The 72,089-nt window shown below is 39.8% G+C and overlaps 2 protein-coding genes and 1 pseudogene across 2 annotated transcripts; 2 read left to right on the top strand and 1 right to left on the bottom strand.

The window, feature by feature from the left end:
- Nucleotides 1–6,857: 6,857 nt before the first annotated feature.
- Nucleotides 6,858–9,370, top strand: LOC113360164 (annotated as a pseudogene).
- Nucleotides 9,371–11,348: 1,978 nt separating this feature from the next.
- Nucleotides 11,349–14,388, bottom strand: LOC113357749 (trihelix transcription factor GTL2-like). The gene is made up of 2 exons (XM_026601199.1): nt 13,499–14,388; nt 11,349–13,014 (listed from the first exon to the last, which is right to left on the bottom strand). Exons 1-2 carry the CDS (start codon nt 13,951–13,953, stop codon nt 11,472–11,474), a joined length of 1,998 nt encoding a protein of 665 aa, XP_026456984.1. The 5' UTR covers nt 13,954–14,388; the 3' UTR covers nt 11,349–11,471.
- A 34,931-nt stretch (nt 14,389–49,319) lies between these two features.
- Nucleotides 49,320–49,784, top strand: LOC113360163. Its single transcript, XM_026603701.1, has one exon. It carries the CDS (start codon nt 49,320–49,322, stop codon nt 49,782–49,784), a length of 465 nt encoding a protein of 154 aa, XP_026459486.1.
- Nucleotides 49,785–72,089: the final 22,305 nt, after the last annotated feature.

Below are 72,089 nucleotides of genomic sequence, written 5' to 3'. Positions count from 1 at the left end.
AAAATTGTAATCCACTTTTGGGAGCCTGAAGTAAACCACATTGATCTATCCATTCATTAAAATCATTAAGAGCTTAAGTAAGAGGACTCCTGCCACCTTTTTTCTCATGTATAGAAGTAATTGTGTTAAAGTCCCCTAAAACCAACCATGGTTTATGAAGATTACTTATAGTGAGAAAATCATACCATAATTCTCTTCTATTCACAGTAAGCACATCAGCATGAATACCAGTGACAAAAACCCCACCAATCTCAATTGTGATACATTGTCTGGTAAAAAAAATAACCGATGGAGGAGAAAGTGAACAATTCCAAAAAAGCCATAAATTTTCTTTCCTATGATCACACACATTGTGAATTATTTTATGATGCATTCCAGGAAGTTTTATTCTATTTTTTTTATTGAAATGAATTTTGGGTTCTACAATAAAAACTAAAGAAGGATTTATTTGTCTAACCAAAGAACTCAACTTATCTTTGGCCTTATCCCTCATCAGGCCTCTGATATTCCAGAATATAACTCTCATTGATGAGTGTTTTGGGGAGAATTCCCCTTTGAAGACAAAAATTTCTGGCTTTCTTTGCTAGCTTTTCTAGTCATGGGTGCAGGTTTTGTAGGTTTTGCTGGACCTTTCTTTTTTCAGTAATGATCTTCTTTGTAATCACTTTAGGACTAGTAGGTTCATGCCTTAAGATAATAACAGGAGTAGATATGGTATTGCTAAGAAGTAAATATGAAGAACTAACCTCTTTAATTTCACCATCTTCAGAGCTGGAATCACTAGAGTCTTCATTGATGATAGGATGATCATTCTGAGATGTAGTATTTGTTACTTGAGGAATATCAGAACATTGGATCTCTTTGACACTGCCACTTGATTCACCAGTATATTTTGCAGATTCCATAGAATACAAAGGAGGAAATTCACCATTATATTCAACATTATTATCCTGCAGTAAATGTAATCTACCAGAAGAAAAATCTTGTCCTGAACTTGCAGAAGAAAAATTTACTAAAGATGTTTCATTATTGACTTCAGGTAATGAATCACTCCCACAGATGTCAAAACCTTTTTGTTGTACCTTTTTTGGTCTCCATTGTTTTTTTGGTCTAGAAATAAATCCATCTTCAGAAGGACCTTGAGAATTCTCTTTTCTCTTAGTTCTACATTCAATGACAAAATGACCCAGAGATTTGCAATGACTACAGAATTTTGGTTTATTAGGTACTTGATCTGGTTGCTCAAACTTCTCATTTTTTGAATTAACCCAAATTGTACTTGGAATGGATTTAGATATATCAATTTCTACCAGAACACAAGCATAATAGCCTACAACTCTTTTCAGTGTAATTTCATCAACTTTAATAGCTCTACCAAGGATGTTACCCATTTGCTATAGGATACTTTCCTTCCAATATTCAATACTCAATCCATGAAACATTACCCATACATAAGAAGAAGTAGTTTTTTGAGCAGCTGGATTAAAATTTGCTTCCCAGGCTCTAAGACTTAATATCTGTGATTCAACTTTCCAAAGTCCTTGCCAAATGTAATTCCTATCCTCCAGATTATCCAATTTGATTATAAAGAAACCTTTTCCTAGAGGAATAAGTTGAACCTTACCTTTAAGTTGCCATTGTTTGAATTAGGATTCAGAAACAGTAGCCATCTTAAGTTTGACCAGATCTAGTCTACCAATTAAACTGAATTGCCATGCATTTAGACATTCATCAATAATTTCATCAGGAATAAAGATAGAAGGAGAATCAGTACCTTCTGTATTTTTTGTAGAATCCATAAACGGAACCCTTAAATCAATTTTCCCAGAGTCGAAGTTGTTACCAAATTTTCTTTCCAAATGATTATCAACTCGTTCAAACATGTTTTAGATTAGAAACACCATATTGATGAACACCAATCATCAGAATTAATTGTTGGAACCTGCGTTTATGAGATCGAAAATTGAGAAAATTGAAAATTTAATACTGAGTTACACTACGATTCGATCACTGAGTCAATCGCACCGATTGGCAGAGGATTTCAAGTCAACTAATCAACATTTCACCATGTCTCTTAACATTATTTAAGAAATTGGTCATACCAAGTTTCCGAAATGGGTAGGGATCGGTTCCACCATGATTCCCAACATAAGTTGAGAAATGGGCATTCCAAGTTCCCAATATAGGTAAGGACCGGTTCTACTAAGACTCTCAATATAAGTTTAAGAATCGTTTATACCAGGTTCCCAATAGAGGTAAGGATCGGTTCTACCATGACTCTCAACCTAAGCTTAAGAATCGCTTATATATGTTCGTGAAAAACCGGAACAACATACCTGTTGATTTCCTTTCGATTACGAAACAAGTTCGTATATGTACTTCCTTTAAACAAATGTTATAAGCATTGTTTCCTAGGATGAAATCACACCTATATCCCATACACACAATCAAGTAACAAGTTACATAGATTATGATGATGTAGCACTTACGAAGTTCAAAAGATAAACGTTTTACTTCGTAATTCAATATGCTTCCTTGACACTTTGATCATAATAATATGACCAAGTCTAATACTAGATTTTCATAAATATATAACTTGGCATGTTATGTTTTCAATCAAAAAACGACTTGAAAGATACGTTAGGAATGGAAACAAGTTCAAGTCAATATTTAATAACCTCAAGTGGAAAGATTATGTCTTCGTTGTATTCCTTACTTCTTCATATTCTTCGGGTCTTCAGATTAATATTTGTAAGTCTCAACATTCCTAGAGTATCTAGTCTAACCTAAAAGAAGATGACTCTAGTAATTAATCAAACGACTCTAGATGAGTTTTGATACTAAAATATGACAACCAACCTTGACATACCAACGCTTGGTGGGTTCAACCGAGCTATGCTCTAACAAAATTTCCTTCCTTCATACCATTGTCTGCAACAAATTTACGCCAGCTGTAAGATTGTCTTTTTTCAGTTGGTGGCCGAGAAACATAAGTGACATTTCCACGTTCTCCCATCTGAAACCATAAGAGTGATCGATGTATTTGTTATGTTTCTCAAATGTGAGATTGCAAACACCGTAGGTACCCTCTGCATTGCATTAGAGAAAAAATTAGGATGAATAGTAAAATAATCAAAGTGCTAATCAACAAATATGAATAATAGTTGGAACTATTCCCACCATAAGTGATTCACACACGGACAAGTAGTACGTGAATCAATCTAGATAGCTTAATTCCTTATTATTTAAAATAAAAAACACAAATTCTTCTTGTCGAATCTACAGATTGCAAGTTTCATACTTGTTACAATCCAGATCGTCCAAGAACACTTCTACGCAATCAAGTACATAGACCTTTGGTCTATACATATTGATTCTGAAGAGAAAGAGAAAGAGAAAAACTCTATATACAATCTTCTTCAAGGGTCTTTGCTTTGGCCCACTTGCGATTCTATTAGGTTTTATCCATACATGTTTTCAAACGAAAAGGTTGGTAATATACTTGGTACCCCATCCCTTTCAAAAGTAACTAGTCGTTGAGTGTCAATCTATATAAGGACAACCTCTTTTCCAAGCCACTGTCCCCTAAACTTGCAAATTTTAGCCACTGCTACTTCATCAACTACTCAAATATAGAGCTTGGAAAATAAAATGAGAACCGAAAAAAGATATGGATCTCGTGAAATCGTTCATTCCCATCTTCCAGGAATGTCCGGATGTACTTTATTCATATTTTTGGAAGAGAGTCAAAGAATTTTATTTTGAGCGCACTAACAATCTCAAAAACCGGAAATAGATAGACTTAGGATTTGGATTCAACTACGTTAAAGGATGTTTCCGTAAAATTAGAAGAATGGTTGCCAACAATCATCCCAAAGCTTCCTATAGGGAGAAAACGAGTAATTCAACATGTGTATCCTTTTCACATTCGTTTGGTTTTTGCATACTAAAATGTAATTTGTTTAATTTCAGGTTGAACAATTTTGTAGCTATGGTAAATACACAATAGTGAACGACGGTTCATGTATGCGAGGAAATATAACGTGTTAAATAAACGTGAGCTGAGGTTCATTAACGATGTATTAATGTGCAAGATTCAAAATTCCTCATACTAAATTATCATATGAATACCCTTACTTCCTAAAACTATGTAATGTGCTAGATTTCCAAAACTATAAATGATATTTTCTTTATGAAAGTATAACATTATCGGTCTATATGTACATCCATAACCCCGATTCTTACAAACAACCTATATTAAGTAGTATCCACCGATTCTTGGTGTTCTTCCTGAATGAAGAACATCAGCCAAGAATTGGCCTACGAGGACATCAAGTTCCACCGATTCTTGATTAATGTGTTTACAAAAAGATCAGATCAATTTGTTCTCATGTTTATTTAACAAAGTTGATTAATGTGTTTATTTAACAAAGTTAAACATCTATCAATCAATCAGATTAACATTAATGAATCAGAAATAAATTAGATATTAAGGAAATAATAGGTTAAGAAGTTTTTGAGTTTACTTCAAAATGATGATGCTATCTTCTCATGGCAGATAGAGTAATGCTGTCCCGCGCGGCTTCTTATAATTCAGTTATAAGCTACCGGGGTCTTAGCGGTCCGATGCAGATTTCTCGTTTTTGTTTTTTTGGTCAAAGTTACAACTGTTGATAGATCCTCACACTTATTTCTCATTTACTAATTAATCCTAGCTTCAACCAGACGAAGCAAATAATGTATACAGGGAGATTTTTATCGCGAAATTTCATCAAAAATTGGACTTAAAGTTTCTCATCTTCAAACAGTTTCTGTTGTTGTTGGAAAAATTTGCCGATTTCTATCCACAATAACCCAACATTCCATTAACAGAATTAGTTATTTTTCCAAAGGCTTTGAATGATAAAGATTGAAACAATGCTACAAATATCAGCAATCAAAAATTAGAATCAAGGCCAAGACTTGACCAAATTAATGAAACTGGGTTGATACCTGGTCGTTGAGATTCAGGTTTAATATCACCAAGAATAACAAACTTGGAATCAAGGATATTAAGAAAAAAAAAAGGGTAAACAACAAAGAGAATGAATAACATGTTACATGTGGATCTAATCTTGTAACGGAGCAGAACTGCTTCGAGCGAGTTAACAGAACTCCTCCGTCTTCCATTTAAAGATTCACCGATTAGTTTTTAGGAAGAAGGTCCTGTAATGAAATACAAGAATATATGGGGATGATTTTCATTTTCCTTAATTGAATATTAGGGCTTTCCTACAATTAATGTGATAGACAATTGTACATTTTCATCAACGGGTAAACATTGTTGCGTGTTACCATCTAATGGCTAAGAACCTGCTAGCTTACAACCGAGTTATAAGAAGCCGCGCGGGATAGCACGACCCTGGCAGATATCAATAAACGAGGTAGGCGTCAATAGAAACGAGCCAGGCCTTCAAACTTCGGTTTGGTGTTACGAAAATAAAAACAAAATAAAATAGCGAAGGTTTGCTAATTGCTATTTGCTTGACACGGAAATCGAGCATAAAGCAAATCTAACAGCTATTCACAGGGGCGGAACTACCTTGTGACTAGGGCTAGCTTAAACCAGCCCTAACAAGAGAAAAAGTCATTTTTTTCAAAGCCTTTTTTAAGTTGGGCCACAATTGGTCTATGAGTTTTATTCTTAAGCAAGCCCTGAAAAAAGCTCCAGCCATCCCTATATCCAATGTCTAATTCCGTCACTGGCTATTCAATCCAAGCAGGGGCAGTGGATTTTGTTTTCCGCTTCACACACAAATCTCCGTGTGATCGCTATTAAAAGACAACATCTTTCAATGATTATATATTCGCCTGATTTTCACGAGGAACAATCCTTGTTAAGCTGCTATTGCTTTACATGGACGAAAATGGAGAAAATTTTGATGGTTGGAAAAAAGTAAAGGCACTTCTCATCAGGACCGTCCCTGGCTATAGACCATCTAGACAACGGTTTAGGCCCCCCAAATTTTAGGGGCCCACAAATAATATATGTGCTGCTATATGGTGTATGTTTCACGCCCTTGATTTCCATCACACAATATTTTTTTCTTGTTTATTTGTCGGCAGTTATTGGAAGATCACAAAGATATTCCTTTTTGATACCAAAACCCAAGCTTTGGAGGCATCAGTATTGACTACTGTCTACAACCATCAGTATTCCTTTTGTTTAGTCCCTTTCTATTATCATCTGTTATGGATGTTCTAGGGTTTCTTCCGACCGATCGTTAATCAAAAAAGAAGAAGATGATTAAACTACTAAAATCAAGTAAGTTCTATCAATTTAAAGTCTTATTCTTCTTTTGTTTCTACTTCTTATTTAAGAATCCATTAGTTATTACATATACATAGTGCTCGATATATTGAGATTTATGGTCTTAGTTCAGTTGAACAATTGATTTTATGTATTGCCAAATCATGGGATTTAGGGTTTTACTGTGTTAGGGAACAATTGAAATTTAGGGTCTTCTGAATCAATTTTAATTGTTTTTTTTTTTAATTTTTTTGATTCAGTTAGCATCAGCCTTTCAGTTTCACTCGGTGGTTCAGATTTCTTAAGTGCTTACTCTTTTGAGTTAGATTATATTGAGTTGTTATTGTTGTCAAATGGTGAATGTTAAATTTGAATTGCTAGTTAACTGAACTTGATTATTGTTGGCATGTTTGTTAACAGGTTGTGTATCCTTTGATTCTTGAACTTGAAGTGATCAAACATTGATTCCAACCATGGGTCCATTTAGAAGAACAAAATGCAAGAGTGGGGCTTCTAAAAAAAGGCAAAGGCAAGAGCGGAAAAACTTAAGAATTCTCTACGAGGAGCAATGAAGAAATACTTGGTTTCAACTAATAACATCCATGAGGAAACAATGGACAGTGATGAAGAATGGGAAAATTTGGTTAATGAGATGGAAACAAATGGTGATTTGTTGGTGAATGATGAGAATATACATAGGCCAAATGAAGAACCAATGGGGCAAGAATTGTCACCACCAAATACAACTGATATTGAGCAAGATGAAGAGACAAGTGGGGAAGAATTATCATCATCTGATAAAAATGAGATTGTGCAAATGAAGTTGAACATGAAGAATATGGACCAGTGAATATCTATGATCCAGGAAATTGGGGTAACAATATTAACCGAAGTTTGAGAGATATTTTGGTAAGGAAAGGTCCAATAAGAGAAATAGATGGGAATTTTAGGTTTCCAATTGATAAATATACTAGGTGCTTCAATCATGATCACTACATATGGAAGATGGAGAATGGGGAAACTTGGGACATGAAATGACTAGTGTATTCAAATTCTGTGGATAGAGTTTTTTGTTTTTGCTGCAAGTTATTTAAACAAGATGGAAAAAAGTTTCAGTTAGATACAAGGGGTTCTAAAGATTGGAAGAATATTAGTGTTAAACTTAGCAGCCATGAAATTTCTTCAAGACATATTGTAAATCTTAATAAGTGGGTTAAATTGGAAAAAAAAGATTGCAGAAGAAGGTAACCTTAAACAAGGAGATGCAGGAACAAATCAAGAAAGAGAAGGATTATTGGAAGCAAGTCTTGATAAGAATAGTGTCTCTTGTTAAAACTCTTGCCAAGAATAATTTGGCTTTCCATGGAGATGTCGACAAGATTGGCGAAGCACATAATGGTAATTTTTTGAGCTTTATTGAAATGATTGCTGAATTTGATTTGGTAATGCAAGAACATCTTAGGCGTGTCAAAGATCATGAAATTCATCACCATTATCTAGGACCGAAAATCCAAAATGAATTGATTTCGTTGTTGGCAAGTCATGTGAGGGATAAAATTGTTAAAAAAATTCAAGAAGCCAAATACTTTTCTGTGATACTTGATTGTACTTCGGACAAAAGTCGTGAAAAACAAATGTCTGTTGTTATAAGGTGTGTAGATGTGTCGACAACTCCAACAAAAGTTGAAGAATTCTTTTTAGGTTTCTTGAAAGTAGAAGAGACGATGGGAGAAGGACTTTTTGAAGAACTTAAATCTTTTTTGCTCAAGCATAATCTTAATATTGATGATATTAGAGGACAGGGATATGATAATGGATCCAATATGAGTGGCTAAATCATGTCCTAAGGCAGTAAATTTTTTTAAGATTGTGCAACATTTGTATAAGTTCTTTTCAGCATCTACTAAGCGTTGGCAAGTGTATCAAGAAAAGGTTGGTGGTCTCACAGTTAAAGCATTGTCAGATACGCGATGGGAAAGCCATATTGAGGCTATTAGAGCAATACGATTTCAAGCTCCCAAAATTCAAGAGGCTTTACTTTACTTGTCAGAATCCATTGAGTTTACTGCCTAAACAAAAGCTGAAGCTTCTTCCCTATTAGAGTATGAATTTGAAAATTTTGAATTTATACTTGGGATGATTGTTTGGCACCATCTACTGCTTGTGGTTAATTCAGTTAGTAAGTTGCTTCAAAATAAGGATATGCATCTCGATACTGCCGTGAAGAGATTTAAAGATCTTGTTTCTTTCATTGACAACTATAGAAAGACTGGATTTGAGAATTCGTTGATTGAAGCTACAACGGTCGCCACAACAATGGGGATTGAACCTCATTTTCCAGAAAAACACATAATTAAAAGAACAAGACATTTTGATGATGAAAGTGCACCCGAAGAAGCACCACCATCAGGTAAAGATTCCTTTGAAGTTAATTATTTCAATTACATATTAGATCAAGCTATATCTCCATTCACTAGTAGATTTGAACAATTTCGAGAGTTCGCAGAAAATTTTGGATTCTTATATAATGTTGATCAGATGCGTTCTCTTGATGATAATATCTTATTGGATTCTTGTATCAATCTTGAAAATCATCTTAAGCATGGTATGAGTTCCGACATTAATGGGCATGACTTATATGCGGAATTGAAAGTTTTAAAAAGTTATCTGTCAGCCGAAACCGGTAAAGCAATTGATGTATTGAATTTCTTAAAGGATATGGAAGGTTGCTACCCGAATGCGTTTATTGCATACAGAATCTTGTTGACAATTCCAGTTACAGTCGCCTCGGCTGAACGAAGTTTTTCGAAGTTGAAGTTAATCAAGAATTATCTTCGGTCGACGATGTCACAAGAAAGGTTGAATGGGTTAGCAATGTTATCTATTGAGATTGGGATGTTAGATAATATTGATTTTGAAAGTATACTTGAAGATTTCGCGTCGGAAAGGGCGGGAAGATCCGTTTTTATCATGAGATAAATGTACTTGCATTATGTTTTTAGCCTCTTTTTTGTTGCAGTATTGCTTGACAGTGTGATGTTATCTCAAATTGCTAGAATTCTTGTTATTTTGCTTATATAGGCTCCCATTTAAGTAAGTTCGCCTAGGGCCTCCAAAACCTTTGGTACGGCCCTGCTTCTCATCAAAGGATTAAAATTCTCCGTAAATGGTGCAAAGACTTCAAATTGCTGCCACCTTTTTTTGCTATTCATCTGACGCGATGCCTTCCGCACATCCGCAACCAATCAAGCTACCGAATCATAAATAATGAAGCCCCGACCATTTACGATTACATGAACTATATCGGAGTTTTTTCTTCTTTTGAACAACAAAAGGGCAAAGATTAAATTGAAAAAAGTTTTGAGTCACCAAAATAGTGACATCAAAACAGAAACAGTTACACGGACGTGTGTACTACAACATTCCAGTTACAAAGCAGATGAGACAAAATAAAACCTGAAAATATATGAGAGCTTAAACCCCAATTAAACAACAAGCATTTTACATATGCGAGTCGAATCCTTTTCTTGATTATTGTATAAAAATCTAGAAATGCACAAACTACCTGGGAGTTAGATGTGGAAGGATAAAACGATAAAATTAACTTTCACAATATATCACTCATGGATGGAGGCTTCCATGTTAGTATTAATTTTGCTCCAATACCTAGAAATGCACAAACTTGATAAATTTACCCAAAAATAAACAAATGATTAAAAACAATGGTGGGCTTGCAGAGTCCTTGCCAGGCATATCAAGTTGGTACAAAAATCTGACCGTCTGACGATGTACATTACATTTTCAAATTCCCCAAAATATCTTTTCTGTTTATAGAAGATTTAGTGGCTGAATTTCAAAAGAATAATCTCTTTGTCATCCTAATTAAGCTCAGATCGAACTTTGCATCATCTGATCTAGCTAGACAGACAGGCAACGTACAAACGCTTGCACCGGTAGAGATATGGGAGGGGGGGGGGGGGGGGGTTCAACCTACCTAGCAGCTAGCTCATAGTTAGGTTAGCTTTCTAACGTTTTGGACTGTTGGATAGGATGGAATGAAAGTATCGCAACAAAAAACAAAGTATCATCATCCTGCTAAGATTTGAACGAAGCAATTTAATTGGTGGACCTGCTTCACGTGTGATACTGCATGTTTTGACCTTAGGAGACGTTATTACAGAAGAAATTAATTGTGTAAATACTATACTAATAGTACAGTGATATCACTGATATATTATCCAACAGTGTTCTTGTTCATTTTTTTTCTATTTTAAATATTTAATGAATCAAAAGATTTTCTCGTTCTTTTTAGGAACACATTCAGTGTCATACGTGTATCTCTGCGCAAACTTTTAACATGGTCATATGGTAGGTCCAAATTTCCAACAACATTTTAACCATTTCTATATATATGTGACACCTTGAGTGCGAATTTTGTCGCAATATTTGTTTATTTCTCTTCGGTCTTTTGTTTTTGAAGAACTCAAAATGTCGGTGGCGGTGCTTTATCAACATACTTACGTAAAATTAAAATAATAATCAGCCAACATTCATCCACCTAACTAAAGATCAAGTAAGTGTATACAATACAAACTTTATGTCCACATTGATGAATCCTACTGTGTTAGTATGAATTTTCATAGGTAAAACATGTGATAAAATTCGGCGAGTAAAATATTCCCAAAAGTAAACTCGAACGAGTGAATCGAACCATTTATCTGCTGGCGAAATCTTGATGTTGTTGCATTTAATTATAACTATAATATGTTGCCTTTTCCAAGAAAATACAGGTAATTTTGTTCATGAAAAGCAGAATCTTTGCGCAAAGGTGCATGTCAAAGATTTGTTTAAAGTTTGCATGACAGAGTGTACTCCGAACTCCGAACCTAGAATTCTAACAGTAGTACTAAATCCATGTTCAATTAAACATGGTTTGAGTCTTGTTCTTGCAAAATAATACTTAACGAGCGAATCAACCAAATAACTAATAAAATAATGTGATTCTGATCTTTATTATTAATAATTAATCAGTTTTAAATTATTTGCCTACATTTTCCGATTCATAACTTGGATTAAATTAAAAAAATAAGAAATGATACTAGTTTTAGTAACATATTTAAAAATTTACTAGGATTAACTATACTAATAACTACAATATATAGTATTAGTAGAAGCTATTTAACTAATATTCAAACTCTAATGGTGCTGAAACTTGAGCAGAATTGTTGTTCTTCTCGTCACCAGCTCCTTCCTCTTTACTGCCATTCACCACTCTTTCAGATGACTCGGGATGGTTTTCTGTTGAATTACCAGCTGATGATTGATTATCCGGTCCGTCCGAAGGCAATGTGAGTCTTCCTTGATTATACAAAGTGTTCAGTTGATGAAAATATGGACAAGTTTTAGAATCTAAAGATCTTTTCTTGTTTGTATCTTTAGTTTTCCTGAAATACTTGTTAATATTCTCCCATTTCTCTTTACACTTCTTTGCACTTCTTTTATAACCTAATTCAGACATTCCTTGAGATATTTTCTCCCACAATGGAATTTTTGTGTTCTCTTTGTCTTCACCACCATTACTAGAACTGTTACCTAGATTGCATCTAAGATTTATCAATGAATAAACCTCATCCCTTGGCCATCTTTTTCCATTCTCTTCCCTATCATTATTGGATGTTGAACCTGGTTCCTGTGATGACACTGTTATTGCAGCAGCAGTGGTAGTGGATGAAGAAGTGGCATCACCTTGGTTATTGTTTTGGGTAGTAATAATAGAATTAGGGTTTTCAGAGACTAGGTCCAAATGAGACAAATTTGGTATTTTTTGATTGCTATGAGTAGGACTAGGTGTTCTGTTGGTTGCTGTGGCTACATGAGATGATGAGGTTGGCACTTTTGGGGTGTTTTGAGTAGTGGGTACTTGAACACTAGAGATAGCAGACTTTGGGTTTTCCGATGATGATAGAATTATTGAAGGTGACGATGATGAAGTTGGATTCCGTGATGATGTTTTTATGATATTTTCAATCTTCAATGATAGATCATCTTGGTTATTTTGTGAAGACGATGATGAAATACTTGATGTAAACTTCTTCAAAAATTCAATGATTGTAGTTTCTCTATCACATGCAATAGCTTGTTCTTTTGCCCTCATTTCTATCTCTTTACTGACTCTATCCATTTCTTTCTTCTTCCAAATCTCTTCTCTAGTAACCCTTTCTTCTTCTTTTCTTTCCATATCTTGCAGAAGCTTCTTATGTAACTCTTCTTGTTGATTCATAATCTTGTTCACAATTTCTTCACATAATCCTTTAAGTAATTCAAGCTTATGATCGTGTCTTTTTCTCTTCTTACTTCTAGTTTGTTTTTTCACCACATTTTCCACAAAAGGGTTTTCTAAAGTCTCATATCCTGAATTCTCTTCCATATTTAAACCCATTTTCCCTTGGCTATCATCATCACCACCAGCATTGTCATTGCTACTTCTTACCATATTATTCTTCTCATCTTCATTATCAACTGCTAAAGTATTTGTGGTAGTAGTTTTAGGGTTTTGGTGATGATCTTCAAACAATGCTTCAAGTTCACTAAATGATCTGCTGTAATTCTTACCACTACTACTGTAGTTAGGAGTAGGAGTAGTATCATTAGAATATTGATTCATTTCCTCATATTTCTCCTTGCATCTTTCGGGACTTCTTTTGTACCCAAGCTCAGCTAGTTTCCTGAATTCACAATAAAACATAAAAATATAGAAACCCAAGAAAAACACTATCTATGAACTTAATTTCCTTATTTATTTATCTGTGCCACTTACTACTACTACTCTCTACTGTGCGTCTGTGCCAAAATTTAAGAAGGGAGCAGAATTGATGAAAGTTGGAGTTTATTTGTTTTCAGTTTGCAGACTTGTAGTGTGTGTATTTCTATTTTATTCAATAAGTTCCAAACACTTAGGTTCAACTACAAAAAAGATGAACCTAATTTAGAAAAATCTTCAGGCAATGATTGCTAGTATTAATGTATAACAATCATTTTAACTAAATGCATTATATACGAGATTCACCTCGTAATTAAAGTGAATCTCTATAATTATATTTTATTAGTTTAATCACAATGAACTCAATTTGATAAGTTCGAGTACTACAGGAGAACAGATTTGAGAAGTTAGACTGAATTGTAAGTTGAAGGAAGTGAATTAAGGTGTACCTTGAGACATGACCCCAAATGAAGTCAGAAAAACCATGACCCATACTAGATCTGATTCTTAATAGTGCAAGAACTTCTTCTTTCTCCCATGGATCCCCCATTTCAGAAACAGATCTTACTCTTTCACGTAGTTGTTCTTCTTCATCTTCTTTCCCTTCATCTTGACGTTGTTGATGATGATGGTGTACCATTACTTGCTGTACTGTTGATGCTGATTGTTGTTGCTGTTGCTGATGAAGTTGATGGAGAAGATGAGACTGTTGCTGATACAATTGATGTTGTTGAAGATGTTGACGAGAAAGTTGTTGTTGTGGGTCAATGAAGTTAGAGAAAGTTGGAGGAGGAGGAGAAGGCGAAACATGAAGTGGAAGAGTTAAAGGATGCGAAAGTGGCAAAGGTGTTGTTGTTCTTGATGCTATGAATTGATGGAACTGTTCAGGAACTCCATTAAACATTTTTGGAGTATACAAATTCCTCTTCTCGTGTTTTTTTGAGTTGCAAGCCGAGATTGTTTTTTTTTTGAGCTGTGAATCCAATGAATCTCTTTACTGTGTTTTTTCACTACTCATCATCATCATGTCTTATTGGTTATTTTCTCTACAACTTCTTCTCTCTCATGTAAGAGTATAATTTGTCGTTCCCTACTAGTCTATAGCAAAATTTTTAGAATCCTATGCAAATAACTAGCTGGTGTTGCAGTATAGGCTGATGATGATGTATTACGGATCGAGATGAATAATCAGGGACACGTGAAAACATGTAACAGCAGGAATTTGGGCCCACATATACGGCCATAACGAAAGCAGGAGGTCAGGGGTTCCATTTCATTTCGTTTCTCATTGATTGATTAGAAAATTTTCATTAAATTCAGTGCTTTTTAGTTGATGTCTTCTTGATGAAGATGATGAAGAAGATCAGAAATTAAGATGAGTTTGTTATATTAGATGAACCATCATTTTGATGGACCCCCATGAATTGTGGATCCCATGCCAGTAATTGATGAAAATGACAAAATTTCATATTAATGACATGTTTGGTGCCGTTTGTTATCTCATACTGGTGTTTTGAAATAGGAGAGTATTATTGCCCGGATCCAACTTTTTGGGTCCTGAGCCATATCCCGCTTAACCCTACTAAATCTTTTTTTTTTTATGAAATATGCATTATTGAGAAGAAACATGCAGCTGACTTCAACAGAATAGATGGAGTGCAGAGCCAGCATAAGGCCGGTGTGAGGCCAGTTGCATGCATTTTGATAGCATAGTGATTATGTACTCGATGACACTAGCACTATGATTTTTTTCCCTCCTCGCTATACACTATCATCCTGGTTGGTTTTGACACCAAAGGACATTCGTAGTTACAGAAATAGTTCATATATGTACCCTTGTGCATGGGAGATGAGTCAGACAAGTCACATGTGGACTCTGAGTGTGTCAACCCTGATCGATGAGTCGGATGGGATTCCGAGTCGGAAATGAAAATGCGAACGGTGGGCGGTCTGGTGGTACCTGGTGGTGGTGGATGGAAGGTATAAAGTCCATGATTAATGATGCACCTGATGTGTACGTAGAGGAATATAGTAATCTAGGTGAGTAGGTGTGAACGTTAATAAACAACTGTCTTTCAATGAGAGTCAGATTTTGGTTCTTGAAGAGTCCAAACACATCACATTTAGGTTCCAGTCGACAGCTAAAATTTCCTCACACAGCAACAAAATGAGATCCCCACCAACACAAACCACCAAAATGTTATGTTCTTTTCAGTAAATCAGTATTGTGTACCTTCTCTTCCCCTTCTCTCTCTAGACAGTATTAGCTTGCCATCTAAGGTTGGGACTACTGTTTTTAGAAATGATGGTCCCCGGAGTCAGTGTCCATGAATGAACGGAGACCTAGTTAGAATTTCAAGTCATTAACTAATTCATGTCTATCTACTTCCTTGAATACTTAGTTTTGATAATTAGAGAAGCTCATCTTTAAATCATGAGATTAAACTAGTTTCTCCTTTCAAAGTACTAATACGTTAAGGCTTAGTTACTCCTTTCGAAGTACTAATACGTTAATTAGTGAGTCGTACGTGCAGTTGGTTTCCACGGCCCAGAAGTAGATCTTGTAAGAACACAGTATTTGGTGAATTCTCAATCGATGAGATTCACATTGAAGTGTTTGTTTGTATTTATATATCACAGAGGTGTTTACAAATGGAAACAAAGATATCTTGCAGATATTGTACAGCAAGAGTGTGATGACATATTACGACAGAGTATATATGCAGATATTCACCAACTAGGAAAGTTGTAGCTGACATGAGTTTGGTACTGCGCCAATACTCCCCCTCGATCGAAGCGGGTGGTCAATGACAGTGAGCTTTGATCGTAGAGAACAGAAATGATCCTTAGGCGTCGACTTGGTAAAGATATCAGCAATCTGATCTTTGGAAGAAACAAATCGAACAACAAGCTTACCTGACTGAACTTTCTCACGCACAAAGTGATAGTCAATTTCAATGTGTTTTGTGCGACCGTGAAAAATAGGGTTCATTGTAAGATAAGTAGCTCCTAGATTATCGCACCACAGGGTAGGTGGAAACTGAACAGGAGCTTGAAGTTCTCGAAGTAGAGACTCTACCCATACTAATTCAGATGATGCAATTGCCAGACCACGATATTCCGCCTCTGTACTCGACTTGGAGACAGTCTTCTGCTTCCGGGAACTCCAAGAGATGATGTTGGGACCAAGGAAGACGCAATATCCACTTGTAGAGCGTCTATCAAGGGGATCACCAGCCCAATCAGCGTCTGTATATGCAGTAAAGTTAATGCGCAAGGAAGAGGCAGGCTGGAGAAGTATCCCATATGTAGATGTGTTGTGAAGATAACGAAGGATACGTTTGACAAGAATTAAGTGAGCTTCAGTCGGTCGATGCATAAACTGACAACTTGTTAACTGCAAAGGCAATATCAGGACGTGTCATGGATAAGTACTGGAGACCACCAACAAGGCTACGGTACATGGTAATATCTGACAATGCTGGACTGCCAACAGATGTATATTAGTAGATGTGCTAAAAGGAGTGGTAACTGGCTTAGCACCTTGCATCTTTGCACGCACAAGGAGATCTTCAATATACCGTCGTTGAGAAAGAAATAAGCCATTAGAAACTTGCGTCACTTCAATGCCAAGGAAGAAGGATAGAGAGCCTAGATCTTTAAGGGCAAACTCACGGTGAAGAATAGCAAGCAGAGATTGTATGCAGTGTGGAGAAGAGCCTGTTAAAATAATATCATCCACGTACACAAGAAGAAAAACTACACCTTCAGTAGAACGCTGTATAAATAGTGAAGAATCACACTTTGAGATGACAAAGCCAAGCTTCTGTAAAAAGACACTCAGTCGATTATACCAGACTCGTGGCGCCTGTTTGAGACCGTAGATGGAACGATGTAACCTGCATACATGGTCTGGAAATGCAGGGTTGACGTAGCCAGGGGGCTGCTTCATGTAGACTTCCTCCGTCAATATCCCATTAAGAAATGCATTCTGAATATCCAGTTGTCGAATTGACCAACAATGTGTTAAAGCAAGAGTTAAGATAATTCTAATGGTACAAGGTTTGATTACCGGGCTGAATGTCTCATTGTAATCAATACCCTCTTGTTGGTTGAATCCTTTTGCGACAAGTCGAGCTTTATAGCGTTCGATACTACCATCAGGATGACGCTTGATGCGGAAGACCCATTTACAACCGACGATATTCTGACCGGGAACAGCTGGAACATAAGACCATGTACCATTCTTAATGTGAGCATTGTACTCATCATCTGAAGCACGACACCAATTAGGGTCCTTTTTAGCCTGCGAATACAAGTGGGCTCAAACAAGTCATCAGTAACTTTAGCATGTTTAGAAGCCAGCAGGACCTTTTTCTGAAAAATACCATCCTTCCCTCTAGTAGTCATCTCATGCTCGTTAACAACAGGTGGTGCGGGAAAAGGAACTGATAGAGGATTTGGATTTGGAGCCGTAGGCAGAGAGGAACGTTTTCTTGTAGGTATAGCTGGTGGTAATATATCATTTCTGGAAGACTGATGTGGTGAGTTTGGAGTGGATAGGTGAATAGTCTCCAATTGATTCTGAGAAGTGTCAGAGATAGTGTTATGATGACTGTCATATGATTCTAAAGAGGGAGACAAAGGTTCTGCAGGCTGTAAGGAGGTGGAGGGTTGAGAATTAAGGTGGGATAGTATAGTGGGGAAAATAGAGGATGAGGAGGGGGGAGAAAATACTTGTGAGGACCTCGTGGAGTCTGGTAGTACGGGGCAGGAAGCTGCAAACGGGAATTTTTGTTCAACAAAAACAACATCGCGTGACCAATTATACGGCCAGTGGGCAAATGAAGGCATTTGTGTCCTTTGTGATGAGCACTGTAACCTAAGAAAACACATGGAGATGATCTTGGCTCTAATTTTGTATTTCTATAAGGCCGTAAATGTGGATAACATAAGCATCCAAAGGTGCGCAAGGATAAATAATCAGGCACTCGATTGAATAGAAGCTCATAAGGAGATTTTGAGCCAGTGGGAGTTGAAGGTACTCTATTCATGAGAAAGGTGGCGGTAAAGAAAGCATCATACCAATAGGATGTTGGGACAGAAGCCATGGACATAAGTGTTAGTCCAGTTTCAACAATATGACGATGACGCCGCTCAACTAGACCATTTTGAGCTGACGTATGAGGACAAGAAAAACGATGATGTGTGCCTTTGGTCACGAGAATTTTGGTAAATTTTCGGTATTCCCCTCCATTGTCAGATTGAAAAATCTTAATTTTCGTGTCGAAAATGTTTTCAACATGCTTAGAAAAGTTGAGAAATATAGGAAGAGCATCAGATTTGGCATGCATAGGGTAAATCCAAGTGAAGCGGCTAAATGCATCAACAAAGATAATATAATAGCGATAGCCTTCATTAGATAAGATGGGAGAAGTACCCCAAACATCTGACACAACTAAATCTAGAGGTTTCTCATAGACCATAGTACTATTCAAAAATGGTAGTTTGTGACTTTTATTTTCTAAGCAAAGGAAAAAAAGAGAACTTGGAATCTGAAATAGGTAGTTTGTGATGATTGACTACAGCTTTCACGGTACGAAGCATAGGGTGTCCTAACCGAGAATGCCAGTTTTGAAGAGAAGTGCGTTCACCAACAAAAGCAGCAGGAGAGGGCACTGACTGGAGAGTATATAGACCATTTCTAAGTTGTCCCCGAAGTACTTCCATCCCCGTTGTTCGCTCCTTTACAAGACAAGAGTTTTCAGAGAAGATAAAGATCACATCATTATCTTGGCAGAATTGAGAAATAGATAAAAGATTGTGAGATAGGTGCGGAACATGGAGGACATTAGACATAGTGAACTTACGGGTTGGAGTTTGTAAAATAGCATTACCAGTATTTGAGATGGAGAGGTTAGCACCACCTGCAGTGCGAACTTGATCTGGACCACTGTACTCATAGTGAGTTTGAAGATTGTTCAAGTTGTTGGTCATATGATTCGTAGCGCCAGAATCTGGGAGCCAGTCATATGTATAGACTTGGTTCTGGACAGCATGTGGAGAAGCAGTATAGGCAGCAGGAGCTGGAGGGAAGGTTCTTGCGTTCTTTTTGGGGAGATTTCTCGCTGGTGGACGACGAGGCGGGAAAAATTCCTTGTCAAAGCGCTTCCAGCAGTCACGAGCACCATGATAAGGCTTCTCACAGATTTGGCAAATAGTGACTGGGTTCCCATTAGCAGTTGTAACAGTGATAGGAAGTTCACGTGTACGATTGTTCCTGGCAATGTTGGCTTGAGGTAGAGAGAAAAGTAGCTTGTTTTGTGCTTCGAGACGAAGATCATAAGATAGTAAAATAGATTCAAACTGGTCAGTATTAATCATACTCATAGTGGTGATCAGTGAGCTAACTATCGACTCATAAGTCGAGTCAAGACCCTTAAGAACATAGTGACGAAACTCTGTGTCAGAGATCTCATGACCGCTGGCAGCAAGAGAGTCCACAGTGTTACGAATTGATTGAATATAATCAGACATGGGTAAACTTCCCTTGGTGGCAGTTTGTAGAGAAGACTTGAGATGAATAAGAGTTGCATCCGTCTTTGATGCAAAGCATTCTTCAAGCTTCTTCCAGATATCCCTAGAGGTGGCACAAGTCTTTACCTTTGTCAGAATCGATGATGAGAGAGATGACATGATCCATCCCAGCAATAGTTTGTCCGTGCGACGCCAAGATAGAAAAAACGGATTAACAGATCCGTCTGTATTAGTAGATGATGGACATTTGTTAGAGCCATCAACAAAACCTTCAAGATCATAACCCTGTAAATATGGGAGAAATTGAGCTTTCCAAAGAAGATAATTGTGTCCAGTGAGCTTCTCAGTTATAGCACCATGGAGCCTAGCAAAAGGAGCCTCTGTCCAAACTGGAGAGAGATCTGTTGACATTGAAAGATTGTGAAAAAAAAAAAATAAAAAAATAAATTGAGAGATAAGATTAGGTCCTAAGATCGACTAGGGTGATACCATGTAAGAACACAGTATTTGGTGAATTCTCAATCGATGAGATTCACATTGAAGTGTTTGTTTGTATTTATATATCACAGAGGTGTTTACAAATGGAAACAAAGATATCTTGCAGATATTGTACAGCAAGAGTGTAATGACATATTACGACAGAGTATATATGCAGATATTCACCAACTAGGAAAGTTGTAGCTGACATGAGTTTGGTACTGCGCCAATAGATCTATCACAGGTATTCAGCAGGAAGTAAGTTTTCCATGATGATCAAAAATACATTTCAGGACGGCTACGACACGTTGGTGATCATCCACATATGTACTGTATGAACCAACACCTTATTTCCTTAAAAAAAACTTGCGACAGAAATTAGAGTTAGTTACAGAAGTATGGATTATTAGTTAATATGTTTGCTCTCATTAAATTGACTATACATCAAGAAGAACCAACCATGTGCCTAGGATCCATGCAGTGACACATCAAAAATGTTGGTCCCCCATTGACTTTCTCTTGCTTGCCCGCTGATCTTGACCTACAATCTACACCATTGATCCGAAATATTTATATGAAATTAGGTTGAGGCCCATCCATGGGTAATTCATGTTTGCAAGCTGCATGAGGGGTGAGCATGGACTGGTTTTCACCTCATCCGCATCCGCATCCAATACACTACGGATTTCAAATTTGGTATCCGCATCCAATCCAACATCCAACGGATTTACATCCAATGGATGCACGGATGAATGGATTGGGTGCGGATAATCCAATGGATTTGTGTTAGTTAAAATTTATAATGAGAAAATAAAGCTTATATAGATGACTTCTTATAGAACCTACACATTTTATATATGTATATAGATATATAAGTGCCATGGACAACACTCCAAGCAAACACCTAAAAATTCTAAAACTATCCATATATTTTCTAGAAACTATATGAATACCCTTAATCTAACGGGTATGGATGTCCAACAGATTTTCAAGATTGCATCCGGATCCAATCCGTAATCTGTCGGATTTCAAAAACTCCATCCGCGTCCAACCCATTAAAAACGGTCTGGACATCCATCCGCACGAATACGGTTGATCCCGGTTAAATCCGCAGACTACGGATAAATTGCTCACCCCTAAGCTGCACAATAAAGAAATTCAAATGGAAGGTATGGATTTTGAATTTTTTAAATGAAGGTAAAATGATGTCCAAATCCTTATGAACATGAGCAACAACTTTAAAATCTCATGTACTCAACTGGGCTTTGTGTTTTTTTATTGGGCTTGAGCAGGATTGCTTATTATTTATTATGTTATATTGACTAGGTATCACCCTGGCGTACGGCCGGGCTCAACCTCTTCGATTGTTTTTGTTTTAATGGCTGGTCTGGTACATGCATTTCATGTTTAGGTAAATTAAATTAAACAACATTATGACTTTTAATGTTGTCCATAAAACTACAATAATAGTCATGTTTAAAACCCTGTAGGGATACAAATTTTCTAAAAGATGATGTAAAAAAAATGAAAGTAATCTCTTTTATGCGCAACCAAAACAGTAAACCGGTTATCAAAAACTATTGTTGCCCATAGAAACAGCTCCTATATTCTGGTTATACATCATGATCACGGAAGACTTCCAAAAACTTACCTCTCGTGATCACCAAATACTTCTGTCTGAAAGACACGTCACAAACTAATTAAGAAGTGTTCCTGCTATATGAAGGTAGCCCTAAGGATGCCCTGCAGATCACAATACATGACAACAGTCCCCCTAGGATTTCCTAATTACACTAGGCTTGAAAATCTTAAGTATTTATAGATTTACACTTTAAAAACTACTGGTGTTAGGTAGGTACCTATCGTGTAAAATTTAAATATCAAAATTACGTAGGAAAGAAGTGAAAAATATCAAAATATTAAATCCAACCATCAATCTAAACATCTTACAACTTATTGTGTAATTTGGTGACATCATTTGAAGGAAAATACCAAAGTCTAAAAAAAATTTGCGGCCAAAACTATTATACCTATATATATTTGTCCCCTAAACAATAAATCCTAGCTTCGTCCCTGATCTTCTTTCCTTTGTGATTACCCATTTTTTTTTTCATTTTGACCCGTGACTGTATTGCCATGCTTCATGAGCCACTGTGAGCTCTTCTCGCATCGGCTTTCTTCTTAGCTGCATTAATGAATGTTTGCCTTTGATTGGCCACTTTATGTTCTGTTTTAGGCAAGTGTTTCTGCCTGCAAACACACACAAATGAAAAAACAGCTTCCTTGAATAGTCGGATCATAATAGCTTGTTTAGTTTCTCGGGTCAAAACAGCGTGTGTAGTTAGTGGTATCATGGTAGTCGTGGCCTACGGCTCCGACCGTTAGCAAACTGTTTAAGTTACTTGTTTCTTAATTCTTAGCCGACCTTTCGTGTGTAGCCAATTATTAGGATTTGGTAGAGCCTATGATTGGGTAAATATAACTAAATTAAGATGCGTTCAGGGGATTGGGTGGTGACAATGGGATACCTGCTCTCTTTGCAATTTAAAAAAAAAAAAAAGATTATTAGGCAATTCAAGTTGTGAACATTTATTTCCACGGGTATTTTTCGTTATTTGTAGACATATAGTTGCTCTAGCTAGGTGAGTTACAAAATGTTGAAGCAATCCATGTGGACCGTTTTGAACAGTACCATCTGCTAACTACTACTAAATTTTTCGTTGTCTTTTTTTCTTTCCTTTTGTTTAGTTGCGTTGATCGTAAAAGGGGAGTATTTACACCCTTAGGATAGGACATGGATCAATTAGATTGGTGACCTTGTCAACACTCTCCAAGACAATACACACCTGTAAGTTGAAACATCAAAATCAAGCAAAAGTGTAAGACATAAAACATAAGCCATAAATGTTGAACTCACGCCTCTGTGCGTCTCCCTAACCAAACGGATCCGGAGCTACTTCATTAGAGTAGGTTGAAGAGGCTGCAAGCCTTTGTGCTGTTGTTAGAGGTTGGGGTTAAAGAATCTCCGTTTGCTTCATTTTATTCTCGATCAGATGAAGTCAATTTATTCGCTTTTTTGTTAATCGTTTTTGGACCTAGTTCGTGTTGATTTCGTTTTATTTTCTCACTTCTCCGCTGGGTTATTATAGGTTCTGGTGTTCGTTTTAGATCTCCGTATAGCGTTCGTCTTAAATCTCCGTTTCATCCGTAATCATAAACTAATCGGCGATGGAAGCAATGGCAATACTCTGCGATATTCTGGGGTACTCTGCGATTTCTCTCACTCGTTCTCAAATGCAATGACCCAATTTGAGCCATCACCGCAGATGCTAAATTCGAACTCTGCGACCACTTTCTTCTTATCTTGAGATAAGACCTCAATGGCTCAATCCATATACAGTATATGGAGTAAGAGTAAAACTCCTATGTTGATAACCTTGCACTCGAAAAGGTAATAATACATATAACTGTAAGAGCAAGTCCTATGGTGGAATCCAACCTATTTCAAGTGTGGAAAAATTATGAAATGTCAAGTCTAATGGCTTCCAAGTTGGGGTTTTCCACAGAAAATCCAAACAAGGTTTCACCGTTTCGTGGAAGGGTTCGTGGAATCCATCTGAACGCCAATAAAAATCGCGTTAAACGCCATTCTTAATAGCGCTAAGAAAACGCTATTAAGAATAACATTTTTTTTTCCGTAGATTTAGGATGAGTTGTTGAAATCTAACGGCTGAGAAAAAAACGCCATTCTTAATAGCGTTTTTTTAGCGCTATTAAAAATTGTGTTTTTCTAGCGCTATTAAGAATAGCGTTTTTCACTATTCCACCACTACACTTGCACTTCCATCCACGGTTCCAAATGCTGAGGTGGCGTGGAAGATGGAAGATGGAACTCTTCCACCATAAGACTTGTTCTAGGGTCGTTTGCTTATATAAGGAGTTAAAATTAAGAATTTGGCAGTAAACAGGATTAGGTAATTAAAATTAAGAATTTGAATTACTAAATCGATTAGATTATTACAGTTCATAGTTTTTATTTCCATGATTAGAATTTAGCCTCGCACTTCTATTAAGATTTTTTTTCTCCACAAAACAACTTTGACCTCTGATGCATGGATTTAAACTATGAAGCTTTAATACGACTTCATCAAGTGAATGAGGATATATAAAAGAACAATTCATGAGGAAAAGGCTATCAGTAAAACCGTATGGAGTGGCAAATTCTATTTTCCAGAGGAAAGGGAAACACTCTTAAACGTATTTGTAATTAGTATTCCATCGATCGATAGTAACAACCTACCGTACAAAAGTGTAGGGGGTCTCAAACAGGGCATCAACTTCTTAACTGGTTTTAGGTTTAGGCGTTGGAGAGGAAAAGATCTAGAGTTCCATGAAAACGGATATGCACATAAATATACGTGGGTGGGCTAACTTGCCATATTTAAGGCCTGTGTTTTTCCGGAATGTATAGGGTTCGAAGAGGGTACTTGACTTTGCATGAATTTTGAGAAGAAGGAATTCAGAATAAGGAAACAGGTGTCAGATACAAAATAGCTTTTCTTTTTTCTACAGGGAAACCCAGTTAAATAAGGAGAGTAAGGAATGGACGCTCAGATTTGTCCCACCTCTTTTGGACGGCCGATCTATCTTGAGACAGAGGCAACATTTTCTTATTCGAATTTTGAGAAGAAAGAATTCAGAATAAGGAAACAGGTGTCGGATACATAATGGCTTTTCTTTTTTCCATATGGAAACCCAGTTAAATAAGGAGGGTAAGGAAAGGACGCTCATATTTGTCCCACCCCTTTTGGACGGCCGATCTATCCCGAGACAGAGGCAACATTTTCTTATTCTATAGATAAGGAAAAGTTATTGGGGTTTTTGAGTTCCCTAAACCCCAATTGTAATGTAGAAATTGGGGTTTTTGAGCTTTCCTCCATATATTGTTAACAGTAACAACACCCTCTTAAACACTAATTTTTGTGGAAAATATCCTTCGGCCGTGTGTGTGATTCACTTGTGTATGTACTTGTAGTTACCTAAAATCGGTGAGAGGTTAGAGATGAGATTCTAGAGTTTTGAAAGTGAGTTTCGGGAGGTTGAGCACGAACAGTCTTCGCCTAAACCCTGTACAGTGTCCGTTCATAGGCTGCTTCAGTCACAAGAATGGAGGTTTAAGGCTGGTCTTAGGGAGGGATGCAGATGAACAGAGATATCAGAGAATTATAGGGTTTGAAAAAGAATTGCTTTGAGAGTTTATGAGAAAGTTCTGTCTTATCTTGGAGAAATAGATGACCTATTTATAGCTGAATTCTATGATCTCAGGTCGGTGAAGATAATGATTGCTTTTCGTGCCATGCGGAGCAATCCTCCCGTCTCTTCAGGAATAGATAAAGATAAACTAGGTTGAGTTTATCTCATTTTTCCACCGCCTTTACTCTCTTCTGCGATAAGAAATAAGCCGGGTAATTATTATCCCCCATTTGTATGAAGCTGAGTCAGCCTTTGTGACGATATGTAGAGAGAGATATATCCTTTTTAGCCGAGTTGTCCAAGATAGAGAGATATTCTCCGATCTGTAAGAATGACTAGGATGAGTCACGTGAAAAGGCATGGGATGCCTCATAATTCGTGTGGAGAGTCTGCAAAGGAGACTCGATTCCTACATGCGGCTCGTGCCTATCATGGGGAATATTCAGCCTTGTCTGAGATTTCCGAGAGATTTGAATCGATCTCCGAGAATTTGTGGAGAGATGTGAATCTCTCTGGGATTTCGAGAAGAGATATGAATCTCTCCGAGATTTGGGAGCAAGATTCGAATCTCTCCGAGATTTTGAAGAGAGATTCGAATCTCTCCGAGATTTTGCAGAGAGATGTGAATCTCTCCAAGATTTGAGAGAGAGATTTGAATCCCTCTAAGGTTTTTGTAGAGAGATTTGAATCTCTCTGAGGTTTTTAAGAGAGATTTGAATCTCTCTGAGGTTTTTGTAGAGAGATTTGAATCTCTCTGAGGTTTTGAAGAGAGATTTGAATCTCTCCGAGATTTCGCAGAGAGATGTGAATCTCTCTGAGATTTTAAGGAGGGATCAAAATCTCTACGAGGATTTTATTCACGGATCCGAATCTCTCTGCGGTCACCTGGGACTTGTCCTGAAGGGAGAGAAAAGACTTTGTACGGCCGACTAATGTCTCTGCGAGACTTTGTCTCACTTGTCTTTGACCAGCGTATCTTGCAGAGATGTGCTAGGAATCAATTGTGTCCGTATTATAGAGGCCGACAAGACCAGTGTATCTCGAAAGGATGTTCTAGAAGTCTGTCGAAAGGGCCTAGAGGCAGAATAACCAGTGTATCTCGCAGGGATGTACTAGGAATTATTCGGAAGCCTCGGTAAGTCGAGTCAAAGCCTAGGGTAGACATGACCAGTGTATCTCGCGATGATGTAATAGGAATCAGTCCTAAATCTCAAATTGGGTGAGTCGTGCTTACAAAAGACTTATATGTCTCCGCTCTGGGTCATAAGTCCGTCGGGGAGGTTTTTACGCATCTACAGAGCTTACATGACCAGCAGTATCTTGTCGAGGATGTATACTAGGAATCATGGCATCACAATCAGCTGCGTCTCGCGAAGACATGCTGGAATTGTGGTTGTTCTGGTTCATAAGTCTACTGGGGACGTTTTACGCTCTACAGAACCTATGTGACCAGCCATATCTCGTCGAGGATGTGCGCTAGGAGTCACGGCATGACGACCAGCAGTGTCTCGCGGGGACGTATACTAGAAATTTTGGCTATGAGTGCCTTGAGGACCAAGGTTTAATCTCTCCCTTGAGAGTTGAATTTTGTCTATGCTATTGAAATGACACTTTTGCCCCTTATCCAAATTTCATCATCTACATGAAGTCCCCTACTCAGAGTAAAACCCTTGATTGTTCTATGATGAGTATATATATACGAATCGTTCAGGCGCGAAATTGCAATCTACTTGTGGTGTCCCCGAATTGATGCTTAGTCTTTGCTTGCTCTGATTCTGGATTTCGAATCAACTCTGGATTTGGGAGCTTTCTGGGATTTTGTGTTAGGAGACATTACTAGCGTGACAATTGAGCCTTGATAAAGTAAATTTTTTGTTTTGAGAAACTAGACTTGTGAATTAGGGTTTCTTTGATCAAAACCCTAATTTCTTCATTATGTGCAACTCTGAGCTTGGAATTGACCCTGGACTTGGAATCCTTTTAGGCTTCCGCATGGGGAAGTGTCGTCAGAATGGGAATAGAGTCTTGTAGAGATGAAATTTCTATTTTGGTCGAACGGGATTTGCAAATTAGGTTTTACTTGGACAAAACCCTAATTTCCTCTCTTTGTGCATCCTTGAGCTTTCGAGTTTGTGCAAGTGAGTATTTGGGGAAGAGGGGGATTTGAGCGGCTTTCTGCTTTCTTTTTTCGATTTCGTTCTTCTTTGATCAATTAAAGAACTTCATGTGCATGTGCACAAATCCATTGAGATGAGTGTGGGAGCACTTGGTCGATCGCTGGTCACTTCAGGGTAGCCTTCTTTGAAAAATATTCAGAACTCTACAATAAGGGCATTTAGGTCAAAATCCCTTTGAGCTCGTTTTTTTTTGAAGAGTGATGAGAAAAAATGGGTTAATAGAGGTGCAGGGGACCTTCCAAGTGAATGAGGAGAGGCTCAGCTCCCTGTTATAAGAAGAAAAATCCAATTTTCATCCATTTTTCCAGAATTAGGGTTATTTTCTCTTTTGAAAAGTTCCGAGGGAATGGATGACGTCCCATTTGTATTGGAGAGTGTTTACACAAGTGGGGAAGGTCTTTTCCACGGCTTGGAGGAATTTTTGAAGGAGGAAAAAGCCTAGGTTTCCTTATCTGAGCCAAATTAGGGTTATTTTCGTCAAAACCCTAATTCTCTTCGACTTTGGCGCCTTTGATAGAATTCCGAGAGAATAAGTGACGTCCCACTGGTGTAGAAGGATTGACACGGCTTGGAGATATTTTGGAAGAAGGGAAACCCTAGGTTTCCTTGTTTGAGCCAAATTCCTTTAATTTTCTCTTTTAACTCTAATTCCTTTTCCTTTTCTTGATGGATTCCATTTTGAGCTAGGCTTGAAAAAAAAACTCTTTTCCACCTCTTTTGGGAATGACCTAGGTATGGAGGTCGTTTCATCCTCCTTTCACACGTTTTGTTTGTATTAGGACTCTTCGTTTGGGTGTTCGTCGGAAAACTTCAGTTTTGAGAGGCTTGCATAGAATGGTTGTAAACTTCATTAGGACTCTGGTTTGAGTCCCCGACCCCAAAATTTAAAGGTAAGAGTATAATATTTCTAATGCAAAAAGAATCACTTGATTCCGAGTTCGTTTGGTCAATCATATCCGTGTATACTTTTGAATTCAGAAATCCCGTATAAAAGTTTCAGGAGTTTTCAGATTGCACTTAATTGGTGTTGGGACCACATATCGTAGCTTGTATTTCAATTTGAGTATCCCTTATGGTATGTTTCTGGTAAGATATATAAGAACATATTTGCTTCAGGAAGTACCCCGAAATTCCTTATGGTTAGGCATCAGTTTCCAAGTCTTCGCGCTGCAACGTACATCAATCTGAATTACCGAAGGAATCCTTGTTTCAGTTGGACTCTTAAAGCGTTCTCTTGCTTCAAGCACAACCCCTTGGAGTATTATGATTTCAGTACCCTTCCTTATCTTGGTTTAGGTTGTGAATTTTGTATCCTTAGACCAGAGACACGTCCGTAGTATGATTATACGTTTTTACTCTTTGGTTTTCAGAAAACGTATTTTGCTTGATCCCTTGTGAAAGTATGGACCTGAATGAATCCGTGAGTATCCTTGGAGATATGGAATTTGTTTCTTGAGATCAAAATAAGGATAGTTATATAGGCATGAGATCAAGTTTCGGCTTTTGCTCATGAGGCTTGAAACTTCACAACACAGACAAACCCTAATTACAGACCCTATGTATATGCCTTGGGTATTCACTCTCTTAGTGTACTTCTTCTAATTTCTCTCTCGTTTATAGAGTTGCACGGAAAAAGAGACTTTTATGGAGACAAGTACTCCTCATGGAGAGAAAGGGTTTGACTATGGTAGAATGAGGACGATGAAGGCTTCAACAATTTCAGAGGGCCTTCAGAAATAGGTTCAGGGTGCAGAGAGACAACCGACCGACCTGAGGGAGATTTCACAGACCTCATGTCTTCTTCGACTTCAGATGAGACATTTGTTGGAGGATTTAGTGTCATGAGAATGATAACTATGAACGGCCCTGCTTCTAAGGATCTTGTAAATGTGGGAAACTTGATGACAACCCGGGAAAATATTTGCTTTCAATGTGAGGTAGTCGCGAGAGTCGCTGGATTCTGTTAGAACTGTCTTGAACAAGCTAAACTTCGGTCTTCGTTTCTTAGAGAGGCCCTTATGTAAGAGATACCAGTAGCTGGGGAGACTTGGAGGAAAGGATATGGAGGCCTTAAAAAAAAGAGTTTTCTTCCCGAGAGGTAGAGGCCACTGCTGCCAGATGATTTCCTTAAATGTTGGTAATTTCCCCTCTAGACCTTTTATGTATGCATTTGATAAAGGAAGGGTACCATCAGGAGTTTTAATTAGTGCAAAACCTAGCTTGATCAGTTGCATATGCGAGTAGGTGAAAACCCAAAGCTAAATTCGTAATAGAAAGTCCTTCCTTGTGCAATCTTGATTCCAAAGGCTGTAAAAACTTCGTTTGACGTCCGATTTTAGTGCTTGACCCCAACTATCAAACAGAAAAGACCCAACCTTCATATAGTGGAGAAAAATTAGGACTCGGAGCTTGTTTTTTCGTTGATATGTCCATATGAAGTTGAACTCGAAATCCAGATTTATTTAGCAACAGTCCCTTCAAGTGTTTTGATGATATATCTTGGATCGTGTATTGAAACATCATGCCATTTTAACACATGGTAGGAGAGACGTAGACAAATATTTTTTTATCAAGGGCGCGTTGTCAAATTCTCAACCCATTTGTCCAGTTTTTCGAGTTGGATGGATGAAGTATGAGGCGGTTTGAGCGAAAATAAGCCACTGACTCTTTTTGACCCACCGCAAACCCTAGTTTTTCTCAGCCGTGAATCTTGAGCAGAGGAACGATTCTAAAGCGTTGGGGTAATCTCGGTACATGCTTCCTTTCTTAAATCTTGACACAGGGTTTTGTAAAACCTAGCTTGCTTGATCGTGATGGAAACCCTAGATGGATGAGTCCTTCTCTGGATGCGACAAAACCTCATTTTGACTTGTAGAAGTATTTCGACATCTTTGTCATGGGATTGAGTTCATTCCGCAATTCTTTGTTTGACATCAAGGATTTAAGCGCTTGTGGGATAACATCCCGCAATTCTTTGTTTGACATCAAGGATTTAAGCGCTTGCGCATGAGGGTCGGACGTGGAAGTTGAGGCTTGGACATGATATATGATTCTCGTTCATAAACATTAGCGAGAAGTCTCTAACTCGAAGCGTTCGGAATTCTACCAATTTGTTTTGCACCCGGAATCTCTGGGTTAATGGCGTAAGAGTCTTTCATCTAGGAGTTGGATGTTTGACCCCCCCCCCCCCCCCCCCACTCATGTTAGTCACAAAGATGCATGATGCATGGTTCTTCGTCAGTCCCCAGTTTGTTGTCTGAATATGGATTTTCATTGAATCGGGATGCTTGGAAAATGAAATAAGACCCTTGTACCGTATGAGATTGAGTCTTCAAGGTGGGAAAGTGATACTCTATGAATTGGAGACGTCCATGGAGAATTATATCGAGGTATTGTCACACGTTTCTTCCTTCACAAGATGAAGTTATTGTTCGGCCTCTACTAGGTGTCTTGACAAGGATTCATGCGAACTTATGTAGCTGAATCATCTATCGAGATCTGTCTTTATTTTGGGAGATGGTAAACCAAAATTAACAACTGTACGCCTTCTAGGACTAGAAGAACTATGGATGTGGCTGAACAATCGATATGTGGTAACTTTGTTGATGGGATAGTTCTCTGGAAATTTTCTAGGTATTTCTTCACGCAGTAGAATCGTGTTTTGACTTGAGGAAGTTGTAAGTGATCGTCATATCTTGTCCTTTTCTCATCACATATGACTCTGACTTATGGGATTTCCTGCCGAGCATATATTTTTGAGAGAGGAGGCTTTTACTGACATAACTACAAGCAACGTGTGGCTTGGATCTACAGCCTCAGATCCTTCCCCTATTTACTTCAGTGATAATAGTTAGCTGTGGCTGTATGTCGAGTAATTAAGTTCTATCTGAATTGTTGGCCTCATGAGTATCGCCTCAGATTTCTTTTCCCTTGATAGATTCGGCTGCAACGATATTATACTTCTTCGTCTTGGGTGAACTAGGGTTTATCGGAAAATGAAATGCGATCACTTTTGGTAAAGATGAACTGGAGGCTTATCGAGGCTTGGTCGTAACTCCTAGGTCTAGTTCATCTTCTTTCTGGCAGAACGGGTGTTGAGGTAGCATATCGACTAGCAGCTTTGCGTCTTCGGATAAGGTTGAGTTTCGGTTAAGCCTCGTCCTTGGATCTAGTTTCTCTTCATACTTTGTCGCGTTTTGTCATGATTCTCTGAAGCAGGAAGGGCGACGAGATGTATCTTTGTTGGCGGTTTATGACCCTATGTGGCTCCGCAATGCTTTTGACTAGGTCACAAATTTTTTGAAGCCTTTCCAAGTTTCTGCCAAGTTTATCCTGTAGACGACGAAAAGAACTAATCCGACAAAAAAAGAACTAGGTCAATCGGATACATAATGAAAGAGTTATAAGTAAATAGTAAAGTGAAGTAAACTTCCCGAGTCCCTTGTGATCAGGTTGAGAGCCATTGACCTAAACGAATTTTGGAGCAAATATTCGTCAGAATCTCCAAGTTTAGAGTGTCATCTGGTCCTTGAATTCCTTGAGAGTGATAAGGACGGTTGCATGGTTGCTCCTTTGCTATGTCGCGTTCGTAATGAACATTATCTTCTCCGGTGAGGTCGATTGCAGGCAAGATTCCGTCAGTGCTATTCTCAGCAGTTTTAGTACTCCTTCTTTAGGAAACATGTACTGGATCTATATTTGTTGGATCTATCCCTACTGGCGACTCTAAAGGCTTTAGATAAGTCTGGATGTAGATCTGAGATTTTTCAAGATTCTGTTGAGTCTCCGGAAGTTCTCCTTGGTCTTTATCCAACGTTTTCAAGGATTAATAGTAGATTTTTATGAAAATGGGTTACTAGGGCGTTTTGTTATGCGGGAAGAGATGCACGTGATCCGGTACGCACTAACCTATTCACTAAGGTCAAACTCGAAAGAGAGGGAAAGTACTGGTAGGGATAACTCTCTCGGCTAAGTCTGTAACGGATTTACAAAAACTGAATCAATGAAATGTTTTTGTGTTTGGATTGGTGGATTCATCTTCCTTACTAAGAGACCATAATTTATATCTATAACTGAGCGAACAACCTCCCACTGTGGTCGCCAAAATGTAGTTACCTAAAATCGTTGAGAGGCTAGAGATGAGATTCTAGGGTTTTGAAAGTGAGTTTCGGGAGGTTGAGTACGAACAGTCTTCACCTAAACCATGCACAGTAGTCGTTCAAAGGCTGCTTCAGTCACAGGGATGGAGGTTTAAAGCTGTTCTTAGGGAGGGAATCAGATGAAGAGAGATATCAGAGAATCTAGGGTTTGAAAAAGAATTGCTCTGAGAGTTTATGAGAAATTTCTGTCTTAGCTTGGAGAAATAGATGACCTATTTATAGCTGAATTCTCTAATCTCAGGTCGGTGAAGATAAGGATTACTTTCCGTGCCGTGCGGAGCAATTCTCCCGTCTATTCAGAAATAAATAGGGATAAACTAGGTTGAGTTTATCTCATTATTCCACCACCTTTACTCTCTTCTGCGGTGAGAAATAAGCCGGGTATTTCTCACACGTACCGTAGACCGCCAAACCAACACCCTAATTGTTATCCCCCCATTTGTGTGAAGCTGAGTCAGCCTTTGTGATGATATGTAGAGAGAGAGAGAGAAATATCCTCTTTAGCCGAGTTGGCCAAGATAGAGAGATATTCTCTGATCTGTAAGAATGACTAGGATTAGTCACTTGAAAAGGCATGAGATGCCTCAGAATTTGTGTAGAGAGTCTGCAAAGGAGGCTCGATTCCTACATGAGGCTCGTGCCTATCATGGGGAATATTCAGTCTTATCTGAGATTTCGCGAGAGATGTGAATCTCTCCGAGATTTGGGAGGATTTGAATCTCTCCGAGGTTTTTGAAGAGAGATTTGAATCTCTCCGAGGTTTTTGCAGAGAGATGTGAATCTCTCCGAGGATTTTGCAGAGAGATGTGAATCTCTCGCTAGATTTTGCAGAGAGATTTGAATCTCTCCGAGATTTTAAGGACAAATCAAAATCTTTGTGAGGATTTTCTTAACGGATCTGAATCTCTCTGTGGTCATCTAGGACTCGTCCTGAAGAGAGAGAGAAAAGACTTTGTACGCCCGATTAATGTCTCTGCGAGACTTTGGCTCACTTGTCTTTGACCAGTGTATCTTGCATAGATGTGCTAAGAATCGATTGTGTTCGTATTGTTGAGGCCGACAAGACCAGTGTATCTCGAAAGGATGTTCTAGGAGTATGTCGAAAGGGCCCGTAGGCAGAATAACCAGTGTATCTCGCAGGGATGTACTAGGAATCATTCGGAAGCCTCGGTAAGTCGAGTCAGAGCCTAGAGTAGACATGACCAGTTTATCTCGTGATGATGTACTAGGAATCAGTCATAAATCTCAAATATGGTGAGTCGTGCTTACAGGAGACATGTATGTCTCCGCTCTGGGTCATAAGTCCTTCAATGATGTTTTTACGCATCTACAGAGCCTACATGACCAGCAGTATCTCGTCGAGGATGTATACCAGGAACCATGGCATCACAATCAGCTGCGTCTCGCGAAGACATGCTGGAATTGTGGTTGTTCTGGTTCGTAAGTATACTGGGGACGTTTTACGCTCTACAGAACCCACGTGACCAGCAGTATCTCGTCGAGGATGTGCGCTAGGAATCACGACATGACGACCAGCAGTGTCTCGCGGGGACGTATACTAGAAATCGTGTCTATGAGTGCCTTGAGGACCAAGGGCTTAATCTCTCCCATGAGATTTGAATTCTGTGTATGGTATTGAAATGACACTTTCCCCCCTTATCAAAATTTCACCGTCTACAGTACTAAACCGTGAATTTCCCATCTTACCTTCGTGTGTTTTCTATCCATCTTCAGCCACAGAGAAAAAAGATAATACGTAAGGCTTTTTATTCTTCTTCAACTCAAAAACACCACTTCGGGTAGCATCTTTTCCATTATTAATTTTGGCATCTTCACTATCTGCTCCGTCATTAAGGGAAAATTCATCTCTAAGCTACAAAGCTTAGCTGGTAAAGCATATTTGATGCGGAAGCATCATTATAGTTGTGTTTCTTACTTGATGGAGCATATTCGATACGAAAACATCAATATAGAATTTTGGCTACCCTTGGAAGCTTCATGATACATAAGCATCATTGTGCATCAGTTGTGAATGTCGGTTGGCCTATACGTATTAGGATTTGCTTGACCTTGCAATACGAGTTGGTTTTGGTTGCTGATTCCGAAATTAAAGTATTATGGGATGTGTTTGATCCTTTCATACTACGGGTTGTGTATGGAGGCTGCCGCAATGCGCCACAATATTTGTGGTTCTACAATTTATTGCTCATGTCATTTGTCTCAGCACTGCGATACAAGAGATGATTGCAACACACTTGATAAGGCATTTGCAGTCTGTTCACGGGATACTCATACTCCCTATCAAGATATTAGATGTTCGCATGGACCAATTGAGAATTGGGCATGGCCAAGGAAGGAAGCTAACCAGTATACAATTTTGGGAGGGCTTGCATCATAAGGACTATGCAAGGCAAGAATGAAATAATTCTGGTTGATGTACCTTCGACAGGGGAAAGATAAGCGCATGCTTCCTTCTTATGGCCGAAGAGAAGTGAGAACTCGAAGAAAAGGTCTGCAATGGTTGATGTGTTATCCCAAGGCGTGAAAAATGTTAGGAAAATGCTCGGAAGTCTGTGATGCATGCCATATGCATCACCATTATCCTTTATGATATTGCACCCTTAGCAGAACAAGGGTAAGTTAAAACGATATGGAGCTACGATTAAGAAAAAATGTTTGGAAATGAAAATCAACGTGCATTTGCCTGGTAAGCCTCGAAGTTTTACGATCCGATTGTATCAAAGTGGCACATCGACATATTTCGGCCATTGCATGGAATATAATTTTCAAGAGATGCCCAACAGAAAAACTTTACTTTACGATAAATCCTAGGATTGATAGTTTACCATAAAGTTGAAACTTCTTTAAACTTTCACCATCAGGATATAGAGAAATGAATTTGGAATGTGCAGATAAATAGTTTTCTTCATTAATCAAAACCACTATCCTCAACTTATTGAGAAGCTTTAGCTGATTGAAGCTGTCTGCAGGATCAAGTTTCATTCTAAGATTTATATGTAGACGGCCATGCATGAACATATTGTTCACCATCATAAACTTACTTTTATTATCCAGGAAGAAGTCTTGGATATTTCCATGTCAGAAAGACGTTACAATGCTAACAATCTTGCCAAAACCTTATGATTTTTCCATTACCAATTTTGATAGTCGAATACAAAAAAAAAAAGGTTCAGTTATACTTTTAAGAATATGTGGCCTTAAACTTCTTCCCATATTTTACGAATGGGATTGCAGGAAGATATTGATAGATAAGGGATCGACCTGTGACATAATCTATCTCCAGGCAGCTGAAAAAATAAATCTTACCAAAGAAGGAGCTTTGAGAGCTAATAGCTCAGCAATTTTTGGTTTTAACGGATCCAAAACTTACCTAATGGGTAAAGTAACTCTCACTGTTGAAGCTGGTCTAATAAAGACTAATGTGGCCTTATTTTTCCAATACCAGATCACCTTGCAATGTGATCCTAGGAAGGGACTGGTTACATGCAATGCATGCATGCAATACCATCAACTTATTAGTAGAAGATTAAGTTTATGACTAGCTCGGGAGAATGTGTTTCGATGTCAACCCGGGTAGAAACTAAATCTGTCTGGCAGAAGTGCTGAACTGAAAAATCAGTTAGATGAACTATACTGCTTGGCATCCAATCTAAAACAGGTGTTGTTCCAAAAAGCCTGAAACTGAAAAAGAATTTCTAGAAGTTCCGGATCGAGTATTAAAAAAATGAGGTCGTGGAAATCTTGGAGGAACTTAAACTTAGAACTAATGATGAAAAGAAAATTACCTTCATTGGTAAAGATTTTCCACAAACTGAGAAGCAAGAAATGCTTGAGCTGCTGAAACATAACATGAATATCTTTGCATGGAAATATCTGACACGCCAGGTATTGATCCATTTTTAGCCTGTCAATCTTTAAATATCGATCTTTTAATCCTATCAAGCAGAAGAAAAGAAAAATAACAGACAATTTCTACAATGCATTTAATGTTGACATCGACCGCGTGTTAGAAGCTAACGTTATCAACGAATGTCAGTATCCAATTTGGATTTCTAACATCGTAGCTATAATAAAAATGAATAAAAAAATTCAGAGTTTGTATCGACTTCACCAACTTAAATAAGTCTTTCCCCAAGGATATGTTCCCACTTGCCGACATGGACAGATTGGTGGAGTCAATCCAAGGGTATGGTCATCTATCCTTCATGGATAGGTATTCTGATTACAATCAAATACTTATTAATCCAGCTGATGAAGAGCAAACTGCCTTCATAACTGAACTAAATGTAGCAAACGACATATGGGATGATATTCTGCACGAAGTATTATGGGCTTACAGGTCGACAAAGAGAGATATCAACACTCGAGTCGCCTTTCTCCTTAGCTTGTGGCATGGAAGCAGTGTTTTCAACTGAACTGAATTTTTCAACTGCACGAAATTTAGCATTGGACTCAAACATGAATGATGAGCTAATCTTCAAAAGCTTAGAAGAAGTAGACCTAAAAAAGGAAAGAGTTCTGATTCAACTCGAGAAGCATCAGAAAAACATGCGACAAACCAAGAAAACTATGAAACCAAGATATTTCCAGCCTCGTGATCTTGGACCTAGAGATGTAGTACCTAGCATATCGGGATATAAGTTAGGAAAACTTGTATCTACTTGGGAAGGACCATTTCTCATCTGTGACAAAATAGGTCGTGGTTCTTACATATTAAAAAATTTGTTGGGGGAAGACCTTGGATATCCGTACAATGTATCACATCTTAAAAATAATATCAGCGGAGCTGTGAGTGAAAAGTGCAGGAAAATAAAAGCTTGAAAGCTTCGAATATGTAATACCAATTTTTTATCTGAAATGTAATCTAAAATATCAATCTCAAATCTTTTATATAAAACTTTATATCTGTAGCTTTAAACTGACAATATCAGGAAATATGGAGAAGTGACTAACACTCACTATAACTTTCATGTGAAACTTTTCTACCACTTTGAACTGTCAGTGTTAAGAAATCTAGTGAAATGGCTGACACTCACTGTAAGCTTATATATGAAATCATGAATCTACATCTCGAACTGACAGTGTCATGATATCTGGTGAAGTAAACAAACACTCTCTAAAACTGCTCTAAAATCTTTATTCTCTAAATGTTGGTAGTAAATGGTATCTGGTTATAGTCGTATGGTTAAAAGAATCCAAAGATATACTATAACGAGCAAAAGAGTAAAAGACCAATCCTGATGAGAGCGCATGCGGACATTAAGACCAACTACTTAAGCTCTCGACCGATATATATATAGTTAGCAGGGAATGGCACCGTGACCAGGTGCCTCGAAATATATAAGACCTGACAAGCACAGTTATAGTGATACATCCTACATCACCAATGCTTATGTAATTAACTCATAATACCCACTATCTTAATATCGATGAGAGAAATAAATATAAGAGAACTCAATAAACTATCTGAGCAATCTCGGTTATCTCAACTATTTAAGCTATGTGAACTATCTGATATTTTGGAAAATATACAGATCGAGAATCAAATATGAAGGTCGGATATAATACCATGAGCAAAACTCGAGTTAAGAAGAAATTCAGGTCGATGAAATATTCAATAGTCAGAAGACAAAAAATAAAATAGAAGAAGGAAAATAACACATGATAGAAATTCATCAGGTCGAAAAACTAAGGTAAAATATCCCAGGTGGAGAGACCAAAAATTTAAAGATAGTAAGTAAGATATATTAAGTAAGATATACTAAACTAATTTCCTATCACTTCTATATTCATATTAAGTAAGATATATTCTAAAGAATAAAATAATATCTTAATTTCTTTTGCATTCACTTTATTATATACATAAAGAGTTATAGTTCCATCAAATTTAAGTGACCGATAATATCTCATCCTTCGGGATTTCGTCTGTGTATATAAGCCGATAATAACTGAACCACGCTATTTCTTTAGTCATATATGACTCATGATATTTTTAACCATTATGATATTAGAATGGTAAAAATCCGCTTATTTCATCTTATTAAAAACTTTGACACGACCTAATTCAGTCTTATGCATTGCTTAATTTTCGTCAATCTGATAAATTTTGAGTATTTGACTTCATTTTGATTTTGAATACCTCAATATTTCGTCGGTCTATATTTCCATACAACTGTAGACCAATTCTAATGAGGGAAGAGGAAACTCCTATAAAATTTGAGGTGGCAACGAATATGATCGACGTATAAAACAATAGAAGAAGACCATGTCTTATGGTTGTACAAATCATGAGTTTACCAATAGGTTGAAAACTGCACGATCCATAAACAAGTTCACGATCGGTTAACAGTTCACAGAGAACCATTATCTCCATATTTAATACTGTTGTTCTTACTTAAAGTTATCAAGTTTGTAGTACTTTTGTTTGTATGTGGAATTTTCTTTGTACTCGTTTTAATAAATAGTTCTTGGCAATTTGTTTTGTATAATTTGGGAGTTGTTTTTTATTCTTTTCAACTCTAGGCAGAACTAACTTTGGAAATGAAATTTCGTTTGGGTTTTCCCATAAATATCTTTTCCTTGAAACTAATTTTTTGTTCTTCTTAATGATTTCATTTTCAGTTTTAATTATGTTGCAGATAAAAATTTAAAATCAAGTATCCCATATTAGCCCATGAAAGCCGGAAGAATGCGATATAAACCAATAAAACAAGAAAGAACGTGAAAAGTTTCGACTGCAGTTGTTTCCGAAAAAGCGGGTATAACACCCACGTCCAATAATTCGTTCGGCAATCTGTATGGACTAACTCCAATATAATTCCGAGAGCACCAACTTATAAAGCGAGGTCAATCAAGAAATATACCAAAGAGTTATATCTCAATTTCTTAATACAATCTGCAATCAAACAGATAGAAATCTGTGAGCCCAATTGATATGAGAAATAACTTGGACGGTACCAAAGACCAATGCCCAAGTGACAATCAATTTATATCAACAACCAAAAGTTGAATTTACCAATTGATTGAACTGTGCACAACCTGTGATATTTCAATTATATAAACAAATATAATGCGGAAAAGAAATAACACAAACACCAAAAGTTTTGTTAACGAGGAAACCGCAAATGCAGAAAAACCTTGGGACCTAGTCCAGATTTGAACACCACACTGTATTAAGCCGCTACAGACACTAGCATACTACAAGTTAACTTCGGACTAGAATGTAGTTGATCCCTAACTAAGTCTCACACCGAGTAAGGTACAGTCATGTTCCTTACGCCTCTGAATCCCAGTAGGACTCTACGCACTTGATTCCCTTAGCCGATCTCACCCACAACTAAGAGTTGCTACGACCCAAAGTCAAAGACTTATAAACAAATTTGTCTCTCACAGATAAGTCTAATATGATAGATAAATCTATCTCCTACAGAAGTACCTATGAAGTTTTTGTTCCGTCTTTTGATAAATCAAGGTGAACATGAACCAATTGATAATCCGGTCTTATATTCCCGAAGAACATCCTAGAAATATCAATCACCTCACAAAAACTTAATTATATGGTAGTATAAGAAGTTATTGTAGAATCATAAAGAATAAGATGAAGAGCTTCGTGATTACTTTTTTTTATCTTATCCATCGGAGATAAAACTCGAGTTAATCTTAGAGAAGATAATACTCAATATGATAGAACAAGTAAGATCAAATCACACAACTACAGAGAAAATAGTTGGGTCTGGCTTCACGAATCCCAAATGAAGTCTTCAAGTCGTTAACCTATAATGGTTTTGGAAAACCTAGGTTAAAGGAGAATCGTCTCTGGTCGTAACTAGGTGTTTTGGGGTAAAAACTGATTCTGCTGGAAATGGTAAACTTGGGTGTGCCGCCGAGAAACGAATCTAAACTCTAAACAAATGCACTGCACGGGAGTACTTTAGATTTGAGAGATCAATCTTTACAATTCTGGCCTAAACCAAGAAATGACAGTTCCATCCTTGCTTCGGTCACAAAGTGAAGGAGAAGGGTTGATCTTAGAGAGGGAAGCGAAGAAGATGTTGAGATAAAAAAATATTGAATTTTGAAGGTGTGGCCGTTTTTTATGACTTGTATCAGAATCTGGTTTCTGGTTACTTGTGTTGATAACCCTTGTGTTGTTATTGAAAATAGGTTGATAACCTATTTATACAAGTCATGTCTGAGCGCACCCTGATCTTGTAGAAAGTGGAGACAGTTAAGTAGTGGAGAAGTGGAGTTGTGTAAAAGTGGTGACCGTCACGTTTCTATTTACGAGGGAAGACTGACCAGCATTACACCCACTACTCTCTTACTGTTATTAACCGTCCGCCATTTCCTGACACTTTCTTGTAATGGACGCGTTGCACGCCATACACTGTAAACCACCATACCAATACCCTAGTGAGCATCCCCCAGTTTTATAACATGTTTGATGTCTCGAGTGAATGGGTAAGTCGTGAGACTTTTCGTTTAAAGCAACACATAGTGCTTTTAGGTCAAATAACAAAATTATTTGTGGAATAGATATTTATTGAACATCGTTTGTAATCGATGCACATAAACCATCGCTTTTAAACAAGCAGCTGAAAATAATCGATGTTTATGAAGCATCGTTGTTCCATAGCTTGTCTAAGTTAGTCGCGGAGCTTAATGTCTTAAAAGGAGCATGACCGCCCTCTTTCAGGGAGTTGGTAGGAGCTACGCGCGCATCACAGGGATTGGCCGCCCGGTCCCTATGAGAGAGTGACGACTGGTAGCCATTCTAACATCCTATCGGTCGGCCCAGGTTAGATCTGGACCGGTTAAATCGGCTAGCCAAGTTGAGTGGCTGAGATGATTTGCGGTAGTTGATGGCTTCCGTTGAATCATTGAAATATATATTAGCAGCGCGACCGACCACCTTTTGGGCGATTGTTTGGGATCCGTTTGGGCAAGTCGTGGCTTAGCCGATCGCTCCTTATGGGAGAAGGGTGGCCAGTGATCACGACGTCACCCTGTTGGCCATTTGAAATTAGATTTAAGTCGTCCGACTAGGTTAGCGAATTTGGATGGATGAGATGGTTTGCGGCAGTTGTATAATGTCGTTGATTGAATTTTAGGGTTTAAAGCCGTGTGGACAACCCCCTTTAGGCTAATCGATCCAAGGTACTGGACATTGATTTGAGCAGGCCGATTGACCATATGCAAAGGTGAGTTATCGGCGAGCATGCTGATATCTTATTAGCCGCCTGAAATTGGATCTAAGCCAGAAAATTTGGCCGGCGAAGATGGACGGCTGTGATCGTTTTGCGACAATAGCACGCTGCCACAACGCAAATTAGGGTTTCCAAAACAGCGCGTTCACCCTACTTTGGGCAAGCGGTTTGATGCACTCCAGGCTTGTCGTGTGTAGTTCGATCGGATGGGGATAGAGGTGAGTCGCCAGCGAACACACCGGCACCTCTTTGATCGTTCGAAATACGATCTAAGCCGTCCAACCAGGCTGGCTAAGTTGGGTGGACGCGATGGCTTTGAGATCGTTATGGTCGGTCTTAACTCGTTGGATTTTCTTTTTCGCAGCGCAACTAGCCTAGTTCTGGATATCGATTAGGGCTGCTACTGGCGGGTTTAGAGGATTCCGATTGGCTGGGACAATAGTGGGCCCGTCGGTGGACATCATGGAATTTGCCTAGTTCAGATAGGAAGAGGCTAAGCTTGTTGAATTGGCCGGCCAAATCGTGTGACGATTTGGCTAAGCGTCAACCATGCACTTTTAACTAAGAGCGTGTTGACGCAAAGAAAATCTCTTTATCAGAGAGTGACGTAGCATGTGTGTACCTGAGTATTTTCACACAGATCTTAATACTGACATTTCGGGAGATTCGTGCTACTCTGTTGTGAGTGAACATTAATCGTCATGTCATGCCAATATTGAGAGTTCGGCTGGGGAACATAGCATAAGAAAATACTAGGCAGGCCATGCATTAGTGAATAATGCTGGTGCAAGATAAAATTTATAGAATATTTGGGATTGTTGCTACATGCACCATTCTGAATAAATTTTATACATACATATATATCGAATTGCTCAATACATATATGAGCGAAGATGCTTAAGCACTCATTACTTTTCAACTGGCTTAGTTCCTTTGCAGGATGGCATCGCATTAAATATAGGGTTTCACGATTTTAGTCCTGAACTGAAAACCACCATCAACACTAGGACACAGGAAAGTGTCGGGATTAGGTTTTCCAGTTGCTAGAGTTCTCCCTTAACCATGGTTTGCTTTCAATCAAAGCTAAGATAGCTTAGTAACAAAGCATTCAATATTCATCGTTAGATGAAAACCTGATTTAAGATTCAAGCTAAGTCTGCTTAAAACCAAAGCAATATCTCTCCACCATTAGATGGTCTTGGCTTGTTACACACACATGAAATATATTTTCATTTAGATATGGGTAACCGTACCTAAACGTGTATATTGATTTGGCTCCATAATAGTTAACTAAAGTTAGCCATATGAACACTTTTGTTTTAACCACATTCATCTAACACTTCTAGATCAAGTATGATGATCAATCAAACATGAAAGATAATCAAAAGAACCTAATTGTGTTTTAAATAGAGTTGTTCAATTGTTCACTATTTCACAAAAATATATATGAACCAATTGAATCAAAATCAGATTGATTCATGATAATAAATTCATGAACATTAAGCCACGTTTTGCTAAGATTGCATTCCTTAATTCATAAATGTATTTGTTCATGAGTATGAAAACATACTTAACCGATTTTAGAACTTTAACCATTAAGTTTGCAAATGGGTACGCAAACTAAAGTTCCTGACTTTGGTCTTTGTCCAGCAGTTTGCAAACCGGTATGCATACTGCTGTCCCATACCGTAACTCAGGTAGAACCGTTCACATACTGGTATGCAAACTTGGTTCCCTAACTTCAACAGTTAAAACCGTTTGCATACTGGTATGCAACAAGGTTTCCGGACTTGAATCATACCACAACAGTTTGCATACTGGTATGCATACTGTGTTGTATCTAGATAAAGGTTAATTTGTTCTAAACTCTCATTTCAATCATTGAAACATCCTTAGAAGACGACAATAACTATCTCACACAAACTATTAGCTTATAATTAATTTTCAAGTGATTGAATGATCCATACGAAATATTCCGAGTCGACATCAAATGATTGTCTCACACAAATCATGTAAGATGTTTCAAGGCAATTTTCACGTGATCATCTTTTAACTTATTATTTAGTTTCCAACAAATAAATTGTTTCCAACTAAACTCGTCAAGAATATGATGAACGTACCTAAAGCAAAAAGCTTCCAACACATATTTCGAGAAATAGATAACCGAGTTAAACTCATCTCGAAATATCAAATATGTATAATATAAAAGTCTATATAGCTATACGACTTAGTCTCATTGGGAGATAGAATAGAATAGACTTCTGAGTGATAGATAATTTTTAGTCTCCACTTACCTTTTGTTGATGAAGTTCCTTCAAGATCTCCTCAATAGATCTTCGTCTTTAATCGATGAACGACGTGAAATCTAAAGCTCTACTACACATTATATCCTAATCCGAGACATAGCTATAAGTAGACTAGAAATCAAGACTTATAGTTTTGATCAGCTAAACTTGACAAACAAGCTTGAGATAGCAACGCTTGCGAGTTCGACCGAGCAATGCTCTAACAATCTCCCCCTTTATCAATTTTAGTGACAAAACTGTCAATACATATGGATTACCAAATAAATAAACTTTGTAGCTTCTCATCCATCATGTTTGATTTCCTCGGTTCTTCAACATTCCTTGAATTCTTCGTCACTCCAAGTACTCCAGTGATTCTGAACGTGTTCAACTCAGCATCATTGTTGTTGAAGATTGTTGAGGGGTGAATATGATTTTGGTCCTACCCGTCCTAGCTACACCAAATGACTACACTTTCTAGGAATGATATGAGAGATAAATTGCTTTTCATTGTACTATGTACCTCCTTTTATAGACTTTCCCAAAAGCCCTTCCTTTTATGACATCATGCCACATGTCCTAAACCTCCTTAATACTACTAATGTCACTCTTTCTCTAATACAACCTCCTTCTTTTATCTTAATTCCCTTTTTATCCTTTTCTCCTCATGGACACTTCTTAGTGGACTTGGGATTTAGTCCCCCAAGTCCCCTTTGTTTATGTTGGATTTGGCACTCCTTTAGGGGCTCCTTAACCCTGTTAAGGGGTAACAAAATTCATGTATCAACATTAGTCCCTTGACTATTGGGTCAATTGTCAAATGACCCGGTAGTCAACTCGTTTTCCACCATAAACCCCTTCTCTTTGATAATAATCGGTTGCTTTTCCTTCTTTGAAACCCCTATTACAGGATGCCACATATCGCGTCATGCATCAGATGGTATGGGAGGTTACAATGTCATTAATGGTCTCTTTTTTTCCTATATATAGATGATTTGCAGTTTATAGTTCAATCATCACTCTCATTTTTAACCTTCATCCCAGGTTCTCCCCCATCGTCGACACGTCGCTTAGATGGCTCATTCTCTTCATGGCTATGTGTTAACTTTAGCACCCGTCCCCACATTAGTCACAACGTTGTTTAAAGATTATGAATTAGCTCGGTTGTTGCTAGTAAAGTCTGAGGTAGAGGCGCTTCGGGATCAAAGAGTAGCGAACAGGGATTCTTTGTGTGCAAAATTTGATGAACAGTATACGGCGTACCAAACCGCTCAGAAATCCGATCCATCTGTGAGGGTAAAATACCCGATGGCCACGTGTCAACATCATAAGGTATGAATACATGATAAGATGATGGGATAGGAACACCAAATCCCACTCTAAAAGGTGAGTTCGTCTGAATCGAGGCACCTGCTACAAACACCATATGAATGATGCGTGAGAGGAGTGGTCTAATCAGCTCAGACGGTCAAGTCTAAAAAGAATGACTGCATTTAATGAAGGATAAGAACTGATATGGATGAATCTGCATCACAATGGAAGGCTCGGGGGATCTATACTACACTCCAGAGGTGATAGAGCACGAGGTTCTCTAGAGAAGGGCTACACAATGACGAGAAAGGCGAGACGACTCGTAGGGAGAACCAAGCAAGCCATCACGAGGGATAGTATAGAACCAGTCCGAAGCGGAAAAGGCGATGTACGCCAACTCCACCAGCTCGGCAAGACCAGGCCTTCACGAGTCTAATTTGCCTATAAATACCGGTCCATGTAGAAGGAGATGGACAACTTATGTAACATTTTTATATGGTCTTTCTACAGAGAATTACTGAGAGAGATCTAGATAAAGAGAGAATAAGAAATCAAAGTGACATTTGTAGTTCTTTCAAGGGTTAGACCTTATAATCAATAAGAAAACATCTTCTTTCCCGTGGACGTAGGTCTTCATGGACGAATCACATTATATACTTGTGTTAATCTTTACTTTTAATTTTCCTTACATCTTGTTCATCTTGAATCTTGAATGTTTGAGTAGTTTATAGCCTTTAGATGTACATGGGTTATCAGAAAAGATGCAACTACATTTTGGCGCTAGAAACAGGGAGGTATGAAGATCTGTTCTACCTCCCTACAATATCTCTATATCATTTTCATAATATCCATGAAAGAAGTGGATTTCATACCACTGTGTAGAGTTCTGTTATAATTTATAAGTAGAGCTCAAACTCAATCACGATCCATGTGATCTGTGGAGTCTTGAAGACCCTCAAAATCAACTGATCTACTTCCTTTTCATCGATTTTCTTTAAGATTTCTGTTCTTTTAGGATTTCTATGTTTTTCTCAAGATGCTCAGGAGAGTTGTAGATCGAAGTAAAAATGGAGTTTTAAACACTTCGATGCTCAAACGATCTCCTCCATGAAGGAGCTGGGAAGAAACATTAGTCAGTAAGCTTCATAAGAGAAATATTATCCTATGAAAGTTGAAAAGACGGATTTTTTCATGATGTTCATCATCAAACTCACAATAATCCAAGATCTTCTTCTTAGAAACCTAACTCTAAGTCAAGGGGAAGGATTAATGAGTACATAATCATTCATCAAACTCAAGGTTTGTTCAAATCAAAAGTTTAAAGATGATGAGAGATATTTCCTAGAATGGGAAGATATGCTCAATCGTCCTAATTTGGTTTTTTCCCAATAGAGGTAAAACGTGTAGGAGGAGGTATTTTTCTCAAAAGAGAGACAGATAAAACACCTTTTCTCCATCATTTGAAGCCTCATGCAAGTAGGGAATGTTTTGACATCTTCACATGTCTACAAAATGTACTAAAAATTCTTCTTGTACAAAAGTTGTCCAGTCTGAACTCTGACTTATTAATTGCACGTGACCTGCAAACTTAGGGTCCCACTTTTCTGGAAGAATAGACAAATTAAGCATTATTGCACATATCGCAGGTAAGGCGATGGTGACGAGACTATCTACTCGTGCGAGCCAAGGAGAAACTGGTGGAACCCACCAAGAAGGTCTAGACGACATAGATATAGGCGAGACGATGCACAACAATGTGCTCCGTGGAGAGGGACAACCCGATAATCCATATCGGGAGGGGTTAACAGATAACTCTAGCTCCGACGAAGAGGGAAACCCCTTCGAAGGACAAGACAATATCCATCTAACTCAACCAGGAGGGTTGAACGGTTTGCCAAGGCAAACAATGAACTATGAAACAAAGAAGGACAAACCTTCTAACCATGACGATACCACGGCGACCTTCGCATCCATCCTAAAAGCGCAGGAGGCGCAGGGTGAGAGAATGAAAAAACTAGAAAAACGTAACAAGAGGCTAGAACGGAGAAACCGCAGGCTGAAACGCAAAGCAAAGAAAAAGGTGCCACTTGCTACCATAGAGGAGACCCCCGGGGAGGAGAATCCATTTGAAAACTTGCAAGACGATGAGCGAGTCAATATACCTGACACCTCAAACGAGGCAACGACGGATCTCTTCCCAAGGGAAGCAAAGGCGTCCTAAACGAGGAGGATAGTTCATCTGAGGGATCATACGATATTGATCTCAAGCATAAGCGCGAAAGGAATAAAAATGACGAAACTAGATGTGTGGTCGAGAATCTCTCCACCGCTAATCCCAAGCGAGGGAGACCTAGAGGTAAACTCGTTCTAAGACTGTATCGTACACCTAACAATCAAATGAGGACTCAGGGCGATCTAGAAATCGCCGTCGAGAGATCTCTTACTCACCCGAGAGAGCACAAGGAAGAAAGAAGAAGGCCTAAACTAAGCACATGGACGATCAGTTATAGGCCCGACTCTGCCATTTAGAGGCTATGTGTAGAGAAGCCACAGGAAAACAAGAAAGAAAGAAGTTGGCAGAGGTAATGCAAGAGGCAGGAGAATCTCCCTTGTTCGAGAACCTACTAACACAACAATTTCCAAGGAAATGTTCCCTTCCGACGTTCACAGCTCCATTCACTGGGATCGGGGACGCAGTTGAACATCTTAGGACTTACCGCATGACACTCACCCAATGGGATCAGTATGATGTGGTGTTGTGTAAGTTTTTCCCATGTAGTCTAAGTGACGAGGCCCTAATGTGGTTTAACAATTTACCGAAATGATCGGTTAATTCATTCGCTCACCTATCTGATATGTTCTTATAAACATATATTCACAATGGCAGAGTCAAACCTGAAGTTGACGCACTGTTCCAGTTAGCCCGAGGACCGAATGAGTCACTCCGCTCTCTGGTAACACGTTGGAGAAAATTATGCGCCGAGATCGGAAGAGTCCCCGAGGCCTACGCGATCTTGGGCTTCAAAAATAGTCTGAGAAATACAGACCCCATATTCGTCCGCATGTACGAAACCATGCCAAAGAATTTGGGAAAACTGAGAGAAATCCAGGAGGATTAAGCGGCCCTTGAAGAACTTCAAGACGGTACTTACGATAAATTGGTAAAAGGAACCAGTAGAGGAGCAAATGTGGTAGAACCACAGAACCCCCAGGTGCCAGCCTAAGGAGTAGGTCGACCCAACAACGGATCAACCCAGTTCGATAAACATCAGAGTGGAGAATGGAAAGGGCGAGATCAAGCCCAACAAAAGAAGGGAAAGTTTGTAGACCCAGTCTACACAAAACTAAACACTCCCATATCCGAGATCCTCAAGAAGATCGACGAAAAATACAAAATCACTTACCCATGGAACAGAGGTCAGCATCCCGAGCGGGCCAAGAATAGAACTGACTTCTGCGAGTTCCATCAATTCCATAGTCACACGACAGACTCGTGCAGAGACTTGAAAAAGATGGTGCAGGATATGATCGATGAAGGTAAGCTCCAAGAGTACATCGCGCAACCAGCGATCCAACCAGCCACTGGGGCACCCATACATCGTGTGGAGATCTCTCGTGAAGCACAATATCTAGGATGCAATACGATATCGCCCTCATCTATCATAGCTCCCACTCCTGAAGGAAATATCACAGGACGAATTCACAAACGAAACTTCGAGGTGACGAAGTCTTCAGTATAGCTAGAGAGCCCCCCATTGAGGAGTGGATAAAATTGCCTATCAGCTTTTCAGCCTCGTAGGCACCTGATGGAGGTCCGAACCACAACAACCCGCTAGTGGTCACGATGGCCATCGCACTTCCCGAACACGAAGGCGAGGAAGAAAAACCTAAGGCATTGTCATGGGCCATGCCTAAGATCCTGATCGATGGAGGAAGCTCTGTAGAGATCTTATTTTATGACACATTCAAACAGATGGGTCTTAGAGACGATTGCCTAATACCCTCCACCTATAACATATTTGGCTTCACCGGCTCGTCGACCCGCCCAAGGGGCGAGGTGACATTGGAAATTCGGGTAGGAAAAATCCTCACCTTAACTGCTTTCTGTGTAGTGGATGTGCTTTCACCCTACACAGCTATTGTCGGGCGATCCTGGGTCCATGGGATCAAAGGAGTTGCCTCGACTTACCATCAGAGACTAAGGTTCCCTACGCCCGATGGAGTCGCAGAAATCATCGGAGACTCAGGTGAGGCAAAATACTGCTACAAAATGGACGTTCAGAACGACGAAAACAAAGTAAATTCCTGAAAGGCGCATGCAAGGAGGGCCAGGAATGCCAACAACCTGGCTGAGATTCATGACTACGTAGAAATAGCTAATGAGCTGAAGCGCTCGGACGATGCTCCAGCCTCGTGCAACACCATAACCTCGGGGTCGCCTACATGGCCATTATAGCAATCACAGGCCCTCTCCGATGAAGGAGAGCATGAGTCCAACTTCCACCCAGAGGTCGATACCCCCTTGTTTTAAAGGAAGAAAATAAACCCACACGAGCATGGCGTATGAATGGCACGATCGAAAGTGATAAGCACGTAAGTGCTACATTTTATACCCATGTATGTATTAGTTAGGACTCGGTATTTTAATAATAACATTATTTTAGTGCTTTTATAGAAATTACAAGCGAATTCAATCACTTGGAGAATAAATGGCTTACTGAGACTTAAATGGCGTTTGCGACGAAAACAACCAAAATGCTACCTCAAGGCATTAAAGAGACGGGGCATAATCAACCTTTTCTCGACTTGTTATTTGCTTATGTTGGTCGGAGCAGCTAAGCATCTCATGAAGCAAGCACATCCTACCACTGATGGTGCTGTGAACTTTTGTCAAGGTGCTGAGTGAAAAGATAGTTAGGAGACGCATCCTACTCCCCACCACATCTCTTTTGTGGTTCGTTTATAGAGAGTATCGAATGTTCAAGCAGCTGAGACATCAATTTTGTGGTGCAAGAATAAAATGTTACAGAGAAATATATTTGGTAGAAGATGGTGATGGTGAATGAGGTGGTTAGTGGTTCGAAAAGTGATAGTTCGGCCAACAAAATCAGCAAGAAGATATGTCCAGAATCTGATGTTGTTGCCATGAAACGTTAATCGTATGCGAAGGAATTGAGGAGAGTTTACAAGCCACCAGAGAAATGAAACAGTGGGTATGTGCTGCCATATACTGCCAGCGACTCATGGCTTTAGAAGATGGGTTTAGTATGTGGTCTGACTGCGACTTCGAGAACAACTAATGTTGCTGGTTTATTTTGGCATTGAACTCGACTTGTTCTGGTGACTTGAAACAGTCAGCTGAATGAGAGTTGTTCATGACTGCACTTCTCTTTGTTAACTCTCGGCCAGTGGAAGATGAGTCATGACTGCGAAATCCAGTTCTGCAGAAAGGCAAAACGATGCGATTCTGGTGAATGATAATGGAGCTGCTCGCATAAGAAATGAGGTTAATGGATGTCGTTCTCTGCTGTATCTCAGCCAATTGAAGGCACAGGTGCTTCTGCAGTCAGAGAAGATGGGTTTAGTTGTTGGACGGATTTCGAAGACAAGAGGCTCATAAAATTCAGCTGTGGTGGTACTCTTGATAGCTCAGCTGATGGGTCTGAAAATATCTCCCACCGTCAGCAGCATCATGAGAATATAATCCGAGCAGTGCTGGCAGTGGTGTTTCGTGTTCGGTACAGCAACAAAGAAAAGAAGACACAGAAGTTGGTGTTGTACGCCTGGAGTTAGGAAATTGGTGATGCTCAGATTGTGAAGGAACTGAAGCCAGGGAATATAAGTTGATGGGTGTGTACCGGGATTTAGAAATTCAGGTAATGCTGGTAGCAATCGTTGGAGGTGTATGCTGGCTTATGCTGTACGGGACTGCCACCACCGATTCAGTAAATTGAGCAGGCGTTGATGGACGAAACAAGGAAGCTGCAGTTGAGTTGTGTTTGCTGTGGCCAGAAGAAAGGGGCAACAGTCCGGTGGAAATAAAGTTGCGTCTTTGGCTAGATGGACAGAAAGAGTGGCCGATATTGGGCTGGGCCTTGGCATCTGCTAGGCTTTTATTTGAACTCTTCTGCAGCGGACTATATGTATCAAAACAGCGACAAACAGAGGGAGGTCGGTTTTGGGAGTTGCCGCTACTGTGCCGAAACCAGAGAAGAGAAAAGGGACGACGGAGCAGCACTTTGAATAGCTGTGAAGGCAAGAGCATAAGAACAAGAGATTTGAAGGGAGAAGAGACGATTCGGTGACAAGGGTTTAATCTGATTTCTTATTTTCTTTTGTTATTATTTTTTATGTGTTTTGAGAATCCCATAATCATTTCTTGCTAGAACTTTATAACTAGGGTTTGTGTTGAAACCACTCTTGAATATTAGACCACCTTGATTGGAAACATATATGGTTTTGAGGCTATTTTGATTTGAATAAATTAATTTCATGATCTTATTTATTGATTGATCGAAATATGGGTTGTCGCTTCACCGATTTTGTATAACCTTTGTGCATAATGTTGGGATCGAAAATATATTTGTCTACTTATTTGATATTCCATGCTTGGGTTAAATCCTTTGATTGGGTATGCTTAGAATAGCCAGGTATTATTTGAGGACCTAAATTTAGTTTTGTATAATTTTCTCGTTAACGCAATTTGATGGTGCATGCGTTGGTTTAATCTTTTGATGTGTCATGCTTAGGGTGCCCCAATGATATTTGTGATTCTAATAAATATAATAGGTGATGCCGATAGAATGAATGGTAACTAAATATTCATGAATTATGTTTCAGTTTAGTAATTGAATAGAAACAGTGGTGGATACTATAAACCCTGGTTACCTACTCTTCCATTGAATTCATTTTGTTACTTTAGTTTATTTTTCTGTTATTGTTCTTTCAAAAATCCAAAAATATTGTTTCCGGTTAATTCATTAGAGATATTAGTTATAGTACTTTCCACCGCTCCCTGTGGGAACGACCCGTACTTGCCGCTGTCTACTAGTTGGACGCCGTGTGATTGCGGTTATCATATATAAGCATCTCCGGATCCTATCAATTTTTGGCGCCGCTGCCGGGGAGGGGCTGTGGAATATTGTAATTAGTATTGTTGATTTTTTAAATAGTTAGGTGTTTATTTTTTTTATTTTTTTTATTTTTTAGGATTTCTTTTTCCTTTTGACTTGTTTTGTGATTCAGGATTTTATTTCGGGAGGCTTTTTGAGAACGATGAGTGCTTTGCGTGAGACGTCGTCTATGACGCTTGGTGAATACATGTATGGGTAACAGTATAAGAAAGTTCTTGCTTATAATCGTCTCAGGTATGGAACTTCGAATCCACGTAATTTCGCTATGAGTGGTTATTCAGATGAGTATCAACCCCAATACCAAGAGGGTGAAAAGGAACTTGATAGTAGAAGTAATTTTAAGAATTATGATACCGATATAATATCTGAATCCATTGTATCTTACCCAACTCATGATCATTTATTATTTGTCTATTCAAAAGGACAAGAGTTGTGTTAGAGATGCCATTTATTCAGATAATGATGATTTAGAAGAACATATTTATAAAGAAGATACTATTGTTGAGTCTGATGACTTAGAGACAGTAGACGTGCATAATGAGATATTTTCTAATCATTCAAATAATGAGTTTCCTATAAGTCATTTAGTTGCAGATAGCGATGAGGATATTATTCATGATATTGTTGCTCAATTGTGCTCTTGTTATTCCGATCCATCTAGTGATTTTCTGAATGCTGATGTGAATGTTGAACATATTGATATTGGTCACATAACTTGTGTCGATGATTTTGAGTCTTTATCTGTTTGTTTAGCCCACTTTTCTGATTCCGATGACCCTATGATTACTGATATTATCAATACATTGCGACCTCCTATAGATAATCAAGGTAACTCAACAACGGAAGTTATTACCGTGGACTTAGAACCGAATTTAGGAGTTGTAGATTTTGATAAACTTGAACCATTAGATACAAGTTTAAACCATTGTATTGAGTTTGATAATCCGGTATCTTTTTGCGTTGTCAATACATTGCTTCCTATGGTTTCTAGTGAAGAAAATGTGTCGACCAGATATATTTCAGCTGATTTAGAACCTGATATAGAGGTTCTTCCCGAATAGAAAATAAGATACATTCTATGTTTGTTGTCCATGTGAGTGATTTATTTATCTCGACTAAGGACTGTTTTCTATTGGAAATGGATTTACACATATTTTTGGAGGTTTATAGTGTTTGCAGGTTCATATTCACAGCTGACCTGATTCATTGGATTGATCCCAAACTTTCCAGACTTTGTATATATGCTTTGCTGCATACTTTGGTGCAACCTCACCTTGTTTGACGTTCTTTATGTGCGCAAGCAGTGATACAAAGATTTTGCTTCATGGGAGTCAACCCATACTATTTCGCTTCATGGGAGTCAACCCATCAGATTTGTTTTCTTTCCACAATCTTTTATCTGTTTTCTTGAATCTCTCATCTTAATTTCTACGTCGGATGACTCAATTACATTGAGGAAAATGTAATGTTTAAGTGTGGGGAGTGGCACCTTCGTTAAGTATTTTCAATACTAAAAAAAAAAAAAAAAAAATGATGACCAGCTGTGTAGCGGGTCTAAAAAAAAAAGAAAAAAAAAGACCAGCTGTGTAGCGGGTCTTAAAAGAAAATTGTTAGGGTTATGACCCGGGTCTTTTTTTTCCTGCATGTTATGACCAGCTGTGTAACGGGTCTTTCTGTCTAGATGTTTAGCAGACATCTCTCAATATAGTTGTTTAACGGATCCGTCTCGCTTTTTAGCAGAATCTCTCGATCTTGCTGTTTAGCGGATCCGTCTCGTTGTTTAGCAGACAACACTCTTCATATCCAGCTGTGTAGCAGATATATTCTTTGTTTTGCTCGAGGACTAGCAAAATATAAGTGTGGGGGTGTTGATAAGCACGTAAGTGCTACATTTTATACCCATACATAAATTAGATAGGACTCTATATTTTAACTAATAACATTATTTTAGTGCTTTTATAGAAAGTACATGCAAATTCAATCACTTGGAGAATAAATGGCTAAATGAGACTTAAATGGCGTTTGCGACGAAAACAACCAAAATGCTACCTCAAGGTATTAAAGAGACGGGTCATAATCAACATTTTCTCTCCTTGTTATTTGCTTATGTTGGTCGGAGCAGCTAAGCATCTCATGAAGCAAGCACATCCTACCACTAATGGTGCTGTGGACTTTTGTCAAGGTGCTAAGTGAAAAGATAGATAGGAGACGCATCCTACTCCACACCACATCTCTTTTATGGTTCTTTTATAGAGAGTATCGAATGTTCAAGAAGCTGAGACATCAATTTTGTGGTGCAAGAATAAAATGTTACAGAGAAATATATTTGGTAGAAGATGGTGATGGTGAATGAGGTGGTTAGTGATACGATAAGTGATAGTTCGGCCAACAAAATCAGCAAGAAGATATGTCCAGAATCTGATGTTGCTGCCATGAAGCGTTAATCGTATGCGAAGGAATTGAGGAGAGTTTACAAGCCAGCAGAGAAATGAAACAGTGGGTATGTGCTGCCATGTACTGCCAACGACTCATGGCTTTAGAAGATGGGTTTAGTGTGTGGTCTGACTGCGACTTCAAGAACAACTAATGTTGTTGGTTTGTTTTGGAATTGAACTCGACTTGTGATGGTGACTTGAAACAGTCAGCTGAATGAGAGTTGTTCATGACTGCACTTCTCTTTGTTAACTCTTGGCCAGTGGAAGATGAGTCATGACTGCGAAATCCAGTTCTGCAGAAAGGCAAAACGATGCGATTCTGGTGAATGATAATGGATCTGCTCGCATAGGAAATGAAGTTGATGGCTGTCGTTCTCTGCTGTATCTCAGCCAATTGAAGGCACAGGTGCTGCTGCAGTCAGAGAAGATGGGTTTAGTTGTTGGACGGATTTCGAAGACAAGAGGATCATAAAGTTCAGTTGTGGTGGTACTCTTGATAGCTCAGCTGATGGGTCTGAAAATATCTCCCACCGTCAGCAACATCATGAGAATATAATCCGAGCAGTGCTGGCAGTGGTGTTTCGAGTTCGGTACATCAACAAAGAAAAGAAGACATAGAAGTTGGTGTTGTACGCCTGGAGTTAGGAAATTGGTGATGCTCAGATTGTGAAGGAACTGAAGCCAGAGAATATAAGTTGATGGGTGTGTACCGGGATTTAGAAATTCAGGTAATGCTGGTTGCAATCGTTGGAGGTGTATGCTGGCTTGTGTTGTACGGGACTTCCACCACCGATTCAGTAAATTGAGCAGGCGTTGATTGTGAACACATAAATCTCGAAGCCATCCACGTGTTCACAAACAATATTCGCATACAATCTAATTCTGAAATCGCACATCGTATATGTAAAGGGGATGATTATATCGATTCATTGACTCTAAGCCTTCGGGCTTGTCATTGTCTAGTCGAATATTATCATGAATAATGTTCGTATAAAAGGGGTAAACAGAGAATCAAACATAAATGTAAAGCACATGACATTCAATGCTGAATGTAAAGTGCTGAAATATAAATGAGACAAATATTTACGTGGTTCGGCACTAAGGCCTACATCCACGGGGTTGGTGTTTCACTATGTATTGGATGATTACAAAGATAGTCAAATGACTTTAGAGTACACATAGGTCTGTGGAAGTAGGGGGATCACTTACTCTTCCTATTTATCTCTCCTATATTCTCCTATCTTTTCTCTGGATCGGTCGACCCCTTTTCTCTTAGTGGAGAGGGGTATTTATAGGGTTGGAACGTGGGTCCCACTTCTGAGGTGTCGTTGTAATCTTATCTTCTTGTGCTTTGTGCCCATTACGCAGAGGTCTTCGGCATATGCTGCGGCCTAAGATTGAATACGAAAGGTTATCCTCGCCTCTTCCACGAGCTGATTGACACGTGTATATCTCTTTGGTATTTAATGCGGGTAGATGGATGTCTGCTCGTATCAGACAAGTGTCTCTTTGTCTGGTCACATCTGTGTCAGTCAAACTTCCTCTCAGCCGTTGATCTGGGATATTCCTCGGGATTGGGTGTATTAACACCCAAGGGGTATTATCTGGTGCTCCTCTAAGCCATCATACCTCTGTGATCTTCTGTCCCTGACCGTCAGATCTGCTGACCGGTGGCATCTTCTGATGAGATGCTTGTTATCATGTTTTGCATGCCTTCCACGTGTCTCTTTATGTACACGTGGTGGATGATGAAAGGTGTACATACAATTTGCCCCTCTTCTTCTGACTTGGGCGCATTTTGCAATTTAGAAGAAGAAAGGTCGTCCTATACGTTTTATCTCTCCTGAAATAACTTCCCCTATAAATACGGGCACGTTTCCCACTTTGCATTAACTTTCCCCATAACTGCTCCTTGGTACGAGGGACAGTTATTGTATTCTCTGGCTTTATAAATAGGAAAGAGAATGTGAAAAAAAACTTTTATCCTCTTCTTGTCAGTGTTCATCCTCTTCTTGTTCTTTAGTCATTTATTATCGTCATTCTTGTGAGGAAGATAACAGCATTCAATTTTCTGTCTCTTTCGCTCTCGACTTTTGTTGCCCCTGTATCGTAGACAACTAGCTTTTGATATCTCCGATTCTCCTTTCTTCGAATGTGGTTGGTGCTTGTCGTCCTCTTCTATACAGGTATGGGGTTTTTCATTAGATGCTCATCATTGATTTATCTATGTATCTACCCGTTTGTTTCCTGCTGCTGTATTCTTGGCTTTGTGATGAAGAACACACATGTCGAAGCATATATGCTTGCCCCTGTTCTTTGTTACAAAGTCTGTGAATCTGTATCTAAGTATTATCCCTGGAGTTTGATGGAGTATTTCTGGTTATTTTTAGTTCTTATGGTTTTTAATGTTTATCCGGATGAACCATCAATTATGGGTTTTTTGATCTTTAGTGATCTCCTTGTATTCTTCTCTAAACTGTTTTTGTGTTTCCTTGTAGATATGTCTGATCGTCCGCGGGTTCCTTACCAAACCCCGTCGTCTAGTCCGCCAAGATCCCCTACGCATCGAGATTCTGACAGATATCCACTTGGGGAAGGTCCTTACAAGTCTTCGCAATCGGATACTCTGGGTCATAGGGTTTCATCTTCCTCTGGTGCGAAGGTTGTGCCTATTAAGAAAGGGAATGTGCCGAAGGGTCCTTCTGGGTCTAGGTATGCTGTTAACCGTGCCCCTTCTCGTCCTCGTGAAGATTCTAGGAGTACGCAGGCTCCCCCTCGTGATGACTCTAGGAGTACGCGGGCTCCTCCTCCTCGTAATGAAACATTGGATGTTCCGGCCCTTCGTTCTATGGCTCCTCCTTCAGTGCCTCCGCAAAAATCTTTGCCGCCTCCTCCCACGGTTTCTTTCAAAGGGAAGTACTCCAAGGGTACTATGTCGAGAGCTGATCCGTCTAAAAATCTTCCTTCTAAAAGGAAAGCTTCGGAATTGAGTCCTACTTCTGATTCCGCAGACGAAGAAGAAACTGTCCCCGTGATACGCAACATTTCAGTTGGTAAGAAGAAGGTCACTTTCAAGCATATTGATCTTGAGATGTTCAAGGAAAAACATGAGCTTCAAGCTTTTGAGGTTCGCTTCTATTCCCCTGACGATGATATCACTTACGAGCTCCTTGCTAAGTATCAGTTTGACGAGTTTCATCTATTGACTACGGTTGGAGCCTTCGAGGCGGGTCTCATGCTGCCCCTATATAAGTCTGGTGACTCCTTTTATTATGACGTGTTGGATAGTCGCGAAGGCTCTTCCACAAACACTCATAATCATTCCGTGTCACAACTATCTGGGAATTATCTTCGTTCACTGAAGGAATGTTACCTGTGAAGCAAGGGAGAGACTATGATGACCTGCTATGTTCCAAATCCTGTTGAGAGAGACTGGTACACTCCTCAGAATTTTAACAGTTCCTTTGGGGATTATGTCAACAGTAGAAACCGTAAGTCGTGGAGTGTTAGTCTTCGTAATATTGCTGCTCCTCGTGGTGAAATTCGTCTTTTGAGTGAGGTGAGTGATGCCAAGCTGAAGTATGTTCCTGGTACTGAGGGATCTGCTAAACGGAAACTCTTTCCTGCTCGTGAAAGGATTAAGCGTGACCATGATTATGAATGGCATGCTACTGTTATTGAGGTAGTTGGTCCTTGGGCTTATGGTTGGATTCCTGGTCTGCGCGGTTGGCGTCCTTCTGAAAACAGCAAGCCTCGTGAAACTCCTCCTGCTCGTTATGGAGATTTCTGTCCTTGGCGTCCGAATTTCGCGGGCATGAATTTTCCTTACGCTCTTGATGTCGTTGATGGAGATGAGGAGGAGGGTTCTGGTGCTACCCATCCACCGAAGAGTGATGCTGCTGCCAAGGTATAGTTTCTTCTTATATTATCTATTCTATTTGCCCCTTTTTTCTTGCTTGAAATAATTTTCATTTTTGAAGTGAGGGAAAAAATGAGCCTTTGTGGGGATGTGTACTGGTTTGTAGGTGTCGAAGAAGAAGAAACTTGGACCCAAACAATCTTCTACTGTAGTTACCGGTGAGTCTGAGGTTCATGAGGAGGTTAAGAGTCCTGTAAACGAAAGGTATGCTGAGGATGAAGAAATGCCCGATGGAGAAGAGCGTACCGATACTTCTCACCCTGATGACGAAGGTGGTAATGGTGAAGAAGAAGTTGTCGCGGGTGGTGATGGTGAAGAAGAAATTGCCGCGGGTGGTGATGGTGAGTCTGAGGGTAATATTACCGTTGGTGGTACTGGCGGGGGTGGATCTGCCCTGTTGGCGATAATATTGTTGGTGTGGGTACTCTGCCCGTTATTTCCCCTGAATTTTCTTTTGGTAGGATATATTCCGCGGGGAATCCTTTGATGTGAATGTGCCATGGGTCTTGCCGAAGACTTCTCATTGCTTTCCCAAATGATGATTGGGATGTGCTTGGGGATATTGGTAAAGAAGATGCCACCGGTCAGCAGGCTGAAAACGCCGGTGGTCATACTGAGGCTGGTGATGTCGAGACTTGCGCGAGTGAGGGGAGAACAACCAAAGGGAAGTCTGCGGTTGAATCTCCTTCAGAGGATTTCCCTTACTCGCTAATGCCTGAAGGCGAAGATGCCATTTTGGCTTGGCTTAAGAAGAAAAATCTGATGTTCGTCCCCAACCCTGCCCCAGTGGTCCCTGGTGAGAAGAATTCTGACGCTTATACTCGTCAGATGATGCAAGTGTCTTCTGAAGTCCGCGTTGCTGAGATGTGGGAGAAGAATCTGAGAGCTTCAGAAGCTAACCTAGTGGTTGACCCTCCCTCCTCTGTTGCTGATATGATGGCCATAGCTGATGGGTACCAATACGGTTTTCCCCAGCAGCGTGTCTTAGAGGTAAATCCTTGTACTGATTCCCTCATGATATACGAACATTGTATTCTTCGCGATATCCGATCCCTTGGGTATAATAATGTTTGTCGTTTGTGACATAGATGATGAGGAGCGAACATTGTAACCATGTTCTATACCAATTCTTTAAAGCAAAGTCTTTAAAGTTGGAGGCTAAGCTTCGTCATAGAGAAGAAGAACTATCTGCGGCCGAGATGGAAATAAGTGAACTGAAGGGTCGCCTGAAGGAAAAGGAGCGGCTGGGTAATGCCGAGGAGAGTCTCCGTTCGGAACTTGCTATAGTCCGCAACGAATTGGAGCAAGCTCGCAGAAATGTATCGTCCCTCACAGGTTCGTATTTTTTTTGGTCTTTTACTCCTCGTGATTCCCTATTTGTACTTTGGTGTTCTGTCTCAGTCTCCCCACCCTATCTTCAGTGGGTGGAGTCCCCGAGCTCATATGGCTTCGGAAAGAAAGGGAACGACAGAAATCCCGCATTGCAGAGTTGGTGGGTAAGTTGAAAAGCGAAGCCGTAAAGTGGAATGCTCGTGCTGATGAGCACAACGCCTTAGCAGCTGAGTGGCGTGAAAAGCGAACACTGATGGTTGATATGCAAAATAAGTACAATCATGACCGTCGTCTGTTTAATGGTACGCTGCTATGGACGCGTGACAACCTGCGTGATGCTCGAGGACATGCTTCGGACTTAGAGGCTAGAGTGCGCTTTTTGGAAGGAGAGTTACAACAGGCTCGTTCTTTCTTAGGCCCCGGGGTTAGGGATAGTATGCTGCATCTTTCCGAGGAAAGAGATAATGCTAGGGCTGAGGTTGGTGCTCTTAGTAAAGCCCTAGCAGCGTCTCGAGCTGATGTTGCTCGCCAAGTGGAATCTGAAAGAGATCTTGAAGTGAATGTGTATCGACTCCATAAAAGGATGGGGGAGATGAATGACGATCAACCATCTTCGTCACTTGGATTCAATGAAGCAGGTAGACTTAGACGCGAGTCAATTTGCTCTTACGAACCTTCAAACGGATTATAAGAAACTATCCGACGAATATGACTTTCTTGATGAGGCTCGGGACGCAGTTGTTAATGAGTATGAAGAGGCTTCGGCTAATGTCGAAGGTATAACCTCGTTTTATCGAGTGTGATTCTGTTATTTCTTCGTTTTAACCCCTTGGTATTTCTTGTTTTCAGCACTCGAGGGACAGCTTCACGCAGCAAATGATGAGCTTAAAAAAACTCAATCTGCCTTAGTGCAGCAGGAAGGACAAGCCAACTATTTCAAAGGGTTGGCCGCGTCTCGTGAGGAAGCAGCGGAGATTTCCTCCAAAGAGGCGGAACGCCTATCTGCATTGTTGTCTTAGGCCAACCAACGGACCGCTGTTATCACTTATAAAGCTCGATGTCAGTTGGCTGAAGATACCAACAAAGTCCTAGATAAGATTGAACTTGATCTTAAAGTCGAACATGGTCTTGTCAAGAATTATCCGCGTCGTCCCCTTCCCGCGCCCTTGCTTGGTTCTTCTGGGCCTTCTTCAGGTGGTAGCATACCTTCATCTCGCAGAGACAACCCTGTTGATGGAGCTGTATCGTCCAAGTAGATTTCTTTTATTAGTCATAGAAAGTTGATCCTTGTTGATTATATAATTTCGGATCATTTTTTGATGTGTTTCCTGCTTTATCTTATTTGTTGAACTTGTAATCAACTCTTTATGAAATGGATTATCCTTTTGGCATACCTTTGTGACCGTCTTGAGACCTGTCACCCCGCTGGCGAATCCTGGGCCAGAGGATTCCCAAACGGTGGGGGTCGAGGCAGCGTTCTAGGATATGGGATGCTTATTTGAAATATTTACATGCACCCATTCCGTCAACCCGCTGCCTTAAAATTGGTTGGGTATCTCTTTCTGCTGGGTGCCTTCCCCCTGGTCTTACACTCATAGACACTGATAGGGGAGCCCTGAGAGATTGTAGATTAACTACTTTCCCCAATATTGTTAATTTATTATGTAATGTACATGCGTTCACCCAGCGGGCCTTTTGACCATTTCGTTTGCTTGAAGATTTCCCAAAAAGTTTGTTTGATTGATAGGTTGAGGCCTGCTACTCCTCGTCCAGAGATAGAAACATGTAAAGCGGTTACGCTGCCTTCTTCTTCTTCCATCTTTTGCAATGTTGCTTCCCTCCTTCCTTCCAGGTCGTCCAGTCTCTCTAACATCATGTCTGTTGTGAGATTTTTCTCCCATGCTTCGGTCTTTGTGGTTGGCATGAGGATCTCTGTTGGGATGACTGCTTCATCTCCATAAGTGAGGAGAAATGGGGACTCCCCAGTGGCAGATCTTCGTGTTGTCCTGTATGCCCATAATACATTGTGTAGCTGTTCACACCATCGCCCCTTGTGTTCGTCTAATTTCTTTTTGAGGATAAGGGCGAGGGTCTTGTTAGTAGCTTCCGCTTGTCCGTTGCTTTGAGGGTATATGAGGGTGGACTTGTTTTTCCTTATTTTGAAAGTGTCGAAGAGCATGTGTATGTTTTTCCCCTGTAATTGTTTACCATTATCGGACACGATTTCCGCTGGTATGCCGAACCTGCAAATAATGTTTTGGAATATGAAAGTAAACACGTCCACGTCTCTGATCCTGGCTAAGGCTTTGGCTTCCACCCATTTACTGAAGTAGTCCGTGGCTACTATCAAAAATCGTCTTTCCCTGATCCTTCGATGAAAGGCCCAACGATATGTATGCCCCATTTTGCAAATGGCGACGGACTATCCACAGAATTCAAAGTTGTTGCTGGTGCGTGTATCTTTTTGGCGAAACGCTGACATTCTTCACATCGTCGGGACATTCTTGCAGCATCTTGTATCATTGTGGGCCAGTAATATCCTTGCATTTTTGCTTTGTCGGCTAGTGATATCATGCCGCTATGATTCCCTGCGTCACCATAATGGATGTCGTTTAGAATTCGATGCCCCTCTTTCCTGGATAAGCAACGTAGTAACGGTCCGAGGAAAGATTTCTTGTACAGGACCCCATCCTGAAGATGATATCTTCCTACTTTAGAGAGTATTTTCCTGGTGTGTTTATGATCCGCGGGTAAGGTTCCATCCTTGAGAAACGCATGGATCATCATTCTCCAATCATCTTCGTTGTTGAAGTCTTCGTCTTGATTTTCTCTTGACAGGATATCTTCTTCGTCAAAATCGTTACGGATGTCTTCTCCCACCTGATCTTGGATATTTTCTTCCACTGTATCTTGATTTGTAGCAAAGGAAAATTTTGATACAATCGAAGGCTCGTATACCCTTTTTATTTTTATAGCTTCGATACTCTTGTCCTTCAGCATGGATGATATATATGCTAGGGCATCCGCATGCCTGAGATCCCTTCTGTATAAGTGCCGGAACTTGGTGTTCGGAATTTGTGATGCCAATGTTTGGACCAAGGCCATGTAAGATGAGAGGGTGTCGTCATACACATTGTATTCGAGCCCTATTTGTCGTATGACAAGCTGTGAATCACTTGTCAGTCTTACATCAGTTACCCCCATCTCTATTATCAAGCGGAGGGCATGTACGACTGCCTCGTATTCGACGATGTTGTTAGTATGCTCTTTGAATTCTAACCTGGGTGATTGTACGATCCTTTCTCCAGTTGGGGTGGTAATGACCATGCCTATTCCTGCCCCTTCCTTATTTATGGAACCATCAACGAAGACTTACCATTGTCTTTGACTCGCGAGTTCGAGGACATCAACTGGATCCTTGCTTTCCTCGTCGGCTTCTGGTATTCCCCTAATCTCTTCATCGTTGTCCAGGGGGAGGTCTGCTAAGAAATCCACCAATACTTGGGATTTTTGGGAATGTTGAATTTCATGAATGATGTTGAATTGGTCTAGGTGGGTTTTCCACTTGGCTATTCTACCTACTTTTCCCGCGCTTTTGAGGACTGCTTCCAGTGGTGCTTTGCATGGGACGCGGATGAAGTGAGTTAGGAAATAGGTTCTCAGTTTTTGAGTATCCCATACTAATTCCAGGATGAGTTGTTCGATCTTCGTGTAATTCCTTTCCGCAGAATTGAGGGTCTTGCTGACATAATAGATAGGCTGTTCTATCTTCGTATTGGTTTTGACCAACACTGCGCTAACTGCGTCTTCTGTCGCTGCTATGTACAATGCCAAAACCTCATCAGGATCAGGCTTCTCCAGGATTGGAATTGAAGCCAGGTATTCCTTGATTCTTTGGAAGGCTTCTTCGCATTCTGCGGTCCATTCAAACTTACTCCCTTTTATGAGAATATTAAAAAAATGTTTGCATTTGTCCGAGGATCGGCAATAAATCTGCCCAAGGCTGTTAAGGACCCATTGAGCTTTTGCACTTATTTTAAATTCTTCGGAGATGGCATTTCCACTATGGCCTGAATCTTCGCGGGGTCTACCTCAATACCCCTTTTTGTTACCAGATATCCGAGGAATTTCCCTGAGGTGACACCGAAGGTGCATTTTTCTGGATTTACTTTCATGTGATGTTTCCTCATTGCTTCGAAAATATCTCTCAGGTCCTGGTGGTGATCTTTGCGCAGCCTACTTTTGACGAGCATGTCATCAACGTAGACTTCTAGGGTACTACCAATCCATGGCCTGAAGATAGCATCGACCATTCTCTGGTAAGTTTCCCCTGCGTTTCGAAGTACAAAGGGCATTCTAGTGTAGCAATAAAGGCCATGCGGGGTGTAGAATGCTGTATGTAGTTGATCTTCTTCTGCCAGGGATACTTGGTTGTAACCAGAATATCCGTCCATGAATGACAGCTCTTCGTACCCTTCCACTGCTTAAACCAGTTGATCTATGCTCGGTAGGGGATAGCTGTCTTTTGGACATGTCTTGTTGAGGTTAGTAAAGTCGATGCATATCCTAACCCCTCCATTTTTCTTAGGAACGACGACCATGTTGGAGATCCATGTAGGGTATTTGACTTCCTTGATGAAGCCTGCTTCTAGTAGTTTCCGAAGTTCTTTTTCTACTGCCTTATGATACTCTGGTGCAACTTTTCTTATTTTCTGCCTGAAAGGTGGCGTGCCTGGTTTGATGCGCAGCTCGTGTTGGATTCTTTTTGGATCAATCCCCGGCATGTCTCCTAACTTCCAGGCGAATACATCCGCGTATTCTTTAAGTAATTTGGTTAAGGAATCTTCTCTTTCTTCGTCCATTATGGTCCCTACTTTTATCATCTTCAGGTTTTCTTCCGTTCTTATGTTGATTTCTTTTACGGGCTCCACTGGTGTGAACACCGACTTCGGGTCCCCAAGGACTGGGACGTTCTTTAATTGCTATTTGGTATGTTTCTGTCCTTCGTTGGCTGCTGAAGTACTTGCCTCTGTGTTAAGGACATTATCATCTTTTGTCAAGCCCTTCCCTGCGGTTTCCTTGAGGAACAGGTCTATGGCCTTTTCTTTCGCAGCTTCTTTATTTTTGATCCTTCGGGTTTTTCGCTGCTCTTCCTGTTCGTTGTTGATACGATCCTGAGTGGCCTGGAACTCTTTTGCAGAGATCCGATCTCCCTTGATTTCCATTACTCCCTCGGGTGTAGGGAACCTGAGATATTGGTAGTAAGTTGTTGCCACTCCCTTGAGTTTATGTACCCACTTTCGTCCAATAATGGCGTTATAGGGGGATGGGGCGTCTACCACGCTGAATCGTGTTTCTAATTTCATGGGCCCGGCGTTCACCTGCAACACGAAGTCTCCCAATGGCTTTGTGGGCGCTCCGTTGAACCCGTAGATGGTGTAATAAGAGGTCATCATCTGTTCATCATGGAGCTTCATCCGTTTGAAGGCGTCGTAGAATATAACGTTCACTGAGCTTCCCCCGTCGATGAGGATCTTTTTGAGGTTACATCCGGCCACTGGTAGTGTGAGGACCAAGGGACCGTTATGGTCTTCCATATCTTCTTCGATATCTTCAGTATTGAAGATGATAGGTGCATCCATCCACTCTTCGTGGTCGTCCACCTCTACGCCATCAATCTTATATAATTCGCACTGGTCTTCGAATTGCTTTCGTAGCCTCTTTCCTATCTGCGCTGTAAGTGAGGGCCCTGCGGCTTCGGAACACGAGATGGTGTTGATTGTGCGGTTTCCCTCTGGAAGTTGGACTTGCTTGGTTCGTTTGGATCTGTCCTCGGTGACTTCCTTTCGTATGTATTGCTTGAGTTCGCCAGCATCAATCAATTTTTGGATCATTATTTTGAGGTTTTTATATTTCTCGGTCTGGTGTCCATTGAAGCAATGATACTCACAGTAATCTTTAGACTTCTCGGTCCTTGAGAGATGTTTTCCCTTAGACCACGACCACTCCAAATTTTCTCTTCCTTTGATCTCTCGCAAGATCTGAGCGTAGCTAGCATTGAGATTCGTGTAAACCTGATCTTCGAATTTTCGATCGTCTTTTCGTCGTTCATCTATTCGTTCCTTCCTATCTTCGTGCGGTCGTTCCACTGAGCTATTTCTTTTGGCCCCGCTGGTTTGTTCTGCGGAATTGGTACGGTGAGACCTCTGCGTTTGTGCCCTCGGGTTCTCACGCTGGATTTCTTCAAGACGAGCATACTTCTCAATAATTATTCGAAGATCTCCTTCTGTCTTAGGTACGCTTCCGTGGATCTCAACAAATAGTGGACTCATTCGGTCTAATCCCCACTTGTAGCAGTTGATGCTTGCTACGGGATCCACACTCCCTATGGCTTGGTAGATCTTGTGCCATCTGTTGGTGTATTCCCTCGTGTTCTCCTTGTAACCAATTTCCAGAGAAAAAAGTTTATCCATTCCGGTGTTGACAGCTTTGTTGTACATGTAGGTTCTCAAGAATTTCTCTGCGAGTTGATCGTAGGAGTTGATGGAATCAGGTGGCAGGTTGTCAAACCAAGACAAAGCCGATCCCTTAAGACTTGATGGGAAATACCTACAGATGACGGCGTCGTTTTGACTCCATCGGGCTAAGATACGATTATAATACCGGATATGTGCTGCGGGATCACTGGATCTGTCATAGCATTCAAAAGTTGGGACATGGCACTTTAACGGAATGGGGGTATTTGCCAGGAGATGAGTTAGGGGCGTGGAGTTAGCTTATTTCATCACCTCTTCAAGCCTTCCTCCGCCTTGTCTGGCTTTTAACTGCATGATCTCATCCATCATCTCATCACGCAGCTCTTCCATTGCGCGGTAATGTCCCACGTTCTCATGCTCAGTTGAGCGTTTCTTTCTTCGAACTTCACTGTCATAATAGTCTAAGTTTTCGGCGGCATATTCCGGATCGGATGCACTGCTTCCCCTAGCGGCGTTTGCTAGGATGATTCTTTGGTCTCGATTAGGCTCTGGTGCCTTAGAATTTGCTTCATCCAGTTGTTGGCTAGTCTTCGTGCTTTGGGCAATCCTATCTTTCAAGTCTTGGTTCTCTCTGGACAGAAGAGCTACGGCATCTGCGTAGACCTGCTGGCTATTTTTCAATTCTTCGAGCTCTACCATCAGTCGGTGGGACTGGTTTGATCCCTGATTGGGAGTTCCGGCTTGTACCCCTGCGGCCATAGTTCCCCCTTCGTCTACTGTGTGTATTAAGGGTGGTAGAGGATCAGCTTCAATTGTTGGTATCTCCAAGTTTGGTCCCCTCGGTTGAGCTTCCACCCGCGGTACTAAAACCACTGGTATGGTTTGATTCTGACCGTTGGTTGACGGCATTCCGAAGACTGGTGGATGTGTCATAGATTCTGTCACCCCTTCTCTTTGTTGATGGATTTGGTTTGAAACCAAAATCTTGTTAGCTTCTGTAGCTTGGAGGGCCGCAACAGTTGAGTTGTTCTTTGTGGCTGCTGCTTTGAGAGCCGCGGCTGCAATGGAGTTAGTGTTAATAGGTGAGGTGATTTCCGCAGCATCCTGCCTCTGAGTAGCTGTTTTAGCTTTGTCTCCTTTCTGCTTGCTTCGGGTCATGACCGGGGTAATCCTCGGTGTGTCCTTTGATGAGGCTTTGGTTTTTCCTGCCTCTAGTATCTTTTCCATTTTTAGTCCTTTTCTGCATAGGGGAATAAATAAAGAGAACCAAAGATATCCACGAGGATCGGGTTAGTGCCATTCGTATCCGCAAAATTTGTGGAATAAAAGGAAATGAGCTGCCCAAGGGCCTTAATAAAAGAGAAACATAAAGACTCCATCGGTCTAGTTTTCGCAATACAAATCCTCTAATAAACAATCATGGACCTTGTTTTCAGACTACTTTTGAAAAGGAAAACTCTTGAAAAGGAAGATCCGTAGCGAGAACTCATGAATCTGGATTATTAAGTCTTAGTTTTAAAAGAAAAACGCCTCACGTGCAAATGTGTGATAGATAGCCGTGGATTTGACTGCTTTGAAATGGTGTTTGTGAAAATGAAGACCATGAACCCAGAATAAAAAAGGTTTTGAAAGCACGCTGAACCCAGAATAGGGAACAACCATAATGCGCGTTTAAGGTGAAATCACAGGATAAGATAAATCTTTTACCGGGACAAAGTCCCTGTTTCTAGCGCCAGATTGTGAACACATAAATCACGAAGCCATCCACGTGTTCACAAACAATATTCGCATACAATCTAATTCTGAAATCGCACACTGTATATGTAAAGGGGATGATTATATCGATTCATTGACTCTAAGCCTTCGGGCTTGTCATTGTCTAGTCGAATATTATCATGAATAATGTTCGTATAAAAGGGGTAAACAGAGAATCAAACATAAATGTAAAGCACATGACGTTCAATGCTGAATGTAAAGTGCTGAAATATAAATGAGACAAAGATTTACGTGGTTCGGCACTAAGGCCTACATCCACGGGGTTGGTGTTTCACTATGTATTGGATGATTACAAAGATAGTCAAATGACTTTAGAGTACACATAGGTCTGTGGAAGTAGGGGGATCACTTACTCTTCCTATTTCTCTCTCATATATTCTCCTATCTTTTCTTTGGATCGGTCGACCCTTTCTCTCTTAGTGGAGAGGGGTATTTATAGGGTTGGAACGTGGGTCCCACTTATGAGGTGACGTTGTAATCTTATCTTCTTGTGCTTTGTGCCAATTACGCAAAGGTCTTCGGCATATGTTGCGGCCTAAGCTTGAATACGAAGGGTTATCCTCGCCTCTTCCACGAGCTGATTGACACGTGTATATCTGTTTGGTATTTAATGCGGGTAGATGGATGTCTGCTCGTGTCAGACAAGTGTCTCTTTGTCTGGTCACATATGTGTCAGTCAAACTTCCTCTCAGCCGTTGATCTGGGATCTTCCTCGAGATTGGGTGTATTAACACCCAAGGGGTATTATCTGGTGCTCCTCTAAGCCATCATACCTCTGTGATCTTCTGTCCCTGACCGTCAGATCTGCTGACCGGTGGCATCTTCTGATGAGATGCTTGTTATCATGTTTTGATATCTTGTTTTGCATGCCTTCCACGTGTCTCTTTCTGTATACGTGGTGAATGATGAAAGGTGTACATACATTGATGGACGAAACAAGGAAGCTGCATTTGAGTTGTGTTTGTTGTGGCCAGAAGAAAGGGGCAACAGTCTGGTGGAAATAAAGTTGCGTCTTTGGCTAGATGGACAAAAAGAGTGGCCGATATTGGGCCGGGCCTTGGCATCTTCTAGGTTTTTATATGAAATCTTCTGCAGCGGAATATATGTATCAAAACTAGGGGTGAGCATTTGTCCCGTAATCCGCGGATTTAACCAGGACCAACCGTCCTTTTGCGGATGGATGCCCGGACCGTTCGCTAATGGGTTGGATGCGGATTGAATTTTTGGAATCCAATAGATTACGGATCGGGCCTGGATGCAACCTTGAAAATCCATTGGACATCCATATCCGTTAAATTAAGGGCATTTATATAGTTCTAGAAAATATTATGGATCATTTACGAATTTCTAAGGTGTTTGCTTGGTGTGTTGTACATGACATTTTTATATTTGTACAGGATATGTAGGTTTTATAAGGAGTCATTTATGTTGGCGTTATTTTCTTTACTAAATTTTAACTAATGTTGCTGGTTCGACTGCGACTTCGAGAACAACTAATGTTGCTGGTTTATTTTGGCATTGAACTCGACTTGTGCTGGTGACTTGAAACAGTCAGCTGAATGAGAGTTGTTCATGACTGCACTTCTCTTTGTTAACTCTCGGCCAGTGGAAGATGAGTCATGACTGCGAAATCCAGTTCTGCAGAAAGGCAAAACGATGCGATTCTGGTGAATGATAATGGAGCTGCTCGTATAAGAAATGAGGTTAATGGATGTCGTTCTCTGCTGTATCTCAGCCAATTGAAGGCACATGTGCTGCTGCAGTCAGAGAAGATGGGTTTAGTTGTTGGACGGATTTCGAAGACAAGAGGCTCATAAAATTCAGCTGTGGTGGTACTCTTGATAGCTCAGCTGATGGGTCTGAAAATATCTCCCACCGTCAGCAGCATCATGAGAATATAATCCGAGCAGTGCTGGCAGTGGTGTTTCGTGTTCGGTACAGCAACAAAGAAAAGAAGACACGGAAGTTGGTGTTGTACGCCTGGAGTTAGGAAATTGGTGATGCTCAGATTGTGAAGGAACTGAAGCCAGGGAATATAAGTTGATGGGTGTGTACCGGGATTTAGAAATTCAGGTAATGCTGGTTGCAATCGTTGGAGGTGTATGCTAGCTTATGCTGTAGGGAATGCCACCACCGATTCAGTAAATTGAGCAGGCGTTGATGAACGAAACAAGGAAGCTGCAGTTGAGTTGTGTTTGTTGTGGCCAGAAGAAAAGGGCAACAGTCCGGTGGAAATAAAGTTGCGTCTTTGGCTAGATGGACAGAAAGAGTGGCCGATATTGGGTCGGGCCTTGGCATCTGCTAGGTTTTTATTTGAAATCTTCTGCAGCGGAATATATGTATCAAAACTAGGGGTGAGCATTTGTCCCGTAATCCGCGGATTTAACCAGGACCAACCGTTCTTTTGCGGATGGATGTCCGGACCGTTCGTTAATGGGTTGGATGCGGATTGAATTTTTGGAATCCAATAGATTACGGATCGGGCCCGGATGCAACCTTGAAAATCCGTTGGACATCAATATCCGTTAAATTAAGGGCATTTACATAGTTCTAGAAAATATTATGGATCATTTATGAATTTCTAAGGTGTTTGCTTGGTGTGTTGTACATGACATTTTTATATTTGTATACATATACAGGATATGTAGGTTTTATAAGGAGTCATTTATGTTGGCTTTATTTTCTTTACTAAATTTTAACTAAAATAAATCCATTGGGTTATCCTCATCCATTCCGTCCGTTCGTGCATCCATTGGATGCAAATCCGTCGGATATGGATTGGATGCGGATGCCGATTTTGAAATCCGTAGTGCATTGGATTGGATGCGGATGAGGTGAAAACCAGTACATACCGGCCCATGCTCACCCCTAATCAAAACAGCGACAAACAGAGGGGAGGCCGGTTTTGGGAGTTGCCGCTACTGTGCCGAAACCATAGAAGAGAAAAGGGACGACGGAGCAGCACTTTGAATAGCCGTGAAGGCAAGAGCACAAGAACAAGAGATTTGAAGGGAGAAGAGACGATTCAGTGACAAGGGTTTAATCTGATTTTTTACTTTCTTTTGTTATTATTTTTTATGGGTTTTGAAAAACCCATAATCATGTCTTGCTAGAACTTTATAACTAAGGTTTGTGTTGAAACCACTCTTGAGCATTAGATCACTTTGATTGGAAACATATATGGTTTTGAGGCTATTTTGATTTGAATAAATTAATTTCATGATCTTATTTATTGATTAATCGAAATATGGGTTGTCGCTTCACCGGTTTTGTATAACTTTTGTGCATAATTGTTGAGATCGAAAATATATTTGTCTACTTATTTGATATTCCATGCTTGGGTTAAATCCTTTGATTGGATATGCTTAGAATAGCCAGGTATTATTTGAGAACCTAAATTTAGTTTCGTATAATTTTCTCGCTAACGCAATTTGATGGTGCATGCTTTGGTTTAATCTTTTGATGTGTCATGCTTAGGGTGTCCTAGTGATATTTGAGATTCTAATAAATATAATAGGTGATGTCGATAGAACGAATGATAAA

This window comes from Papaver somniferum, chromosome 3 (genome assembly GCF_003573695.1).
Source record: "Papaver somniferum cultivar HN1 chromosome 3, ASM357369v1, whole genome shotgun sequence".
NCBI lineage: Eukaryota > Viridiplantae > Streptophyta > Magnoliopsida > Ranunculales > Papaveraceae > Papaver > Papaver somniferum.
Note: the sequence above shows the minus strand (reverse complement) of the source record. Positions and strands in the feature narration are given on the sequence as shown.

Excerpts from the sequence above, each read along its gene's own strand:
- LOC113357749 (XM_026601199.1), bottom strand. The coding sequence starts at position 13,953 with ATGTTTAATGGAGTTCCTGAACAGTTCCATCAATTCATAGCATCAAGA. Across the intron at positions 13,015-13,498 it reads ATTTGGGGTCATGTCTCAAG|GAAACTAGCTGAGCTTGGGT; the intron begins GTACACCTTAAT and ends TTGTGAATTCAG.
- LOC113360163 (XM_026603701.1), top strand. The coding sequence starts at position 49,320 with ATGGCCATCGCACTTCCCGAACACGAAGGCGAGGAAGAAAAACCTAAG.